This window comes from Homarus americanus, unplaced genomic scaffold, assembly GCF_018991925.1.
Source record: "Homarus americanus isolate GMGI-L3 unplaced genomic scaffold, GMGI_Hamer_2.0 scaffold19117, whole genome shotgun sequence".
NCBI lineage: Eukaryota > Metazoa > Arthropoda > Malacostraca > Decapoda > Nephropidae > Homarus > Homarus americanus.
The window spans coordinates 1,542,492-1,614,580 of NW_024754704.1; the positions used below are offsets into that span (position 1 = coordinate 1,542,492).

At 37.9% G+C, this 72,089-nt stretch overlaps 5 protein-coding genes across 6 annotated transcripts in view; all 5 read right to left on the bottom strand.

Annotated features, from left to right (window-relative positions):
- Positions 1 to 16,142, bottom strand: part of LOC121856005 (vacuolar protein sorting-associated protein 45-like) — an 18,439-nt gene extending 2,297 nt beyond the window's left edge. The window contains exons 1-11 of the mRNA XM_042351242.1: positions 15,930 to 16,142; positions 13,867 to 14,065; positions 12,871 to 13,020; positions 12,248 to 12,384; positions 10,233 to 10,343; positions 9,415 to 9,549; positions 8,405 to 8,545; positions 8,065 to 8,202; positions 5,591 to 5,749; positions 2,913 to 3,020; positions 603 to 739 (exon numbers count right to left, since the gene is read on the bottom strand). Coding sequence (XP_042207176.1) covers positions 603 to 739; positions 2,913 to 3,020; positions 5,591 to 5,749; positions 8,065 to 8,202; positions 8,405 to 8,545; positions 9,415 to 9,549; positions 10,233 to 10,343; positions 12,248 to 12,384; positions 12,871 to 13,020; positions 13,867 to 14,065; positions 15,930 to 16,022 — 1,508 coding nt within the window. The 5' untranslated portion in view covers positions 16,023 to 16,142. The remainder of the gene's footprint in view (positions 1 to 602; positions 740 to 2,912; positions 3,021 to 5,590; positions 5,750 to 8,064; positions 8,203 to 8,404; positions 8,546 to 9,414; positions 9,550 to 10,232; positions 10,344 to 12,247; positions 12,385 to 12,870; positions 13,021 to 13,866; positions 14,066 to 15,929) is intronic.
- Positions 16,143 to 18,814: 2,672 nt separating this feature from the next.
- LOC121856006 (signal recognition particle receptor subunit alpha-like) lies at positions 18,815 to 32,282 on the bottom strand. Of its 2 annotated transcripts, XM_042351244.1 has the most exons (11): positions 32,239 to 32,282; positions 31,069 to 31,218; positions 30,477 to 30,605; positions 28,888 to 28,966; positions 28,556 to 28,722; positions 26,987 to 27,178; positions 26,376 to 26,540; positions 25,759 to 25,893; positions 24,901 to 25,077; positions 23,174 to 23,340; positions 18,815 to 18,833 (listed from the first exon to the last, which is right to left on the bottom strand). In XM_042351244.1, exons 4-10 carry the CDS (start codon positions 28,934 to 28,936, stop codon positions 23,215 to 23,217), a joined length of 1,011 nt encoding a protein of 336 aa, XP_042207178.1. In that variant the 5' UTR covers positions 28,937 to 28,966; positions 30,477 to 30,605; positions 31,069 to 31,218; positions 32,239 to 32,282; the 3' UTR covers positions 18,815 to 18,833; positions 23,174 to 23,214. The 2 variants fall into 2 exon arrangements, with proteins under 2 accessions (XP_042207178.1, XP_042207177.1); XM_042351243.1 differs by lacking the exon at positions 18,815 to 18,833 and having other exon boundaries at positions 19,922 to 23,340.
- Positions 32,283 to 33,348: 1,066 nt separating this feature from the next.
- LOC121856007 (signal recognition particle receptor subunit alpha-like) lies at positions 33,349 to 38,520 on the bottom strand. The gene is made up of 4 exons (XM_042351245.1): positions 38,331 to 38,520; positions 37,074 to 37,271; positions 35,866 to 36,052; positions 33,349 to 33,726 (listed from the first exon to the last, which is right to left on the bottom strand). The coding sequence occupies exons 1-4, from the start codon at positions 38,454 to 38,456 to the stop codon at positions 33,680 to 33,682; spliced, it is 558 nt and encodes a 185-aa protein (XP_042207179.1). The 5' UTR covers positions 38,457 to 38,520; the 3' UTR covers positions 33,349 to 33,679.
- Positions 38,521 to 44,331: 5,811 nt separating this feature from the next.
- On the bottom strand, positions 44,332 to 49,276 carry LOC121856043 (ATP synthase lipid-binding protein, mitochondrial-like). The gene is made up of 3 exons (XM_042351311.1): positions 49,157 to 49,276; positions 48,864 to 48,930; positions 44,332 to 44,976 (listed from the first exon to the last, which is right to left on the bottom strand). Exons 2-3 carry the CDS (start codon positions 48,906 to 48,908, stop codon positions 44,671 to 44,673), a joined length of 351 nt encoding a protein of 116 aa, XP_042207245.1. The 5' UTR covers positions 48,909 to 48,930; positions 49,157 to 49,276; the 3' UTR covers positions 44,332 to 44,670.
- A 6,080-nt stretch (positions 49,277 to 55,356) lies between these two features.
- On the bottom strand, positions 55,357 to 70,163 carry LOC121856044 (dehydrogenase/reductase SDR family member 4-like; the record flags this gene model as incomplete). Its single annotated transcript, XM_042351312.1, is given in 5 exon segments — positions 55,357 to 57,635; positions 63,181 to 63,236; positions 63,537 to 63,671; positions 68,912 to 69,058; positions 70,086 to 70,163. Coding segments are annotated over 5 exon segments (531 nt in total), but the record flags the coding sequence as incomplete, so codon positions are not given.
- Between the last annotated feature and the right edge of the window lie 1,926 nt (positions 70,164 to 72,089).

Here is a 72,089-nt window from a genome sequence, read left to right on the forward strand (position 1 = left end):
AAGTGTGAAATACAAGACAAAAAATGGTTAATTTACAACAACATAGGTATGAAAGGTAATTAATGGAGGAATAATTAAGTTTACTTATTGAAAGTTAATTGATATACTAGTCAAAAGAAACGGACATTAAGTTAAAATGCAAAATAAAACAATACTGTAAACAAATACACAAAGGTGTTATTTAGTTTATTTCTCCTAATTATGCAATTACTGCATCATCAACTACCTGCATGTCCCTCTATTACTTTACCCTTCCCACTACTGGTCACCTATAGCACGTCTCTGTTATATACTGTCTCCAGAATGTATCTGAACATGCATCAGTGTTAAACAAGTGTAGTCTTAAATGAACTCACACTTGGTCCCATCACAACACTCTGGCAGGTTATTACAAACGTCCTTAACTAGTACTCCTTCAGTAAAACCATACAGCATTAATATTTATATCTATGAACTGTATTTTTCATTGTTGTTGTTACTCTCCAAATGTGCCCCATTTCTATAAGGTTTCTGTCTTAACTGATCTACCTCACATGGATATGGAAGATTAATAAAGATTAATGACATATAGAAATAAATGTATGATTTATCTACACTCTGACCTGGCTGTTGTGGAGGAAGGTGGGTTCCCACAGAAGGGGAAGGCTCCCTCACGTAAACGCCCCTTCACCAGCTCCATTAAGGTCTCCAACAATAGTGGCTTATGCTGGGTGTACACATTGTCAACACCCTTCAATCCCTATAAAAAAAGAAAAAAAAGAAAGTATAATAAAATTTAAAAAAATATATCAAGCATTACTAATTTACTGAATGATACATATTTTTACAAATACAGTATTGTATTAATTTTCCACCAACACAGGCACTCCTTTTCATTAATTGCTCAAGTGACCTTCTTGCATACAACACGGCCATGTAGAGAGATCTGTTACTGGCATTATGACAATATGCATTTAGTGCTCAGAAAAGTAAATTGACTTGGTGGTTTGATAGTTTCTTTAAGGCCAATCATATCATCATCAACTACAGTCTGTTTCCCAGACTCACAAAAATAAATCACTAGTATAAATGACAATAGCCCAAATTTAGTAAATACAGTAACACAAAAATTCAAGTACTGTACAGTACAAGATGACACACAGAGAAGTGATAGCATCAAGATGTTAAAAAAACTTGACTGCAGCTCACAAACTAATAGATTTATCACTCAACTCAGAGGCAATCACCAGCCATAAGTGATTTTACTCTAGTGATGGCCAATTTACCTGAAAGCCTATACCTGTACTTAAAAACTGAACATAAGAATGGAGGAAACTGCAGCAGGCCTATTGGCCCATACTGGGCAGTCCCATTTACACCCAACCCCTATCGCTCATATATCCATCCAACCTATGTTTGAAGCTATCCAGCATATTCGAGTTGATGTTTGGTGACTTGTTCCATTCATCCACTACTCTACTGTATTTCCAAGCCAATGTTTACCTATCTCGTGCCTAAATCTAAATTTGTCTAATTTAAAGCCATTGTTACGAGTTCGCTCCTGGTTGGATAGTTTGAGTACCTTTGTAATGTCCCCTTTGTTTAGCCCTGACTTCCATTTATACACCTCTATCATATTGCCCCTCACCCTGCGTCACTCGAGGGAGCGAAAATTAAGATGCTTTAACCTGTCTCTGTACTCAAGGTTCCTAATGCCTGGGATTAGTCTTGTCATTCTCCTCTGAATTCTTTCTAGGGATTCTATATCCATTCTGTAATACGGTGACCAGAATTGAACTGTGTAATCCAAGTGAGGTCTCACAAGCGTAAGATATAGTTTTAGGATAACCTCTCTAGTCTTGTAACTAACACTCCTTTGTATGAACCCAAGTACTTTATTAGCCTTGTTTCGAGCAAATACACATTGTTTACTTGGCTTAAGATTCCTACTTATCATTACACCTAAATCTTTCTCATATTCGGATTTCTCTATAACATCGTTGTTTATCCGATATCTGGTTTCTCTGTTTACATCTCTTAGACTAAGTACTTCACATTTGTCCACATTGAATTTCATCTGCCATTTTTCAGACCATTCAAAAAAATTTGTTTAGATCTTCCTTTAGTTTTGCAGAGTCCTCATCAGATTTAATTATATGCCCTATTTTAGTGTCATCAGCAAATTTACTTATGTTGCTGTCCACGCCGATATCTATGTCGTTTATGTATGTAATAAATAATAATGGTCCAAGTACTGAGCCTTGGGGTACTCCACTAGTGACGTTACTCCAATCGGATTTAGTGCCGTTAATGCTCACTTGCTGTTTCCTGTCCTGTAATCACGCACTAATCCATTTTAGAATATCTCCTCCAATGCCACGAGCCTCCACTTTACTTATTAGTCTTTCGTGTGGGACTCTGTCGAAGGCTTTACTAAAGTCAAGATACACTACATCATAGTCGTGCCCCTCGTCCACTGATTTGAAAGGAAGGAAAGACAAGAGTATTCATCTATAGCACAAACAAGTGATCGCGGGCACGTTCGTGCCCTTGTGAGAGTTTGAACGCTCGTGACAGCGTACAGGGAATGAGGGTGTGCCAATTCCGTAGACTTGCATGGTTAATTAGGGTGTGCCAAGTCCGTAGACTTGCATCGTTTTCCATCGTAAATAAAATTGTTAACTAATGCCTTCCTAAAGAAACCATCGACATGGGACCAGGTTTGTTTCACTCTACGAATTTTTTGCGATTTTTCCCACCAAGTTTGATGAAAAACGATTGTGCCGTTTCGGCTGCCCAGAACAGACAGACACACACACACACCTAGTCCTATAGTATATTTGATAATGGCTTTTTCATGTGTATGTGCTGTCCTGTATATGTCTTCAGCTTAGAATTCTTCATAAAATATTTTTCACAATAATGGTACTAACTTTAAAAAGACGTTTCCTGATTGTGGATACATTCTGCGGAACCTGCGTGCCAAACAAGTCACTCTGGCGGGATTTTGCTCCTCCAAAGTCCATCAAAGATGACAAAAGCTGTGGAAAAGGACCAATTAGACTGGAATAACAAATACAGGGTATTGTAATACTGTACTGTCCTGTACAAGTGATATAACAGTAGCACGAACAGCAAAGCTAGTCTATTTAACAACAAATTGCTGTACTGTACTAGTAAATGAAGTTTCATAAACTTTCTTTAGATGTATTAGAGTTCAGGAAACATACCAATATGTAATACTGTTTGTATTCCTAAAACAAAAATTAAACACATGACAACCTATCCAAAACTTTACTCAAATGGTGACACCACAGATCTTCACAGAGTCATCCAGAGCACAAGACTCAAGCCCTCATCATGGGAGGTTTTAATCAAGAGACAATAGACTTAGTGAATCTTACCACACAAGCCGAAGGAGAAGAATTCCTTTATCTCATTCAAGATTCATTCCTTACACAACACATGTCAGAACCCATGAGGAGAGACAACATTCTAGATTTAGTTTTGAGGACTGAAGAGGTCCACATTGGTGAAAAATTAACTCCGACCAGCAACCACTACATACTAAGTTGAAATATAATCCTAGAAAATTGTGAGATAATAGTTGAGGAGAAATACTATGACTTCAACCTTGGTAATTGCCAGCTCATGAGGGAAAAATTAGAGAGAATTAACTGGGAAGAAATTGTTAAAGAGGAGTCAGACCATCGAGGAATCGGGCAAGACATCATGAAAGTCCTTGAGTTAACAGTAGAGGAATGTATATACCCTGTAAAACAAGGTGCAAAAGAAAATACCAGATGTAGAAGAAATATCAGAGCTCAGAGCATCCTGCAGATTATGTACAGTAGTATACAAAAGAGCCCTAAATGTGGCCAATCAGGAAATTAGATTAGCTAATTAGCACTTCCATGTGAAACTGGGCCAAAATATTAAACAGTTCCCAAGTCCTTTTATGCACATGCCAGGAGGAAATTGAAAACCCAAAATATGGTTAGCCCTCGAAGGGACAAAAACAATGTGGCACTGGAGGATGACAGACAAACAGCTGATACCTTAAATGAATACTTTGCATCAGTATTCACACGAGACAATGGATAAAGATGCCAGTACCTATGAGAACGTATACCTCAGGGATAGGAAATGAACTAAGAGATATGACAATTACAGACGATATCATCCAAAGGAAAGTAGCCAGCCTGAAAGAATTCAGAGCCCCAGGAGTGGATAAAGAAGGTGGTAGCACTCCACTAAGTTATAAGTGATAATGAAGGACTAAAAGTTAATGGTAAAGTAATATCAAATATACGATATGCAAATGATACTGCCCTTATCACACATAATGAAGGGCATTACAAAAACTCTTTAACAGATTAGTGAAAAAATTTGAAAAATATGGTCCAAATTGAAAATAAATCCTAAAATAAAGACTATGGTAGGCAATAATAGGGAACTCAAATAAGTGGAAAATAATGTATAGTATTTGGGAAGTAACAATAGCTGTGATGATAAATGTATGGAAGAAATCAAAACAGGAATAGGGCAAGCAAAAAAATGCATTTCATAATCTAAAAGACCTTAATGAAAAGAGACACTAACTTCAACTTGAGAAGAGGGCTGTTGAAAGACTTTATATGGCAAGGACTACTGTATGGGTCTGATGCATGGACACTTTCAGCAGACACTAGAAAGAGGATGGAGGCCTTTGAAATGTGGTGTTATAGGCGAATACTAATAAATAAGCTACACTAACAGGAAAACTAATGAAGAACTACTTAGATTGGCAAAAACTTCAAGAGAAATACTTGAAATGCACAGAAAGAGAAAAATGAGATACTTTGGTAATATAATTAGAGATGATGGGATAATAACAGAAATATTAATGGGCAAAGTTGAGGGTAGGAGGGCCAGGGGAAGGCTGAGACTGGGATGTATGAATGAAATAAAGATCTGGGTCCCCAGAGTGATACATAACCTTGAAGGATTGGCAAAAACAGCCCAAGAATGTTCAGAGTTGAGGAATGTAGTCGCCAGCCCTCAGATACGAGGACAGTACCCTGATTGATTGAAGACTCTTATTCAGGATATCTTTGGATCAAGGTAAAGTGCCTAGGGACTCGAAATTAGCCAATGTCACCCTAGTATACTAGAAGGGTAGGAGAAAACTACAGGTTGATCAGCCTTATCTATATGAAAAATCTTTGAGAAAATTCTGAGGGACGCAATCATCCAACAACCTGACCAAACACAGTCTTATCAATGCATCACAACACAGTTTCATGAAAAGAAAATCCTGTCTGACAAAATTACTCTGGGTCGAGACTGTAGACCATGCTGGCAGTGCTGTACAACTCTTGGGTAACAATATGTGGGATTTCCAAAATATAAGCTGGCACAACAAGAGATCAGATGTCCAGACCAAACTTTCATTTACAAGCAATTCAAGTGTATTGGAGAGGTCTAAGTGTCAGCAACTAGGTGAAGGACTCGGCAATAAAAAATTCATAGTGCACTGGGAGATTTTGATTATCTAGAGTCTTTTTAATACTGTATATTTATGCACTTGTTGCTCCTAACCTGTCAACAGTTTACTATTACTTAATCTCACCTTGAGGTAGCGGTCTGTGACGTTCCTCTTCTTGAGGGCACTAACGAGCCCTCGCATATCATTACTGGGATTACATTCATGTCGGAGAGCATAAAGCATCACCAGTATCACAGCATCCACCTCTCGAACTCTTGGGTCTGTCACTAACTGGAAGATCCTCTGTGCAAACGAGCAAAATTAACACAATTTCCAATCCAGTAATAGTTATCAGCTGTAATTAATATAATTCTTCTCGCACAACAGGACTGCTCAGATTACATCTACTCACATTTCATGGGGATTGGTTGTATATTAAGCACTGCAATTTTTTTATTCAATCAATTATGTTTTCTACAGCTTGTACCCTCTACCTTTGGGGAGGTAACATACACAATATTCCCAAAATAGTTCAGCTTCTGAGAAAAACTTCAAATTAATTGTCACAGATTTCAAGATCAACAAGAAACATTTGCTGCAAAACTTTAAATACAGTAAAGAAATACAGTATAAGTAAGCAAGTAATACTACCGGGTAATAATAATACAGTGGAGTCTTGATAATTCATAAAATACAAATTTGTGTTCTTAATTTCACGGGTACCTGTATTACTACCTCCTTTTTAAATTTTGCGGTCAAATAATATTCATAATTCGCGACTGGGCACTGACTGACACTGTGTTTGTTTACATAAGAAACAATAAAAGTTTTGGACATCATTTCATTGCTCTAAAATGTCTTGGAATTAAAGAAAATATAATGTGAATATTACTTCAATGCTCCAATGCAACCTAGAACAAAAAATAACAAAACTATAAAGTAGGAAAAATAGAAAGTCGTAAGTGAATTGTTCATGAGAGGTCGGGCAGTTGGGTGGTGGGCTGATCATACACCCCCCCCCCCCCCCATGTTCTCAAATGCTCGGCGCCCTTCCACCTCCTAACTCCTTAATACAACATTATGCAATTTCACCATAATTCCCACATTATTTAGATTCATTTGGTGCCTATTTAATAAAACATTATCGTAAATAATAATAATAAAAAAAATCCTACTCAATCCCACATGAGTTATTGTGTGGTATTAAATTACTGGTTCTTAACATAGTGTGGTCATAGCCAGCTCGGTGCCTGCCTGTCTCCATGTTGGAGTAATGGAGTAAACCACACAAAATAATGAGGACTACTTTTTGTACAATATCTTTGTGTTACTGTATATTTTTTATGTACCGGTAATATGTATGATATTTAGAGTTTATTAAAGCAGTCTTTGGAACAGTTTATGGATATTTCTTGGCCTCTGGAACCAAACTAATCAATGAAACTAATTCAAAATTAAAAAAATTCACGGTCTTCTGGTGCCTAAACCGAGAATTATCAAGAACCCACTGTAAATACGATGTTATTTACTTAGACTTTAGCAAAGCATTTGACAGAGTACCGCATCAGAGGCTTCTGAGAAAAATTAAGGCTCATGGTATCGAGGGGAAAGTTTTAAATTGGATAAAATCATGGCTCACCGATAGAACGCAGAGGGTCAGCGTAGATGGTGTTAAATCTGAGTGGGGCTGTGTAACCAGTGGGGTTCCCCAGGGGTCAGTACTAGGCCCACTCTTGTTCATAATCTACATAAACGATCTAGAAACTGGGATCAGCAGCGACATAAGCAAGTTTGCGGATGACACGAAAATAGGGCGGCAGATTAATTCAGGGCAGGATGCAAATGCATTACAGGAGGATCTAAATAAACTGCAGGGGTGGTCTGAAAAATGGCAAATGAAATTCAACACCAGCAAGTGCAGCGTACTTAATATTGGAAGAACAAATACTGTCAATGTATACAGCCTTCACAACATCAACCTTATTTTCTTATGTTCTTAATACTTAGGCAAATTTCACCAAGGATAGGCAGCAATGCCATCACAAGCTTATTTCCAGTATGGTCCTTTAAATGTCAACAGCATCTGGCATTAACCAGACCCAATATTGATTAATTTTACTGGTCAAACGAGAAGCGATGTTTTCAATGTGGTATGGCCGGCAGGAATGTTTGAACAATATTATACAACTAGCAATGGAGAAGGAAACAGGACAAGAAAAGAAAGCATAAATAGGGTTAAAAAAGAAAACAATACGACGGGAGAACAAAGATAATTTAAAAGAATTACAGAGTTTGTTAGTATGTGTGAGACTGCCATAGGACCATAAAAAATACTAACTATATTAACAATACCTAATCTAACCCCTCATTCCTTCTTACATGCGTATTACCAACATATTTCTGGTAATACTTACAACTCTACAGCATAATTATACGGTGTTCACCTTTCAAGTGAAGGATTCCAGGCTTGATTGTTGGCCAAAGTGGAAGCCTGGGCTCTCTCCTTGAACACATACACCCATGCACACATTGCATGCTGTGTAGTATATAATTCTATCCAAGACACTAGCAACTTCATCTAATATCTATTGTATTATGTAAGAAAATAATTGGATTACCTGAAGATTTGTAGAGTGGTCAGAGCCACAAACCAGTTCCTGCTGACACTCAGAAATACCCAGTAGGCCGTGGGTGCCCACCAGACGAGATAACTCCCCTACCACCGTCACGTGTTTACTCACTGTTCCAGACATTTTCTGTGGATATTATAATACAGTATATAGTTTGGATATTACAAAATATTGTTTAAACAACAAAATACATTATTTTTTCTTTCAGCAAATTGTTGCTAAACATTAGGTAAAAATATGACTAGGTTATGTAATATACAGAAGCAGGAGGTAACTCTCCAGGAGGTACTCGCCTTAAACTGTGGGTAACTCTCTAGGAGGTACTCACCTTAAACTGTGGGTAACTCTCCACAAAATTCTTCATATCACTGATGGACTCCACTTTCTGTTGTTTTGAAAGCCTCTTTTGGTACTCCTCCATCAAATCTTTGATTGTTTGCCCAATTTCACCATAATTCAAGTACATACTCTGTAATTATGTACACCTTATTACTACACATTAAAGAAAGGGGTGATTAGACACTGTGCTCATCAAATAAACTACTACAAAAATCTACAAATACATTAGAAAGATCATTAATAGAAGACAACTGAAATTTATTTAGATGTAAAAAATCAATCAAAATCTTAATGCCCAAACAAAAGCTCACATCCAGGTACAGTACATTGTTTTATATATCTGGACTGTCAATGTATACACTTATATTGTATACCTGCATTGTCTATAAACATGAAAAATCAATGTAAATTTGTATGATGACTTTCATGAATAAATATTCGTCCACCTATCTACCTACTTGTCTATCTATCTATCCCTTGTGTCATTTCTGGTGGCCAGTTCAACACTGCCACAGGAGCATTACACCTCACTAACTCTCCTCAGCTTCATGATCAAACTCATGTTTTCTGGAGCCAAGCGTCATAGGATCCTACCACCTGGATACAATTGGCCTTTAATATGCATTTTGTGTTTATTGTTTTTTATCTTATACACCAACAGGTTAATATGAACCTTTATTTTTTGTACAGTATAGTATGTGGTTTCTATTTAAAACCATTAACACAACCACTAACCACCATGTGAACTGAGGGCTGACTATCTCATTTAGCAGTGATACAGATTCTGAATATACCAAGTAGTGGTGAAGATTCTAATTAAGTCTTGTATAGTGTATAAGAATGTTTTTTGACTGGTAAACAGTGTTTCTTTCTTTGGGTAAATAACACTAATTTTCTGTTTGGGCATCAAATGATGTATCATTGTTAGGCAATATTTTTCCACTATTTATCAGACAATGGGGTACAGTACTTAATGTTAATGTACAGTACAGTACTCACCCGGGAGTAGAATTCATCCTGTGTAGGTGACATGACCACTTCCTTTAGGTCATCAGCAACACCAGACACATGGGCCAGACTCACTCGACCATTATTCACACCAAGCAGTTCATGTACCATTGCTTCATATGTCCACTGCATCAATAAAGAAAATATATCATACAAGTCACATGTACATATGCTCCATACAATATCAATAAAAAGACAATGCACCAAAAAAATCTGGAAAAGTATGTCTACAATATAAGAAAAAATTATAATCAATAAAAATAAGTCATATCTACAGTAAATGTACTGTAGTATATTAATAAGGTTTAGTGATGGATGCTGTGGATTTGTAGAGCTTGAAATTTTTTTAATATTCATGTAATATGCAAATATTTTATCACACACATCAAAGTGATACCTGGATAACAACACCTGTGGCTCTCAAGGCAACTAGGGCCAAATTTCAGCAATGAAAATCTATTTATGCCTTCCTGTTCTGTATAGGAAGTTTAACATGGATCCTCTGTGAACTAAACTTTCTCGACCCCTCTCTGGTAAGTAACCTTGAAATCAACTGGGGCAGGAACACTGTACGTTCCAGAACAGCTGCTATGTATATTAGTTTACACATCTAGAACTCATTTGAGTATGTTTAACGACGATATCTTTTTCCAATCAACACATTCTTGTTCTTAGTGCAGACAAGAGGTGACTTTCACTAATAAGTTGGACCATCTAATCTACAGGAGAGTTCAACAAATAATCAGTGGCTAAAATGTATGGGGATTATATATGGTTAACCTCTTAGCTAGACATTCAGTACACTTTACCTGCTGGAGGAGAGGTGTGACAGGATCATCTCTGCGATCAAGGATGAGAAGCAGAGTGTTGCCTTCTGCTTCAGTGCTATTGTACAGGGAACTCTCTGTCAGGATGGTTTGCTGAAAAGGCAACACAATGATGGAATTTTCAATTGTTACAATAATGGTGAGGGGCCTAGAAAAGCAGTTGAGGCTACCTGTTACAACTTATCTTTCTATTTATTCTACTATCCCTATTGTAGGCTTTTACATTCAAATGAGAAATCTTCCCTTAATATTACAGTTCTGTACTACAGTTCCTACAGTAATCATCTTCACACAGTTAATGATCCAATTCTTGAAAAAATCAGCCAAACAATGTTGCCCTTTTGGGATATATTATAGGAGTAAGATATTCACCACCTGCTGCCCCCATGAAATAAGAGCACCATCAGTGGCACATGATACATTTATCAAAATAAATCAGTATTGTACTTGAAAGAGCATCAAGTGCAAAAATAGGGAATGTACACAATAATGGGGCTCTTATAATATCTATCACCTTGACCAGGGATGCTGTGATATATTCTTTATATGCAAACATTGTTTAGTGATGGTACATATCTATACCAGGCATAGGGACGAAGCCAAGCCTCTGGCTTCGAAGCCGAAGCCATTGGAATGTTACAAAGCCAAAGCCAAACATTAAAAGTCATAACTCTGAAGCCAGACATTAAAAAAGTTATGAAGCCGAAGCTGAAGCCAAGGCTTTTCAAGGCTTCGTGAAACCTTAGCACCATTATTTATAGTTATAATATACTATATTACCTTATATTGATGGGAATATGTATGGTATTCTAAGTTACAGCAAGGCTCTGAGAAAAGATGACTTTACTTTATGCTGATTGTTCTTGGGATAAGTTTTGACTCTCCATATAGGCTGAAAAAGGTAACTTATAGTAACAATTTATCTATCTTACTAAATTTATTATGCCCATAATACATAAACATAGTAATTTAGTCACAAATCACAGAGAAACATTGGAACAAATTATCTTATGACTTCAAACATATCTTTGATCTCTACCGACATTTAGGTCAGGTCCTTGTGAGAATAGACCTGTAGGGATAACTTGTGATGTCAGTGTGGATCTCAGTTCATGCAAGGTCAGATCAAGGTCACATGGCCAACTCACATTTGACCTGACCTTACCTAAAGTTTACCCTCCATGGCACTACCTGGGGGCTGGTGAGGAGATTCTGACCTGTTTACCTGTGAAAATATGTTTTCGTATTGGCACTAATCATTGATATGCTGGTCAGTAGGTTTGGTGCCAACACGACAACCCAAGTCACTTGTTAAGTCAGATTAAAATTGTGCCGCCTTGGATCCGCCACTAATTTGAAATATTTATTTAATATGATCTAAATACAATTATGTAATATGGTCAGTGTGTCTGTGTAAAGATGAAAATCCGAAGCCACACCTGTGGCTTTGAAGTTGAAGCTAGTGCTATGCCTCTGGCTTCCAAGCCAAAGCCTTTGGAAAGTTTCAAAGCTGAAGCCAAGTCTAAAAAGCATGGCAAACAGAAACCAAAGCCAGCTTCAGCCCCATGCCTGATCTATACCATGTTAAGTTTGGTTATATACAGCATTTTCAACAGTTCAAAACATAGTGAGTGGACAAGACCAATTGGGTTAAGAGATGTGAAGTCTAAATATGGAAGGGAGGAGAGGCAAGGGCCGGTCCAGAATGAGAAGGGAAGAGGTTGTAAGAAATGACATCAGCTAAGAACCTGATAAGAGAGGCTGCAAGAAATTGTGCAGCAAGGAGAGCTGCCATCAAGTAATCGCAGCTAACCCTCACATGTGTGGAAAATTACAGTTAACCAAGGATGATGATAACACAGTAATGATGTTTAAAAATTTATGTAAAACATGACTGTCTAAGGTTAAAATCTAGAAATTTTATGACATTAACCAGTGCCATATAAATTAGGCAATTAGGTCATCTAATGCTGATAAACGCTTAGAAATAACTTTACCCGAATATTCTCTGCAAGAGTCCTTGCCATTTCAGAGTTGTTCTGGTAGCGAATGGACGGTAATAACTGTAAGCCGAATAAAACAGCTGCCAGACCTTGAACTGTACGTTGCAAAGCTCCTCCACCCCATTTCAAGCCTAAAAATAAAAATAAAATAAAGATATGTACTGTACACTATCTGCATATACAATATATACGTATACAGTACTTGTGCAGTAAGGAAATTATAAATACTGTACAACAGATGAATTGATGATTAGAACACAAAAAAAGAATTGCTACCACTGATGAAGGTTATCACACTCAAGGGTCCAAAGACATGTTCTCTCCATAAACTTTAAGACTGCAGTGCTCATAAAGTTGCCTTCTGATGCATTCTGAATATGAGGAATGCCTTCCATGATAGAGGCTAAAACAGTTTTTCTTAAGTTAATTACTAAGGAAGATCATTCTACCTAAATATGGAAACCAGCTCTCTGTAGCTTACACTGCATTGGTCCACTGTGTGTTCTGCTCCTATCACACCCAATACAGTACCATACTCTAAACAATAAAGTATATTTCTTTTATATTGTAGTTTTGTTTAGGTATCCATTAACATGCCAATAGTACTCATAACTCACCCAGACAGTGTATGGGCATGTGGAGTGAGAAGAGATGTGGGGACAGTGCCTGGTAGTCAGCGTATAGCTCTTGCACCTCCCGTACCACCTCGTGTTCATCTGCTTCCGCTAAAAGTTTCACATCGCTCTTACTTACAACATTACTGAAATCTGGTGGTCAAGAAAAAGCACACAATTTACATTTAATACAATAAAAGAAAAGAGATAAATTCATCTAATTTACTGAGTTTTCTATTTGAGCATACAGTAGTTTGATACACTGGTATGGAGGACATTGCTTGCTGGAGGCCAAAGATCAATAAGATCACATCTTAACATTATACCTAAGATATGGAACAAAATGTAAAGAGAAGACTGTAACATGTCCTCACAGTGGCCAACACTGAACAACTGTACAGGTGTTCCAGAACAAAGGTACTTGTAAAAGGTGTGAGGGAATACAATTTCTGACTGCCTGGGGACAAAGGGTTGGTGAGTCTACACTAGGCTACCTTAACAGACTGGAATACAGTATCATATTGTTTCAGAAGTTATCCAGAAGAAGTTCTTATTGAGTAAAGAGGCAAAAAATTTAAACATCATTGTATTGGATGACCATTTTTGTCATAGATAAAATAAGGACAGCCAAGGCATTAAAGTTTTTTACATAACAAATTATCCAAAGATTACTATAAAGAAACATTACATAATAAGTACATAATGCTGACTGACCAAATATTCACAATCTTTTATTAATAATATACAGCAGAAAAAATATACTACTGGCACCATAGACAATGTCATCACCTGGATCAAACCTGAACAGTATATTATGAACTGAGACTCCACAGTTTCAGTAAGAGAGCAATGAGTTACAGAACAGTACCTGTATAAAACTTCAATGGTACACAGGTGTAAGCCATTACCAACTGGGAGGATTAATATATAAATGTATCAACAGCTTAGAAGAAATACTGTACCACTTTCTACGATAGACAAAACGTAAACAAAGCTTACATATATAATAGGTTCCATATCTAGGCTTTTGAAGTTCTCGTGCAAGCAGATCAATGTTTTCTTTAGTGGGTCTGACATACACCAGGCACTTGAGATAAGACATATTTTCTCCCGAGCTAGTTTGGTCAAGGCGCTCGAACATGTACACTTCCTGACGCATCACCTCACTCATGCCAAGAACCACACTCACAAAGGACGTCTGAAAACAGTCAAGATTTTGAAAAGATAAAAAATATACAGTACTCATATAATTCTATATTAAATAAACAGAAGAGATGTTGGAAATAAAGGTCAAATTATTAGTTGCAACAACTTCCAATGAACAGCTGAAATTCTTAGTACTGTAGTAGCACAAAGAGCACTCAGACTAAGAGAATAGATTAAAAGGGGTTTAATTCTTATAGTAATGTACAGTAATATTATTCTACTGTTAACTATCTTTCATAAAATTAAGATGTTATTTTCACTACAACGTACGTATTGTCGGAAAAAGTGGAGTTTAGGGGTCGGCCCAGTCTCTATTTCAATTAATCCCATATGTTCTGTTATTTCATTTATGCGTTTCTCGTTTTACGCGGTACTCCACAGGTTCAATTGACCGCGTAAATGCAGACTATACTGCACTTCAGTGTTTTCATTATTATTAGGGATCAGAAGTTAGAAATTCTTAGATGAATTAATACTTCAGTTTGGCTTAACACCCTGGGGTTTTCTGGCTGTTAGTCACTCATGGTTAATATGCCATAGTGACCATGCAGGGAACTTTATATTGATTCTTATATGGGGAAATAGAAGAAGAAGAAAACAAATTGCTGTATAGCATTTGTCGGAAATTTGTAGTTTTTGAGTTGCTTTTTCTTTTTATTTTCACTTATGAGAACACAAGTGTCACCGTAATGTGATATTTGTGTGCATGTGCTTACTCATGTTTTCATTGGAAATTTATATTTTCCCTTTTTTTTAATCATTTTTTTCTCTTGTTGGGTTAGGTTAGGTTTGCACTAGGGGTCAAAGGGGGTGTAGTCCCCGTGTATAAGAGGTTAGGTCAGGTCTTCTGGTAAGGCTAGGTTAGACATGTACTGTACAGTACTTTCTGTTTAATATGGCAGGGGGACCAGGGGGCTCTGCTCCCAGGCTAAGAAGTTAGATAAGGTTAAGTAGGTTTCTTTGGTTAGTTAGGGCAGGTTCTATTATGTTCTAGTTAATGTCGCCTCATTTTAAATACTTACTACATAAAATGATAACATCCATAGAAAAAATAACAAAATCAAACAACTTCTCGTGGTGGTAGAGGTGTTCTCAAACATTACCATCACAAGTTATCTGTGCTTGTTGAGGATCAAGACCATTATCATGGACTTGTTATAAGGATGTGATAAATGTGGCAGGGAACTGATAGAGGAAAAATACTTGCTAAGAATAATGGTTGGATGCCCTCACTGCACTCGACCCACCTTAATATTAAGATAAGTTTATTTTGTTGTTAATATGGCTAAACAACTTTCCTATGGCATGGGGGGTCAGGTTGGCAGAGCCCTCAGTTAGAAAGTTAGGTCAGGTTAAGTTGGTTAGGTAGGTTAAGTTGGTTAGGTAGGTTAAGTTGGTTAGGTAGGTTAAGTTGGTTAGGTAGGTTAAGTTGGTTAGGTAGGTTAAGTTGGTTAGGTAGGTTAAGTTGGTTAGGTAGGTTAAGTTGGTTAGGTAGGTTAAGTTGGTTAGGTAGGTTAAGTTGGTTAGGTAGGTTAATTTTCTAGGTTTTGTGAATTTTCGTTTTCATTTTCTCATGTGGTATCATGGGAATGACATCTCCAGAAATTTTGGTGCAATTTCTTAAGTTCCTTCAGTAACACCAGAATGAGCAAAGCAAACCTACCTTACCTAACCTAACCTAACCTAACCTTACCTAACCGAAACCTGGCTACTGTCCTAAATTGACCTATAAACCATCTACTTCACTATTACTATTCCATCTGGTAATAAACATCTCCACCACCTTTATCTTAATTAAAAAACAGGTTAATAAAAGGGAGACATAGAGGAACAGTTCAGGTGGTGTCAATACTCACAGTTTCTTTATCCATGAGCATGATCTTGTAGCCCGGCTCACTCTCCGTGATCATCTTACTCACGTAGTTCTTCACCGCCTGCACCACACTCATGACTCTTCCTTCACAGCTCCGCCTTCCTCACTATACTGTATGTAGTTAAGGTCCTTAATGGTTGGATGTATGACAGGTGTTTGTTTACCTCCAACGCCTCCAACAAGAAGGGAAACTTGAGGTCATATACTGATGAGTCATTGTGACGCTTACACTGACATCTGGCGGCAATATAATAAACTATTTATATTAACTTTTAAAGAAAACGACTTTTATGGGAAACTTAAATAAATTGAATATTGACTTTAAAACGCAGTATAGTAAATTAAATATTTTTATTTAAAGAAACACATTAAGCCCTTTTTCCATTTTTTGGATTTAAATGCTGCTGTATCTTCATACACGTATTCTGTCTCTCTCTCTCTCTCTCTAAAGGACCTAATAAAAAGGGATATTAACACCAAGTTGAGAAAAAGGATGCTGCCCCAGCCAATGTTGGCCCCAAGTCCTCTTCTCGACCCATCCTCACCACCGGGATATCAACTATTCCCGCCAAATGTGACAATTTCGTTTCGGAAAGAAGTGGGATCAGTGATGAACAGTAATGACATGCTTTACCATGTCATTACTGGTCTATCAATACAACCCTGAAACGAAATGCCAGAGCGCTCAATGGAAAACTGCAAACTCGCCATTCCCCCAAAAGTGTTGCATGTCAAAGTCAAAAGTGAAGACAATATTCATCGCTTTTTTCGATTCTAAGGGGGTAGTTCACAAAGAATATGTTCCCCCAGGACAGGAAGAGAACCACCAGTTTTACTATTTCAACATGCTTAAAAGACTCGTAGAAAAATTTAGACGAAAACGCCCAGAACTTTTCGCCGGAAACAAGTGGATCTTGCACAATGATAATGCTCCAGCGCACACAGCATTGACTGTGTGGGAGTTTTGGGACGTGAAACAAATTACCTTACTGGAACACCCTCATTCACCTGACCTGGCCCCCCTGTGACTTTTTCTATTTCCTTGGCTGAAGAAACACATTAAAGGGACGCATTTTCAAGAAGTGGATGACATGCAGAGTAGCTATAAAAGCTATTCAGAAAGTGAGTTCCAGAAATGTTTCTAGGGGTGGAAGAAATGCTGTCGTTCGAGTATTGCATCGCAAAGGGAATACAGTAATGTACTTTGAAGGGGACCACAGCGCCGATCAACAGTAAGGTGTGTATCGGCGCCTGTAGCATGAGTTCGTGAACTTAAATGTCAGACAATGTATATGGATTAGAAGCATGGACACTTTCAGCAGATACCAGAAACAGGTCTTTCAAATGTGGTGTTATAGATGTACATTAAGAATAAGATACAGTGACAGGAAAACAAATGAAGAAATACTCAGGTTAGCAAAAATATCAAGAGAAATACTTGAGATGTACAGTAAATAAAAATATAAATGAGACACTTTGGTCACATAATTAGGGAAGAGGGGATAAAGGCAGAAATATTAAGCCTCTGGTACTCCTGGCCAAGGTAGGAAATCTCACCTCTTAGCAATCTTTTGATGCAGGTTGCGTCGGTACCAGGAACGGTTTTACCATTTCAGTAAACATTGGGTAAAGCAATCCAGACCCAAATAGAACCAGCCCACAAGGGTAGTGTAGTTGATAGGGCCGCTTGGTCCATTATTCCTGTATTTCTGCTGACATGAGGGGTGCTCACATTGTGAGATAGGGCTGAGTAGGAGGGGTTGCACCAGCACAGGAGTTCTTTGCGAGGCAATTTGCATCGAAAGACCACAAGAGGGTTAATGGGCAACATTGATGGTAGGAGGGCCAGGGAGAGGCAGACTGGGATGGATGAATGAAATTAAAAACTGGGTTCCCAGAAAGATACAAAACCTTAGAGCAGCGATTTTCAACCAATGTGCAACGGCACATTAGTGTGCCGCGAGGCATCCGTAGGTGTGCCGCGGGAGTTTAAACAGTTTGTCGCTACTGAGTAAAAACATTGAAAAGTATTTCCCATCACTTGATGTATCTTCCTTGGACTGGGCGAGAGATCCGTTTGTGGTAAGTGCGTGCGAGTCGGCAGGATTAACTGTTGCCGAAGAGGATGAGCCGACGGAAATCAGAAACAACAGAGGACTGAAACTGAAGCACCTATCAACAGATATGACTTCATTCTGGTTGTCCCTTCGAGAGGAATACCCCATCATTACAAAGAAGGCAATTGAAGCACTTCTTCCTTTCTCAACATCGTACCTGTGTGAAGCTGGCTTCTCTGCCATGAACACAATGAAGAGCAAGAACAGGTCACAGCTTCAAACACTGGAGGAGGACTTGAGGGTCTGCCTGTCGACCTCGGACAAGGAACATCATGAGACAACACCAGCACAGGTTTCCCACTGATATTTTTATGTAAGCAAAGGCCTTTTATTTTTACTCATGTTTGTATTTGAATACAATCTATATCTGAAAGTTTCATATTATTTTTTAATGAATGGCATCTTTTTCAATGACATATTGTTTCAATGTGTAGTAATAACAAATATGCACAAAACTTTCAAATTATATTGAAAACCATGATCAACAATATACTTTTGGCAATAAAATTAAGAAATTATTAGTTTTTTTTAAATATGAACACATTCTTATCATTCATTTTCTTTTAAATGATCAAATCTATCCTTAAATACTGATGGTGTGCCTCGACCATTTTAGTGCCTGGCTCACTGTGCCGTGAGATGAAAAGGGTTGAAAATCACTGCCTTAGAGGATTGGTAAAAACATCCAGGAAACGTTTAGAGTGGAGGACTGTGATCGACAACCCTCAGACATGTGGACAGTATTCAGAGTGACCATCCAAACAACATATCTGGAAAAAAATTAGACAAATCTATAAACTCCGTCTGGTGATGACCTGTTCCTCCACTATTACCCCATATACAGTAGTTGCTCATCAACAAACAGACTAAAGATCTGAATTTTAAAGATATATAAGTTTTCATCTACAATTGTTTGCATCCTATGTAAGCTTTGGACACTCCCTCTTATAGCACTCATTTATTAGAATTAAGCTGATTAACCCCTTGGGTATGAGGGGTTTCCCTGTGCTGAATAAAATCATCTGGCATTAACCAAATAAAATATTAAAAGTGGCATCCCATACTGAAAGAGTTAACTGTGATTTTGAATTTCATGACCAGTTCTCTTTAGTTGTCAATAAATTTATGATACATATACATTATGTTGCTTAAGTACACAATTATTTTTATTTTGATCTAAGTTTCAGTACAGATCTCTTCAGCACAGACAGTACAGTAATTAAGGAGCGTTGGTCAAAATACTGAACAGCTATAATGTAAGTTTTTTGAAATACAGTGGTTCCTCGATTAACGAGAGGTTCAATTTATGAGATTTCGGTTAACAAATTAACTCCCATAAGGATTTTCAGTTCAATCAACGAGTACAACTTCTATTAACAACAGCCTTACGAGAAACACGCTTTGGTACGCGCAACAGCTGATTGACTAGTCCGCCAATACAGTACAGTAATTGGTTCTATGTTTACAATCGTTTTCAGTGTAGTAAATATCGAGAAAGTAGTGCTCTTTAATATTTTTTGCATTTTTTATATTAAAGTTTAGTTCGCATGTAGATTCAGTTAACGACCGAGTCTGTGGAACCAATTGTGCTCGTTAATCGAGGGACCACTGTACTGTATAATAAAATAACAGGGCAAGGAAATAATAGAATACAGTGATTTTTGCAAACATGGAGAGAATGAGGAAGTGATTGTGAGACAACTCAATGGGGAAGTTTTGTAAGGAAGAAAAGGAAGTTTGTGTAAGACGGAGCAACTGAGGTAGTTAGAGAAAGTTGGTTGTAGTACTATCTGTATTTATTAAGACTTCCCATCAGGTTTTTGGAAATGTTGTAGAGGATAATGACAAGGTACAGAAATTTTGGTAATGTACTTTTATTATATCCCATGTGGATAATATATATATATATAAATCCAAAATTTATATCTGTTCATATCTGAATATAATAAAGCTCATGAGAGAATCACTGTATCCAATTAATTTATATAACTACTGCAATGAAAATCAACATCTATCCTAACTGTCCAAAAATAAAAATGTAACACTGATCTGACAAGACTACAGAATAAACATAGGTACTTAAAATTCACACATGATAAATGGCCTCAGATCAAGTACAGTACTTTCAAAAGTTCTATGCTGAACAATCAAAAGAATATGTCGCTGACAACCAAACATTTCTTTTTATCAGAGTGTACTGTATAGTATGTTCTAATTTTGAGCTGTATAAAAAGAATGAAATATTTCTCATGTCACACGTGTAAGTTCAACATTTATCTCCTTAAATATCATACCCCTACCTTTAAATTATTTGACTTATGTGAAAAGAAATTTCAAAATATATTAAATTAAGTGAAGAATACAGTATTAAGTAATGTAAAGTTTCTATTGGAGTTTTAACAACATTTTTACCAAACATCATTATTTTATGCATACAATTATTAATTGTACTTCAATTTCATAAATAAATATTCAACATTTCTAAAATATCAAAGTTTACAAGTACTGTACAGTATTTACTAAGTTATCACCATTCAGGATGTACAATTCTTACCCATCACAAGAACATTGTAACTTAAGACAAAATGGCTTCCACAAGGAAATTCATCACTGACTAGTCCATTTAAAATCATATCTTGCTTTCAATTCATTATGTTGTGATTTTATAGCCTCAGTGCTGTAGTGGTTAGTGTTTCAGCATGCTGCTCTACTGGCCCGTGCCTGATGCCAGGGTTGACCTAGCAGATTCCCATGCAAGTTATGGTCAAACAGTAAGGTAGAAAATCTTGACCTGTGTGACCCTATACCAAACTGACAGACAACTAGCCTACCAGGGGGCCTATTCCTTGTGGGGGGAGGGGAAGTGTTACATGTTGTAATTTTAAAGATTAGGCATGGAAGCATTATACAGTATATACAATATACTCAAGACTGATTCCATGAAGTAGCAGCATGAACACTTGTGACTATACATTTACCCATTTATATTACTTACCTTTTGACTCCTGAGTGCCACAGTTAAAATTTTTAACTTTACCCTTTTGTCATTCTTCAAATTGTAATGTATCAGCTGTAAGAAGAAATCATTTAGATATTTTTTTTATGTTTCCTGGTCTTTTTGTGCAAAGCTTTTATTATAAAAACTCACATCTCCTTACTACCATAAAGCTTCTGCTACAGTCGGGTAGATCAAGTAACATCACTTCCAAACTCATATAAATCTCATTAAATTTTTAAGCCAGATAAATGTGAATATTGACACTTAACATAAAAATTAATGATAGTCTGGAGATAACCTGCCATATAAAAACACTATTCCAGCTAACACTGACCAAAATAATTGAGATTACTTTGTGTATATCTCACTCGCCTGACAATAACACAGACCTAGCAAAGCATATACATGTGAATGAGTTTAAGATTTCAAACTAATTATCGGTCAATTTAACAAAAACTTGCTACAGGTGGCACATTGAGCCAACATATAAAACCTTTAGTATGGAGGTTAATTTTTATGCCCCATATAGGCAGACAGACAAACTAGGAAGCCGCAGTGAAAAATTTGTGTTCCATTTTATGGGTTCACCAGTAGAGAGCATTTTCAGGTAGCCTCCAAACACACATAAAAAAAAAAAGAACTTGACAAAATAACAGGAAAGAACATACATGTCACACAGTACAGCACTAAATCCCTGGCTAGTAACACCAGTCAGTTTGATTTTAATCTTTGCTAAATCCAAAAACATAAACCTTTATGAGGGCAAAAGTATGAAACTAATTTCCAGTAAAATGGTAAAATGTTTTCATTTCTAATCACTACCATCCCAAGGGTTACCTAAAAATTATGCCCTCCACATCATGCTCACTTCTGTAAAAATAATTCAGGCTCCCCAAGTGTTAGTAAACCATACAGTGCACATCTTGGTAACACCTCAATAAAGTTATTCCTATGTGTTTGGGAAATACATTCAACTGGCAAAAATTCATATATATTTTCTTGAATATATAAATCAAAGCTATGATTAAAAATTGCAGAAAATGTAATGAAACAGTAAAGTGAGGTTGTTTCATTTTGTATGAACCAATGAAGCAGTTATGTTCATTCTTGTTATGTTTTTTCACATACTGCACTGTATGCAAATCAAATTTATTTACAATTTGCTGTCTCATGAAGCATAATGATCCTCTCCATATTCACGCATTTAATTTCTCACTACAGTATACAGTAAAACCTCTAAAATTTGAACCTAAAAATTCGGATACATCTAAAATTCGAATAGCATCTGATTAAAAATACGTGCCAAAATTTTAGGTTTCGAATTTGAAAATATCGCCATAATAATTCAAGCTTTCAAATGCGATCATAATGCTGAGCACAGCAAGCGCATCCGGGTTCCAAGACATGCTAGGTCACGCACTGTTTACCCTTCCGTGTCTCGTGGCGGTGTACTGGAGACTGGCAGGATTACATGGAGACCACTGTAGCTATAATGTTCTAAATACTGTATATTAGAATAAATGTTGTTGAATATAAATACAGTAATACTTTTAATTTATTATAACTATTGCTTATTGACAGTTTTTAGATATGTAAATAATTTTTTGTAGCATGTTTTGACACAACAATTTACTCTGGTGCTTCTATACATCTAAAATTCGATTTTGTTTTAATTCGCATACTACATGGGCCCATGCAATTCAAATTTTCGAGGTTGCACTGTAGTATTTTAAGTACTGTATCCTTTTCCAAACCTCTCAATGCATGTACAGTACTTTGGTTTCAGTTAATGGGTTCATTATATCATTGTATTTACCTTTTGACTATACCTGTACTGATATAAAAGGTGATACAGTTACCTGAAATTTTCACTTGTCCAACATACTGTACATGTGTAAGATAAATGCAAAAGTTTTACACCTGTTGATATTGACTTCCAAATGTTTTACACTTATGAAATTCTATTGATTTTAATGAATGAGACAAATTACCGCAATAATAAATGCAAAAACAACTGCTCTCTACTGCTCCAAAACTTTTCTTATTTTAGCTTTAGATTTCCACAGATTATAAATGCTTATGATATATGACATACTAACATGAGTTACCCACCCCTATATTCCTACCCCTCACAGCCTGCGATTCCTTGAAGCTCACTTCATGAGTGCATGGACCACTGCCTTAGCATCCAAATTGCGGAGATCTGTGTAAGTCTGGCCTGTGCCAACAAACACAATTGGTTGACCAGTGATGTATGTCATTGAGATAGCAGCTCCAACCTAAAAAATAATAATAATGATAATAATAATAACATACAGTATTACTAAACTGTCACACTCTAATAATATGCCCTATAATTTTAACAATAAATGCATCATGAATGGATGTAAACTCTCATTGGTTAAAGTTGGTCATAAAAAACAAAAATACCCAGACAACAAAGTCAGGTCAGTGACAAGCTAAACTGTCTCTCCAAAAACAATGAGCTAAACAATGGGAGCTTCTAGATGCACCATCAAAATATACAGAGTACTACAGTATACTGGACCACAAGAGCCGAGTATTGTTTTGTTCTTGCATTCTGGGTTGAAAAAAAAAATAATAATAAATTTTATATACAGTGTATATATATATATATATATATATATATATATATATATATATATATATATATATATATATATATATATATATATATATATATATATATATATATATATATATATATGTGTGTGTGTGTGTGTGTGTGTGTGTGAGAGTCCTTTATCCCTTTGCCATGAATTGAAAAATTATTAGCTCCAGTATATTAAATATTAACCCTGATTGCTAAGGGTTCCCTCAGCTGCATAAAATAGTCTGTTGTTAGCCAGAATAAAATCCTTAGGAATTAGCTATAGCAAAATCCTTAAAGTTGACCATAGCACTCAGATTAAGATAGGCTCAATGATTCATCTGTTTCTTTTGGAAACAAGTACCCACCATGCTGCAGGGTAGCCAAATGCACTAGCAAACACATATTCTCCTTTCACTTGCCTTTATCCATTCACTCTAGCTACTGTGACAGCCCAATAAGCCACTTGTCATGCTCTCCTAATGTCCATCCCCATCATCTCTAGTGTTTCCCTTAACCCAATCCTTCCATCCTTCACTTAACTATGCTCTCAATATGTCCATACCACCTTACCAAACCCAGATCAGTTCTCTGTCTAACACTTCTTTCATTTCCACATTTCTATATAATTCCTATATTTCTTCTCTGTATCCTGCTCACCAAAGACATTGCTCTCAAGCATGACATTTCTGCCATTTTGAATTTGTTTATTAATCTTGCATCCAGAGTCCAAGTTTTACAACTTATTATTTATATAAGCTCAATTATTCCTCTGTACATTTCTAAATTTGTTCCCTTTGATGCAGTTCTCTCTCTTCATACATATTTTAATGCACCTATACTTTCTCTCCCCATGTTACCTTATGATCAGTTCACCACCCATTGTTCTACTTTCTGAAATATCCATTCCAAGATATCTGACACCCCCTCACTTCCTAAATTCTATCTCCAATCATGCTGAAATTTGTATTTATCTTTCTTATTCATTTTCATCACACTATTTATTTTTTCAAATTTACTTTTAACATTCTCGGAGTACACACTGACCCAAACTCCTTCACTAAAATTTGTAACTTCCAAGCTGTTCATCTGTAAACAACAGTTGATTCACACTAACTATGTACTGTACTGGCTACTCAAACTGAATGAGACAATCAAGCATTTGTTATTTGTCTAAACCTCAAAAGATAAAAACAGTAGGTTACATTTAAAACATAATTTGTATTACCTTGTCATCAATGGTGTCAAACTTGGTCAAGAGAATGCCATCAATGACCTGAGGTGTATTTGTGCTGGAGTGGTCAGCTAAAGCACGATTGAACTTCACCAGCTGATCCACGGCCTCATTACCAACAAGAGCCTCACCCACAAAAAGAGTCAGGTCTGGTTCATTTACCATGATCAGCTAAAAAATTAAATAATTATGACACAAACATCAATATCTAAAATGTAACAATATATTTCTCATAATACTACACACATAGAATTTATCTTTTAAATTTTTTCATAATCTCAATACTGTACTGTATAGTGTATGTGCTTCTCAACATAGGATCTTGTTTTGAACACTGCCTAATCTCTGACACTTCAACAATTATATTATCAAATTTTTTTGGGGGGGGGTCTTATTTTACTCCTTAAGTTATCCATTTCTATGACTGCTATTTTTTATTCTTAGAGAATATGACAGCTATGAACTTTACATTCATACAGGAACCAGAGAGAGGACCTCATCACCTGAGCTTCTGTCACATTCCAGATCACTCCATCTTCTCTGCCATGTATAATTACTGGTATCTTTGTACTGGACAGAAAGAATCTAAATTTTTACAGCATATAATCCATATATACTGTACTTTCACAATGAACACATCCTGCTATTATTAAAAATCTATCAAATTCTCTAGTTTTTCCTGTCCAGCTATTCACATCATGTCACATTAAAGTTCTTAGCTCTCTCCAATATGCATTCCTTGACTCCCTCCTCTCTCCTTAATACACAGTACAGTGCATCACAATTATTGAAGATCTCACAATGGAATCCCCAATCCTTAAGCCTATAGTACACCTGATTATAAAATCTTACCTTGGCAAGTGCCCTCATAAGGGGCTCATTGTCCTGCATACGACCAGCAGTATCAATAAGTACAACATCAAAGTTGTTTTTACGAGAGTACTCAATGGCATGTCGAGCAATTTCAGCTGCGTCTTTACCATATCCCTGAAACAACAAGATCCATTTGCCACATGCTAACACAACTTCTTGATATAATTAAAATCAGAGAACTGTACAATAAGGTGCTGGTTAAACAGGTCAGTTTAATTACACACAAATAAATTAACACCACACTTACAAGCAATGATTCGCCGATGTAAAAGTACGACGTTACAGGAAAAAATGGAATTCTTTGAGGTATGTACTGTGCCATACACAATATATATATTCACCATTATCAATTTTACATGTGAAATAATAAACAGTATAAAAATTTATAATCCTTAGGCTCACTGTCTACACAAGGCATAGAGGTCCAACAGTTAAAGAAGCATCTTCATATACTTTTGTAAACACAGCCACATTACTGTACTGTACTTTATTCTTTCAAGACTTTGTAATGAGAACTTCCACCTCGCTAATTTAAAAGCCCATGATACCCAATTATTATAATCCTAAAATGTCTTTGGGCATCCAACATATTTTACCTGTTCAAACAGTTCCACCATAGTGAGTCCACCATGCTTCTCTGGTGGATGAAGAGCATTCAAGTGATGCATGTGGGTGCGTAACTGCTCCACAGCTCCTGCTCGGAATGTGTCACAAGCAGCTATCAGCACGCGGAAATTATTTTCAATGAGCCAGAACGTAATCTGTGAAGGACAAATTGTTAAGAACTCGTCTGTGTAATATCATTCAATATTAACTAAAATACCAACTGCCCATTTTTCTCATCAGCTTGTGTGCTAAAGCAAGATGGCTGCTTTTTATCGATCATCATTAATTACACCTCTCTTGATTGTAATATTTACTGTAAACTTGAAGCTGTCGGCTATCTTTCGTAAATTTCATCCATTACCCAATTCAACATTATTTCCCTTAAATTAATAATGCTCTCAAATATGAATCATTACTATTTACTCTCCTTAATTCCTCACTCCCAACTCTTTTATAATATAACTAAAAACAAATCATATTTCATTGTCAGCAACATTAAACTACCTGTATATAATCTAAAAGTATTCAACAAGATGTTAGTTAGTATTAAACTATGTAACAGTATTAAAAATATGTTGATATAAGGATACAAACATAATACCTTTGCCAAGTTAGTTGATTTTCCAACACCATTTACACCACAAAATGCCATGGTATATGGGCGGGTGGAGGATTTGGCTTCAACCACATCACGGAGAATATCCAGACGACGTTTAGGTGTCAGCAGTTGCACCAAGGCCTCTGTCAGAGTGGACCGCACAGTGCTAGATACCCCCTCAAATGTTCCAATAACCTGCACACAGATGAAAATTTTATTAATTCAAATTTTTCAATGTCACAAATGGTATGACCCTTCAGTCCTAACTATCACCTACAAGGCTGAATATAATCCAAACTGACAGTATCCCTAAGCTCCCCCTTTATGTCAGATAATCTGCCTCTTTACTTTTTCTTTTTACTGTTACCTCCATGGTCAGTGTTTTAATGTAAACCAATCTATCATTTTCCTCTTTTCAATCCCAGTAGCAACATCTATCATTCATAATCACACCATCTCTATACTACACTGTACAAGTTCCATTTTGTTGCACTTCATATCATTCACCCCTTTATTCCTTTCATTTCTTGTTAATGGAATTTCCTGCTCTATCATGTATAATATGTCTATCCACATACAACTTAAAACAAATACTGTTATCATTGTCCCCCTGTGCAAGTTTTTTCAACAATCACTTTCATTTTTTAAAATAAAAGTGACATTTAATAACAATTAATTAAAATTACACGAGAAAGCATAAAACTAAGAGAAGAGAAAAGAAGAGAAAGAAGAAAAGAGAAGAGAAAGAAGATAAATACATATGAACATATACACTGAAGAGTCTTGATAATTCACGTAATACAAATTAGCGTACTCATGGCAAGAATTCCCGCCATATCTCCACACACCAAACTCAAAAGTGCTCTGCTGCTCCTTCTTCAATTGTCGGATCAATGGGGTTGTCAGTGAAACTTGCGGGGTATTTCCCTAACATACACGTATGTATAATCGTCGGTTATGCAAAGCAGCAGTTAATGGGACATTGGTTTACGGGACATACTTGTACACGCGACCCTGGTCTCTAATAGCCTCAGATAATGAGAAGTGTACAAAAAAAATGTGGTGAAAGTTACAGGCTGGGAATCCATCCCCCCAAATTACATTGATTCTTATGGGAAAAATTGCCTCGATATTTGCAAATCTGTTATTCACAATGACTTTTAGGAGTGCATCCTTTGTAATAACACCGATATTTCTGAACTGTAATTATTTTTTTCCCTCAAACGAGCACGGACAATTGATAAACACGCCGAGCTAGTGAGCGATGCCGTAGCCAGAGCGAAACCCCAGAGTAAGGGATGGGTTAGGGCGTCAGGCACGTATAAAAGGGTCGCATACTCTGTGACTCCACTGTACTATGTTTATTAATGGCTTATAATCAATGTGTATACCATAAATTGTCATTAAAAACATGCTTTGTGGCAATTTAAAGTACATATCATTGAATCTCAGCTTTTATAATGGAAGCTCATGGGGGGAAAAAAGATATCCGGTTTATGAAAGGTCTCGGAAATGGAACTGTAAGAAGGCAACAATCAAACTGTTATTACAAAACTTTTCAAACTCACTTACTTTGCCCTCCAGTTTTTTCCCAATAGAATGGCACAATTTATTGGCAATTTCAGAAGCTACATTCTTTCCAATAAGATGATCCTTCAGTTTCTCAAGAACAGGGTCCACATCTGCCTCAGTCAGGGTCTTGCCCCCAACTAGCCCCCGGAACATAGAAAACATTCCACCTAAAAATAAATTATTTCTCTTAATACAGTAGAAAAAGATTCATGTACTGTATACAGATATGCAGAAGGGCTGTGAAACAATGCAACAAGTGATTTATTGTGTATAGTGAATATGTTCTCCACACAAAAGATAACAGATTGCGAGATAGATGGATAAACACTTACCAGAGGACGATTTCTTGTCTGTGGTCTCTCTCTCGGTTGGGATGTCCATACCTTTCAGATTTCCCGAAAGTGTCCCAATCTGTAGATAGTGAATTATGATTATATCCACCTAATTAAAACCCCAAAAATGAGGATGATCTATGATACTTTTATCTCTTATGTGTTCAGAATCAATGTCAACTGCCACCGTATATTAGGTACTTATTTTCTATACCTGTAGTTAATCAGATCTGGTAATTTGCAGAAAGGAGAATTTCAACTTGTGGAACGCTGGTTGGTGGGAGTATTTCCTACATGTGAAATGCTGCTAGTTAGGTTAATACTGTTTACTGAGGGCTTGGTTAATTTGCATAGGTTTGATATTTTTTGCTATATTTTCTGTACAATACAGTACAGGTACTTACAGTATTTTGCGGCATAAAAGATGCACTTTTTTGTCCGAAAATGGCTAAAAAAAAAGCCTGCCTCCCATATGCTTAGTTGAGGTCTCCCATAAGCTAATGAATCACCCAGTTGCTGTCTCCAGTAGGCTAAATTCTACCTACTCCTACTCCAAAATTAAAAATATGCTATTGCTTAATTAAAAATATTATTTTTACTTTTAATTAAATAAAAAAATATTTATTGTAAATATTAAAACTCTATTTATAATTTCTGTATTGATGATGATAACTTGAGACAATTAACGTCCATGCAGCAGACACCCTACTCTTCAGAGATAGCTAAGCAGTAACCATTTCTGAACTCTTACAAGCATTATAATCTAATAATACCATATCTGCAAAATTTGTTTTTAAATCTACAAATACCTGATACAAATGAAGAATTACAGATAACTTTCTTTTCACATTTGTCTGTTAACATCGCTGGTGCCATTGTAGCCGGGTTAGACTCGTCACTGTAACCACCGAGCTACTGGGACAAGCTCTGTCGTGTTATGGTTGGTTTTCATCTCGTATTTTATTTTTACTCAGTTACATGCACACGCCATCCTACATACATATTGTGAAAAAAGTTAAGAAATAATTGTCCTAACGGCAAACACAAAGGGAATATACATTCCTTTGCACACGAGTTAGCTGACGCAATGAGGGAAGGGAGGGGGCGAGACGTGTGGAAGGGGGGCATTGCTAGGGAATCGGCGGAGGTAGTGTCTGCATTGTATACCTTCATTGTCTACATTCACGGTGAACTGTAAAACATCATAGTTTATAAACATGCTTATCCAAATAAAAAGCTGTATGACAACTTAACCGAAAAATATTATTATTATTACTGTACAGTATATTACCCAAGGAGAGAGAGCTTCCTGTTTCAGTGCTTCAGGATAACAATCAAGTCACAAAGCATTAGCAATATTCTTGGCTCTCACCCTGCTTAAAGGGAACAGGAGGAGCTCCATAGTCTTTATATCTTAGTTAAATACCAGTAACATTTAAATATCAAGATATGAAATAAGAAAAACAAGATGAGTGGTAGAAGATGACATCCACGTACAGACTATGAAAAACACCGTTAATCATAGTTTTCTCTCCTCTCAGAATTATAACCTCAGTTGGAACTCCCTATTATGAAAAAAAAAATCTTACCTGGGATGGATTTGGTAGGAAATCTGGGCGAAGGGAAGACTTAACACCCCCACCAACACCACCAGGCTTCGAGAAGTCTAGGCTTTTAGAGTCTCTCCCATCCAAGTCCCACACAGTTGCCTCTTTGCCCTGCAATCACAGTCATTTTAATTATCTTAAAGAGAATGAATGAAAATAAGTGTCATCTGTATTAAAGAGTAATGATAATAGTACGTAAATGAAAATAAAGATACTGTTGGTTATACACACAGGCACAGTTGTGGACAAAAACAATTTGGCAGAGAGAGAGATTTAAGCTACATCTGCCTCATAATTAAACAATAAAAATCAGTTTGTGGCACAAAAAAGAAAATTGCAGATTTTTAATTACCACCTCTATGCAGCATTGCCAAGTCACCACCTACCCCTACCCTTCTGTACACCAAGTCCGCCCTGCCTGCCAAATTCTTTGTGCACAACTGTACAATCCTATTACAGTATTCAGATACAGTATCAGGCTACTGAAAAAACAAAAATAATAGATCAAACCACAAAGGCTTTCTTACTCATCATATACTTTACTGTACAGTACATCGTGAACTTCAAAATTTACCTTCTTGCCTTTGGGCTTGGGGCTCTTAGTCTTCTCCAGCTTGGAGGCCTTAGGAGTACCTCGCTTGGTGAACAACTTCTCCCGGTTCTTCTTTATAGTCTCTTCATCCAGTGCATTAGTGTTCTCGTCTATCCCAATAGCAGTTCCATTCTTTCAAAACAAAGAGCAGGTTTTTAGTATAAAAGTTCTGCTCCTCTGTTCAATGCAATAATCATCCAATGCTTATGACAACTTATATTCTTGCACTTAAAACATATGGTTAATGAAGGATCTCTTTTTATCTACTTTACTTAATTTTCAGTTTCATGAATAATTCACAGGAAATTAACAACATACAGTACTCAATATCTTTATATTCTTCAATGAAAAAAGTATATTACAGTAGAGTAAATCAAAGACCACCATATAAGAGCTCTTGATATCCATTCACACTGCGGACTTTAATCATCACATGAGGTTAACCTTAATCATCACGTGAGGTTAACCTTAATCATCACGTGAGGTTAACCTTAATCATCACGTGAGGTTAACCTTAATCATCACGTGAGGTTAACCTTAATCATCACGTGAGGTTAACCTTAATCATCACGTGAGGTTAACCTTAATCATCACGTGAGGTTAACCTTAATCATCACGTGAGGTTAACCTTAATCATCACGTGAGGTTAACCTTAATCATCACGTGAGGTTAACTTTAACTCCCACTACATATAATCTGTATTGTTTAATGTGATATCTTCTCAATAACTCATCCACTTACCCCTATCCATCTCCTATTCCCTTACAATTTCCACATTTATAAATCTTTTCTCATCAAATGTTCACTCCTGACAACAAATTCTATTAGAACATACTATTAAATCCACTTTACTCTCTGCCTTTAGGTCTGGAGGGCTCTGAGTAATGTGTATGATCCTTAAATACAAATTCTATATGACAGAATTAGTGGCAATAAAAAGTAAACCGCTGTTAGAGACACTAAACTATACTTCCTCTAACAAGTTTATATTACTGTATTGTTAAGCTGGTGATTGGACAGTTGATTTGGCCAAAATATTGTAAATTTTCTTAACTTTTGATATTTAATTAATGTGATGTAACTAGACATGAAAGGAAACAAACACAAATTCAGAATAATATCCAATCACTCATTTTACTGTGACTTACTTACCAACTCCACATCATCACTGATGGAGACATCATATGATTCATCCTCAAATCAATAATAATCACTCTAACCATTCCAGAAAAATATTCATATAGAATTTTCTGACATGTCAACTGAATTCTTTAGGAGCAATTAATATCCTCAGTTTGGTTTACTGTGTAAAATCTATCACCATAAGGTCTATGAAGGGCAACTCCAGAAAAAAGTACTTTATTAGATGATGTTCCTTGTTTTCAAACCTGATAACAGCCTATTTGATGTGACAAATGGTAAAGACACAAGACTTCTGCCCTTTAAATTTAATTAAAATCCCCCAAATATTGACAAAACTAAAGCATATTCAAATTTTCCACCTACAGATGCTGGAGGGTAGGAAGGGTAAAGAAATCAAGCAAGGTCAGTCAATCAAAGGTCCAGTCTCCTTTGTCTTGAGATCTATAGTCAATAATCTCTCTCAGGATGTACAGTTGCCATCTCAATACCCCAACCTAAACTCCATTCACATGAGCTTTACAACCAGGGCCTAGAACAGATTTTATGAAGGCAGCTGCTGGCTTTGGGCTACATCATATGAAATGCATATACTGTATAGAGCTTTGGGTCACATACGGTAATGTTTTGATCTTTCACGGGCCTATTTGAATAAAAAACATGCAAACTAACTCAAAATTATGAGATAAACTCTCCTCTCCCATACTGCGACATGCGGACTTCATGTGCTACCAACAACAATGCCTCAGTACCCATCTCATCACGAAATGGAAAGGTCACACTGATCATCCCAGCCCAGCACCTCCAGCCAATCCAGCACCTTCACCCCGAGGAGAGATCCTTGAAACTAGAAGCTTTTGTCTCTTTTTTTTTAATGATACCATCCCTTCAATTACTACTATCTTAACTCTACATTTCAAAGGTTTGCTTCCTGCTTACCATCTCAATTACTGTACTAAACCCAGTAACCATCTGTTTTAGAAGCTTGTCAGGCTTTGTCTATGGACGTGGTTGGTGATTCCTGTTTATCAATATGCAATATATGTCCAAAGTCATTAATAATTTACCAATAATCTTTAAGGTAAACTAAGATATGATAATTATTTTTTGCTTGGCCTTATTAAAATCAGGTTCTACACTAAAGCTATACTAAAGACATTGTTTCATGTTTTGACAATTTTAAGAATATCATCTAGTATAACACCAAATAAAAGTAGGTTTGGATTTGACCTTTAAAGTGAGGCAGCTGCAAGTCTCTACAATAATAGTCTTCTTTGATAAACTTTCATTGCGATCACAAAAACATTTTACTGTTGATAATTACAGTACCTCAAGTTTGGTCTAGCATCAAGTTACGGGAGATCTGTTTAGGATATACTGCACTACAATCATGCTTCCAAGAGAGCTTTAACATGAGGGGGTGGACAAAGTTATCTACACACAGCAAATGGATTTACTTACTGTTGTTATTGAATTCATTGTCTTTCTTCTTGCCTTTACCTGTAACAAAGAAGAAGGTGAGCCTCCCATCACCAGAGTAAAACAGTACATGCAGCCTAAAATAGTTAGTGTTCTTAAAATATGTTATAAGAATCAAGACATCAGATATATATGTTAGGCTCATATACTGTTAGGTAACATGACTCACATGACTAAATATAGCAATCAACAATTTAGCTCAGGTTGCACTTCAAAAATCCAGACATCGGTTATCAGGAAACTTTGAAAATCATTAAAAAAAGTGAGCCCTATACAGTATTGTACTTTAAATCTTTAATTGTAGGTGTATACTGTATAGTACAAAAAAAAATGTGTACTGTTATACAGGGGTATACTGTAACTTGTTTTTGTATTATTGTTAACCATATTTATTATGTTAATCAGTTGAATTTCAGTTATATATACTGTATTAATATTACAGTGGAACAGTATTCTCAGTTAGCAGGAACAATTGGTGCAGAGCACTTCTGGGTAACGAGATGACTCTCTCAAAGCCAGAAAAAATCCCTCACCCCCGGAATTTTCCAGATAACGGAAAAATTTTCTCAGAAGTTCCAGAAATTGCCCATTACATCATTTCTCGAACCCAGACATTTATCCCCCATCCCTGGAATTTCCAGAAAATGCACCTAATTTTCATCTCTCAAATCCAGAAAAAACTCGCCCATCCCCAGAATTTTCCGTGTATCGGGAAAATTTTCTCGCAATTTTTTGAGAAAATTTCAATTACGGCTATCCGACAGTTCCGGGTTGGAGGGATTCCGGCTAACAGAGATATTACTGTATTTTATAACTGTCTTGTGAAATATTTGAGGGTTTTCAAGTCCTTCAGTTTAAAAAAATGTCAGTTATCTAAAATGGCTCTGGTCCCAAGTACAGTATTTGGGATTTTGAAGTATAACCTTTACTCTACAGGAGAAAGTTAAACCATTATTCAACAACAGTTCTAGAGACTGGTAAGCATATTGGACAGAACTTTTATGCACACACACACACACATAAATTTCCAATACAGTGTACACATTTACATAAACCCTTTACATACAGTTCCCTCTTGTACCTCACCACCACCCAACAGTTCCCTCTTGTACCTCACCACCACCCAACAGTTCCCTCTTGTACCTCACCACCACCCAACAGTTCCCTCTTGCACCTCACCACCACCCAACAGAATTTCCACTTTTGTTTCTTTTTTGAGCAGATTTTTTACACTCCCCTTTTTAAAACTCAGTTCTATCACTTTGGTGTTTGTTTGAAAGCACCACAAAAGCAAAATTAAATCAATAACCAAAGAGTAAACAGCACAACCAACCTGATGCTTGAACCAGCAGCGGTGACAACAGTGTTCGTTCCACGTAAACAAAGCAGTAATTTACGATGATGCCATAACTCATCAGGGGTTCAGCTTGTTTTGTTTCTTTTTTTAGAGACTGTACAGTACAGTATCTCTAAGTGCATAATGGAAGTCAATGTATTACTACGCTAATATAATTATTACAGATGTTGGCTTAAAGTTTCATACTGTTCGCTTCGTTTCAACTCTCATCTGGTTTCTCTTTACGTACAAAATTATTACTGTCCTAAATGTATAGTATTTCACTTAATATGTTCATTATTGTCTTATAATCACTGTGTACACCAAAAGGTTTTTTTATATGTTGTGTGCCATTTTAATATGTTTTAGAGTTATTTTTCTGAAGAACATATCTCAACTTTTATAATGGAAGTATATGGGAGAATGTGCTTCAATTTACAAAATATATTGCAAGAACATAATCATCTTGTAAATTGGAGTCTGCCTGTACTTAACCCATGAATCATTAGTTCCTTCCCTTTACCACCATGAATCATTAGTTCCTTCCCTTTACCACCATCAACCATTAGTTCATTCCCTTTACCACCATCAACCATTAGTTCATTCCCTTTACCACCATCAACCATTAGTTCATTCCCTTTACCACAACCAACCATTAGTTCCTTCCCTTTACCACAACCAACCATTAGTTCATTCCCTTAACCACCATCAACCATTAGTTCATTCCCTTTACCACCACCCAGAAGCTCCCTCTCACACCCAATACCTGTACAGCAGTTCACTCTCATATCCGAGTCATTTATCATCCTCATGTGTCTCCTTACCCTCCTTCTTCTTGATGGGCTTCTTTGGTTGCTCTCCACCGCGCTGCTTGATCATGGAGTCTACTGTTTTCTTTGACTTGCTTGACTCCATGAAGCTTCTTGGCTTCTTCAGCTCCTCCTTCACCATCCTCGACTCCACCTCAGCTATACGGAGAAGTTGTCCATATTCTTGCGCAAAGTCAAAGCTCTGGAGAAGAAAAAAAATACCACCCTGAAAGGTAACCTACGGTAATGTTTTCATAGTAATGGGAGATGTAAGATATGAATGCTAGCTTGCCTGTTGATGTAATGTAGGTAATGAGGTGTTACATGTACCTGGGAGCATACATGTCTGCAAATGGAAAATTGAGTGAGGAAATTAACCAAAGGCTAGTGGAGGAACGAAAGGAATAGATGCACTGGGAATAAATGGAGAGAGAACTATATCAAAGGAGATAAAGCTAGGGATTTATAAGAATTGCTGAGGATTCTGGATGCAAGAGAAAACAAGCAATAGAAATGACAGGTTTCACTGCAATATGTTATATGGACATAATGCAAAGAATATGAAAAACATAGAGGAGGAAACGAGGAAGTGAAAGAAGTGTCAGACAGGGAGCAGATCAGCGCAAGTTCACAAAGTACTGTACTGAGAGGATGAGAAGGGAAGGAACTAGTGTATAACTTGAAAATGGGTGGTCAGAGGCAAAGACCACTATGGAAGTGGAAGAAAGAGGTGAAGAACAGACAAGAAGTGAAGGGAATATACATCCAGGAGGAGGCAGTGTGAATGGATGAAGAAAGAGCATGACAGTGAGTACTTTTTGTGGAGGTAAGTGATGCTAAAGGTTGATGCAAGGTTGTGAGACAGTATGGGTATATTGGAAATAAATTTGGTCACTTTGTAAAAAGGAATTACCACAGCCAAATAAACCAATTACAGTAGTAAGAATGAGAGAATGACATAAAATGAAAAGAAAAACTGTGTGTGTATTTGCTTTAGATTTTAACCACCCTATCTTATAATGGGAAATGGCTTGAGGCAACACAAATATAAATATATACCTGTACTGTAATACAAATACATGTACTGTACAGTATTTCCAAAGGTAGCTATCTGAGTATGAACATATGGACAAAGTTATATACTGATTAGTTTTCAAGTAGAAGTACAGTAATTGAAAACAGATCACTAAAATAAAATAGAGAGATAAATACACTGCACCAACCTGATAGTATAAGCCCTGTTTGAGTTGATCTCGGTAGCGTTCACGAAATTCCCGCTGAACATCAGAAAGGAATTTGTCGACATACGACAATTGTAATATATTTTGATAAACAGCCACAAACAGCAAGTCAAACTCATTATCTAAATGTTGTTTGAGTGCTAAGTTCCCATGGACATATAATCCAGTTCCTCCTCGCTCCTGAAAAGTTTCACACATGAAGAGTTTCAATTACATACATTTAAAGCACATGAACAATCAATCAATCAATCAATCAATAAATAAAAAAAAAACACCTCTAATGAAATATGCTATCTAATAATTAATCAAACTCAAAGAATAAAGGTTATGATATCTTTCAATTAGCCCTCCTACTTATCAAATACTTATCAAGTACCAAATAAATATTCTTTTATAATACATGATACTAAATAAATAAAACATTGTCAAAATCCATCCACAGCAAGCCTATCAAAATTAACAACTTGAGCACATTGGGATATATTCTCAGCTGCTGCTATTTACCCATAACTCTCACCTCTAAAACATTCTCAATAGTTAACTGAATGGTGATCTTCCAAACAAATCATTTTACTCAATTCCTGGACAAATCTATAAAATCTCGTACAACCCGGCAATAATCTTAAAATAATCGTAGGAGCACAAATAACAATCAACCTCCACCATGGCCACTGTGAGACCGGTCAATGAAATTACCCAGGCCGTTTCCGTTGAAAAAAGCAAATGCGATTGTTCGAAAAAAATTACGTGATGATATCGATAAATCATTGGTCACGACTGAATGAAGTCAGTCTATTGCCCATGCGTGATGGACCAATAAATCCCCTCAAAAGACTGAAAACTATGTAAAATCAATCAAATTCAATTGTCGATGTTATCCATTTCTGCCATGTATATAAGGGGTTCATAAGGCTCAGAATGGCCAGATCTAAATGTTTCAGGAGTTTATAACATTTGGGCATGCTATGTCCTTAAGTAAAATAATACTACATAATAACTACGGCTTACTTGATGTTTAATTAGGGTTTAAGTTACCATAATGGATACAGGTAGAGCAGCTGTACGTCAAAGATCACATTGGATATAGGTGAAAGGCGTGCTTGAATAAATAACTCAGTCATTATCTAATTAATAAGAACATAAAGCTACGATAAAACTTGGCCTAATGTTTTTCTCCGTAATATAATGTAACACAGATGTTGCCTTCAGAGCTGGAACTGGTCATTAAACAACACACACCTGCAACACAACATTCCTGATAAGAGCATTAATGGCGTCAATGGAGGTCTTGAGTTGTTGTGCAGCATCTTGGAAATACCAGAGCACCAGCCCTCCTTTGGTGATGACGGCGAAGAAGTCGAGCATGGTAGAGGAGTGTTACTGCGTCAGCTCCACCATTTGTTGATGTTGATGGTGTCAACCTCACACCCTCGACTTACTGATGACTCTCAATTTATCTACATGTTAATTTTTATTTATTTATATAATTAATGTATATTATAGCTCCTATTATATACAGAAATGTTTTTTGTTCTGAACTTTTCTTTTTTAGTTGGTGCTTAGCAATGTAATCAATAAAACAACAATTTCTGAAATAGGTTTATTATCATTATTAGTTATTATAATCCAAGCTATATAGTATAATTCATTAAAAATATATATTTCGCATATTATATGCAATAAATATCAAAGGCATTTCCTTTTTTTATAAAATGATGTCGAAGTTTAAACATCCTAAACAGGGCCAAGACTGGTTCCTGCTGCTGACCAACAGAAGCAACTGGTATGAACCAAGAAATGAAGTACACGAAATTAGACTTTACATTAGAAAGTAAAAAAAAAAAGTGTATTAGCAGCTATAGACAAAATATGTTGTCAAGATGAAGAGTTACATAACACTAAAAATTATTTAGAAGTTCTACACACATTGAACCATCTTTTTTAAAGTGTCAACATATTTGTTTGATCAACTGAGAGGATCACTGCAAGGTTACTGTAGCTATGAACATAATTTTCTCGAACTTTTACTTTATAATTAATAATCTTAGTGAGGTAGTACTAAGGAACAGCCCTATCGGAGACGAGTCAACTAGATATAAACATCATATTTATTATAGTTTGTTGGAGGTTCACCTTTTCACAATATGAGAAAACTTCACTTCCTTACCAACATAATTACCCATATCCACATTTTTCTCACATCTAGTTTCAGTGAGTGAAAAATTCTTCATGTTGAGACGTGGTGCTGTGGGGTTATGAGATAGTTGATTGACACTCAGGATGGGATGGAGAAAGGAAACTCATTGGTGAGTAGATTGTTTAACAAAAGCTTTCAGTACAAAAAGGAGACATGAAGTTAACTGGTTATATATGAATCACATAATTTGTTGTTGAGGGGCTGGGTGGGAAAGGCCAGGAGTGTCACGAGACCTCTGGTAATAACCATGTGAAACAGAACAGGATTTTTGTAGTTGGTTCATTATAGCATAAAGTTTAATGATTTCTAGCACTCTACACATTCAGAATAAACTCACTGGTGTATTAATACGATTTGTGACAATTGTCCAATTTGGATGTTATGAAATTGTATACTGTACCTGGTGTATGTTTACAGCCTGAACCAGTGTGCACTTACATGACGTTTTTATGACATACCTACATGTCCAACAACCAAGATGGTTGTTGGACAAACATCTTGAATGTTTGTATTACAACAGTAACGCTGTCTTCACTCACTGAGGTGCAAGGTCACCCAAAATAAGGCCAATGTTCAAGTTATAAGTGAAGGTATTAAGGATTTGTGAGCTTTATGAAAATCTGTAAGGTAGTGCACATATGTGTGTCCCAGAGCTGCTGAAATGGAGACAGGTACCACTCACTCTGACACTTCTTCCCAATCTGCAACTGGTCAATTAGAAATATTAATTTCCTATAATAGATAAAAAGTATTGAAAATATCAATTACTGTACTTATCTAAGAATAATGTGTGAGGGTGAGTGGGATGCTGGGCAGAAACACTGATAGTGGACGTGACAGTAAATGAAGTACTTATTTCTCTCAATTATTGTGTGGGGGGTCTTTATTAGATGAAAATCAATGTATGTCATTATTTAATCAAGACTGTAACAAGGTACTGTATCTGAATCCAGTCTATCTAATCCAGTGGTTTTCAACCTAGGGGCCATGGCCCCCAAGGGAGCCACGGCGAGCTGTTATAAATTGTACGTTTCCAAATAATGTTGGGAATCTGAACTAAACAAAACTTGTATTACTTATTTTGACTTGGCAGAAGAGAATTTTCATTCCTTTTTGGTCATTTTGTTTAATCATAACAATACAATTTTAATATTTACATACTCTGGTGCTAATTTATTTTTTATTTTTTAGGGATTATTTAAGATTTCACAGGTCCAGTCCCTGTCTGTGTGACAGGCGCTGGTGATAGTGTAGGGTACGAGATGTTTGGTTCACACTCAGGATGGGATGGAGAAAGGAAACTCACAATGTGCTCTCTGTATACATGTTGTATTGGATGTAGAATGCAGCTTGGTGCTGGGAAGGCAGCATGGTTACAAGCGTGATGTAGAGAGAGCTGGTTGGTGAGGGTGCTCAGAGGAGGACAGCTTGTGGGTCGTCATGCTCGCCGGCGGGAGCGAGGGCCGCCAGGCAGGAGGAGGAGGATGTGTTGCTTGCCGGTTGGTATAGGTCAAAAGAGAGGTAGGTCACCACGAGGTCAGGTCTTATATAGCGGAGGAAGGCGTGGCTTAATAGTTGACCTCCGTCATGTAAGGCGGCGCTGGTTGACCTAGACCACGAGGCATACACTGGGGAATTCGCGGGGTCGGCTACTCAGCGACAAACAGCGTCTGTAAGGGAGGAATCCACTACAATAGGACCGAATGATCTCAGTCTGGCCTGGGACACCATCACGAAAACAGTGGAGTGTATTGTCTCTAAACCATATATTGTGTTTGAGTTTGACTCAAGCCTAATATACTCTGTAATTGGTGTTACTTATTTTGTTTCATAATTCATGTGGTCGCTGCTTTACGTGGGTGAAATATTTGTACACTTCCTTTATTAATTATTTCCTTATTTATCGGTGCCATTGTTGTTCATGCTCATTCTTTACTTATATAATCCTACCATTTTTAGTGCTAAAGTAGTATGACTCACTATTCTTCTCATTCTTCCAAGTTGGGCAGTGCTTGTCAAAGGAGGCGTGTTCTTGCTTACAGGAAGTACACTTCAGCTTGCTAGCTTGAGTGTGAATGTTTACCTGTGTGCATGTTTGTGCATGACTGTATGTGTGCTTTATGTGCGAGTGCATGGGCGTGTTATGTATGTGAATGTGTGTGTGTGTGTTTGCCATTCTCACCAGGGCCGGATTCAGGAGTGGGCAAAGTGGGCAGCTGCCCAGGGGCCTCCACATGTGCGGTAGTAACTATATCAGGGCTGGTCGACTTGAAACCACATGAATGACACCAATCATGTCTCACTTTGTGTGTGTGTGTGTGTTGGGAATTTGTACACTATCAATAAATATACTATAGTTAATTAAAATTTCTCAATGTTCTAATTTCCTCAATATAACTGCTTATGGCTTCAAAATTCTCCAAAGAAGTGTTCAAATTTCAAAATTTTCCCGGGGGCCTACAGTGCCCCCAGGAACGCCCAGATGTTTAGGCTCGTTTCACTCGCCACCCCACCCTCTTGGGTAGTTATAATGAGGGGGGGGGGGGTCTCCACAGGTCTAAATCCGGCACTGATTCTAACTCTTGTCCTATTTATCTGTCCTTTATCATTCTTTAGTCTTTATCACTTGTCTCTGTTCTGGGAGAAAAATGAAGGCAGCCACAAGGATGCTGAAAATTCCTCAGGGGGGAATGGAGTGAAAAAGGTTAAGAACCACTGGTCTAATCCTTCACTATAGGTCGACACATTTGGCAATTCTCTTAAATTGTTCATGTCTACCACAGCACTGTCTCAACTTGATGTGTGCGTTTCTCGAAAATATATACAGTACAGTATATATTTCTTTCACAAGAGAACTCATTCCTAGCTTTATGCCTACGTGGTGTTTCATGTTTCAGATGTTTTTCATGGCTTAAGTTTCATAGCACACCACAACAACAACCATCAAGTTTTAGCAAACCCGTTTATCAAATTCAACTTTAAACGAATCCTACTATATTACCATGTATAAATTTGGTACAATATATTCTTGCTATACTATGTGGATATATGAACCACTAATTTACTCTGCTCTCCCTGTACAATTCTTACCACTCTCATGCCTAATTGGGAAGTTGGCAGAATGGTGGTCACAAGGGGCCTGTAATTTGCCATTTGTTTGAATCTCCATCAAGAATATTTTATGCTCGACATGTAACATTCTCACCGTAACAATAAGAACTTGCTCTAATATTCAGACCATGTAGAAATACTGTATAATGTCAACTTGGTACTGGTTATTGATACAGTATATAAACAAAATTGTACAGGTTGACAACCCTTTATCAGAAACTCTGAAAACCGAAAGTTTTTTGTGGAGCAATTTTTTTTTCACAGGGATTAGCCCACCCAGGCATAGATCACGGACCCATATCGAGGCCTGGGGGGTGGCGAAAATGTAATAGTAATACTAATTATAATAATAATAATTATAATACCTGTAATTATTTAGTTAAAAATTTTAATTAAAAAATACACCAAAATAAAATAATGATAATACTGTATTAATAAAAAAATAATAATGATAAAGAAATACAAGAATGAAAAAAGATAGAGTAACACGACCTAGACCTATGAATTATTATTATTATTATATTTTCGCCCCTCAGGCCCTAATGTGGGTCAGTGACTTGTGCCCGGATGGGATACAAAAAAAAAAACCTAACCATTCTGAAAACAGAAAAATTCCGAGATCCGAAATGCCTCTGGTCCCAAGGATTTCGGATAAGGGATTGTCAACCTGTACATCTTTATGGATGACATGTAAATTACTCGACAGAAAACTTCTCACAATGGTATAATATCCACGTGCACTTAGAAAAAAAAACTGCAGGAAAAGAAAATGAGACCTTAGATATGGATCCAGTCCTTTTCGCTGCCACTTACGAAACTTAAAATTTTTGTTACATCACAGTATGAGTAACAACAAATTTATACAAGTCTTATGTAATTGACCCATTTATATAAATACTTTGGCCAATAAGACGGGCTAATACACTCACCATTTCCCTCATTACTTATAACCTCAATATGCAGTAAGTAAAAAGCTTTTAGCTGTCCAAATACATTTTGCCTAGCCAACCATGTAATTGCAATGTACCTTTAACATGTAATCTCTTCACTGCCCCCCCCCAAAAAAAGAGAGTACTGTACATTAATTCCTAACTCTTCATATCTGAATACAGTATGTACCTCAGTTACATGGGGGCCCCTCCCCTGGGTTAAGAATGGGTTCTGTTCCTATGTCAATACATGCTGTGCACATACCATAGTTAAAGAATGTTTTAAATACCAATATCATCGCCAAAGCCCTTATATACACCTAAAATCACTTGATTCAAGACAAGAAATAAAATGACAATTCAGTAAAAGTAATCATTGGGTAAATAAAACTGAAAATTTCAAGTTTAACCCCGTTCGTATTGGCAGGCATTCCTAAGTCAGGGACCCCCTGTATTTTTCTCCAGTTCATAAAATCACAGGTACTACCTACTTCTTTGCAAGTTTTCTGTATTACTACACCATTCAAATAGCAATATTACATATCAATCCCAATTCCTCAGATGGAAAACCACTATAGGTGAGGAAAGTAAACTTGTACACAAATTTAATTTTGATATTCACATATGAACACAATTTCAAGCATGTGTGGCTAATTGGCCAAGAAAATGAGTCCTTAGAAATTTGCAATTCTAAGTAACAAAGAATCTGACAATTCTACTAAGGAAATACCAACAAATGTATACAAACTTCAGCACTTGGTCAACCCAACTTCATTACTGTATAATATGTTCTTTTATGATTGCTTCCAGCATGCATCAGACATTAGTTAATGACAAATGTCAGTAAAAATTGCAAGTATTGTTACAAACCACTATGACGAGATCCTTTGGGATGCTATTGCACTGACTTGCTAGTTTGAGCCACCCTTAGTAGAGCATTTGTAGCTATTGAGCATTCAATCATTCGAGCAAGCTTCCGTTAAAAGGTAATATGGAAAATTAGTAATATTTCTCAATTTATTTATAAACTTTTCTATACATTGGAATTGTACACAATTAGGAATTCCTTGTGTAACACTTAACAGGCAAAGGTGTTAGCAGTTTTGACATTGCCTAGACTGGAGTATATACGTGCCAACAAGACACATACTTAACTTAAGACCTTATATACATCCTTTCATAAAATCTCCTAGTGACAAAGCCAACAGTTCAAAGATGGTATCTCTCCACCCTTTTTATAAATAAGATGTTCTTCTCAGCCCATGGGTGTAGGGAGATCATCTCATCACATTGGCAATACCACTGCCCGATAGTGTGGGGCGTCCTTTCACCACTCAACTTTTTAGAAGGCGAACAGCAGCAAGAAGGCCATCATAAGACAGAACAGACCCATAGCCTCAGACAAGGCAAATCCCAGAATGGCATAAGAGAACAGCTGCTGCTTGAGGGATGGATTACGCGCATAGCCAATAATAAGGGAACCGAACACTGAACCAATTCCAGCACCAGAGCCAGCAGCACCGACTGTGGCAGCTCCAGCACCGATGAATTTGGCAGCGGAATCAATATCCTTTGATGTGGTGGTGGTCTGGAAGCTACGTGTTAGTGGGGCCACAGCCAATGGGCGGGCCACAACTTGGCTCCTCACCTGTAACAAAAGGAATATTTAAATGTAAATATTAAATGGGCATTATTATGAACATTAAATTATACTATACATATATTTTGCTCCACAATCTTATACAACTAAGCATTGCAGTTATAATGCAAATAACTGTACATGTTTAATTCTTTTTATTAGATTATGCAAACACCTAAATCCATATTAGAATATCTTCATGGCACTCAAGTTCCTTTACTGTAGAAATAAAGGCTTAAATAAATCCTCTTGTAAACGATTTAAAACTAATGAAAACTGACAAGAATCTCTAATTAAACAGCAGATGCACAATGTCAAGGATTTTCATATAATTTCAATTCGAAATTACATGAAACTGTACAAGGATTCACATGAACCAAAACTCAACTTTAGCAGGAATGAACCACAGCACTGCTAGTAGCCTTCTTAATGGATCAACACTTAATTCAAATACAGGTAGTCCCCGACTTAGACCGCCGCAGTCGTGACCATTTTTTTTCCAAATGACACACGCATTTTCTATACCGAAACGTTTCCAGTTAATGTAGTCTCCATGTATAATTAGAAAATTATGGGGGCCCCATGTGCATTCAGCTGACTACATTAAAGGCAAGTGCTCAGTCACACTGTATCCATTCCTCATTATTTATTACTTTCACTGTACTGTATCCATTCCTCATTATTACTTTTACTGTACTGTATTTCATTGTAGATTATAAAAAAAAAAAATTGAATTTTTTTATCTATGTCGGACTTACGACCTGGATTTGGGTCCCTAACCTCGTCGTAAGTCAGGGAGCACCTGTATGTATTTACACTGTAACAGACAAGATCTTGAAACTGAGGAATCTAAAGTAGGCTGTGACCATCACAGTTAAGCTGCATTGACAAACCAGTAATAATCAATTTTAAGAGTACAGTACAGTATCGTCTATTTAGAGTACAGCCCTATTCTTTCAGCAATGCATACACTAAAAATATTTGAATGAACTAAGCAACAAATGCCAAATGGTTAAGAAAATTTGTTTTAAAAGATGCAAGTCACAGAAGAGTGACTTGACAATGCAATTGCAAATATCCATGGAAACAAGACCTTAATTTTCATTTGCAACAACCAAATCTAAACCACAAGTTGGGTCATTTAGGTTTTCATGAATTTCATTGGTTTCTTGGGTTCAAATCAACACATTACGGTTGTAGTATCAACCGTATAGTCAAATTGTCCAATAAATTAATGAAAATAATTCGCAAAAATAAACAAGATAAATTTCTTCCAAAAATTAGTATTGACCAAATGAAGTAAACTAGGTTAAGTTCATTTTAAGAAAAATTTGTGCAAGCTTGAGATTGCTTAGAACATGAACTGCACTTGTCTGGCATCCATTCCAACTGGTTGAAGATGATGCTGACAATCTACATTACTGAATTGTGTCCCTTGCACACATGATTAGGGTATGGGTACAATACTGTACAGGGGGTCCCCGGGTTACGAACAGGTTCCGTTCTCAAGTCAAAAGTGTACGCAAGTTGAGACACGTGCTATGTATATACTATACTTACAGAATAATGTTTAAAATCCCACTACTGTACTGTATATCATAGCCCAAGTCCTTATATACATCTAAAATTACCTAATTTAAGAGAAAAGAAATAGAATGACAAAACACAGTAAACGGAAGAAAAAATAAATAGAAAAATAAAATACCATCTTTAATCCTGTTCATATTGGTGGGCATTCGTAAGTTGGGGACACCCTCTCTTCAGTTGGGTTAGGGTCATCTCGTAGCCAAGACAACTCGTACCCAAGATATACCGTACTCTAAAAAGTTAACCCTTACCCATGCCAACTCGTACCCAATTCCAGATTTAATTTTTTTGAGATGGAAGCACAGGCTTTATGAAGTACTGAGGAATACAAGGTAACCACAATTAGACAACAAAAGCTGCATGTTGACAATTCTCCAGAGGCAGGCTATTTACAGGACTATTTTTTTAATATTCATTCCACTTAAAAGCAACAACCATCAAGAAAATTCAACAGGACTTGAGATAAATGTGGATAAAACCAAAACAATGGTCATGGAAAGAAACCAAAGGCAAAACCCACAACGTATCGGTATAAGTGGAATGATTAAAGAAAAAGTAAATACCATGAATCACTTATGACAAGAATACAAGTTTTAAGAAATTGTGTAAAACCAATGTAAATTATAGCCAGGATTAGAGCCAGTAATATGGCATACTAAACTGAGATCAGTATCAAGAGCCGAGAAGTTACAATAATACATCCAGTTCTTACTTAAGGTTGTTAATCATGGGATACATTTCTGCAAATTTGTGAGCCTCATTTCTGATGACATCCACTTAGCAGTATTCTATCACTACTTTGAACCGACTGTACATTTTTATATGCAACCATCCCAGCCTGCCTCTGGAGAAGTGTTGTCAACATGCCACTTTCGTTGTCTAATTGTGGTTACCTTGTATTCTGCAGTACTACATAAAGCCTGTGCTTCCATCTAAAAATTTCAAAGTGCAAATTCGGTACGAGTTAACTTTTGAGTATGATTTATCTTGGGTACGAGATGACCCTAACTACCAGACCATTGCTATATTAAACAAAAACTACTTCACCTTTACTATGTGAACATGTGGGAAAAATGAACAAAAACATTTCTGGTGGTAATGGTTGCCTCTAATTAACCTGAACTTCAATTACAAATGGAAAAGATAAAGTGATATGGTATCTAATTTGGTACTATGTGGGTCATAACTTGTGGTTGGCAAATAGACAAGAATTATCACCCAATTGATTTTGGTGGAAACCAAAATTAATTTGGGCAATATTCATTAGTGCATTCCTAGGTAAATTTTTACTTTCGGGTAAGAGGAATCTTAACTTTATCTTTGTAATGAATAGTTTAGACTATTCCAAGACTTCTGTGATGTTTCCCTCGCAAATAACCTAACCTAACCTATCCGGCGGGCTCCCCCGGCATACAAGTTGTTTGCGAGGGCAAGGTCAAGTAAGCAATGTGTCTTAGAATAGTCTAAACTATTGATTACAAAGATGAAATTCTTATTCTCATGATGCCCAAAAGTAAAATACCCATACTTCTATAATTGTCCAAGATTAATATTAGTTTTGTTAAAATTATAGTTTTGGTCATTCCTGTATTTCGATATCCAAACTAATCTAACCTAACTACAGTATGTAACCTAACCAGGACAAACTATAATAACTTAGTTTTAACACATAACCTGAACTGAATGAAGACATGACCTTCAAATATATCACTGTGGTCTGGGAACTATCAGCTTAAGATTAGGTTCAGTTTGTTTAGGTTAAGCAGTGCCCCTATAGGAGGGGGGGGGGTCTTATCCCCACAACTGCTCACCAGCACAAAAAAGTTATAAATTGCACAAAAAGAAATATATTAGAAACGCCAATTTGCTTACCAAAGTCCAGGTCATGTGCTAAAATCAATAATTACCGGCACCCTATCCAGCTTTGTGAGGGTAATAACTCCCAGCACCCCTGTAGCCACGGGAAACACCCAACCCGTCGGCTACTTTAGAGGAATTAGTAAATTAATTTTCGATATGGCGTGAACTAAAAATGTGCAAATTTTCTATATACAGTATATTAAATACCAAAATCGAACAATTATGAGTTGCCTATCAATTTAACGTTCACACCAAATTCTATAGACAAGTTACAACACTACTTCACACCAGCCATAAACTACCAATAGCTTTACATGATTGAGGTTAAGCTAGCCAATACAATTACATAACCCTTAGAGTAAGTAGTCTGACTCTCGCCTTGGAGTTTGAAGACGTTTATTTGATGAAAATTGGTCAATAAAACTTTGGACAGGTTTTCATTTACTCACGGCAACAGTCCTGGTGATGGGGAGAGCGAGCCTGGCAGCATTCATGTCGGCGATTGTGGGTTTTACTCTGAAAATACATCAGCCGGTTAACAACAATCAGCCGCCATTTTCATTCATCAAATAGTCAAGCCGGCTGGATGACCCGGCCTGGCCACACACATTTAACCCACAAACAAATGAATTAACATGACAATGAACAACTCTACGCTTTAAATATAATAAGCTATGAATTATTAAATGCTATAAAGGCCTAGACAGTCGCTAAAAGACTCAAAAGAAAGTAGTTGGCTGACCTGCAGTAGAGAGGACTGAGCGGTGTGTGGTGAGGGACAGGAGTGTGGCCGACCTCCTCCTCCTGCTGGCCACCACCCTGCGCATGCGCCTCACTCAGCTGGCAACACGCCTTCACCGGCACTTGTAAATTTTTGCTAATTTCCAATATTCTAGCTAATATTTAGGTGTTTAATAGTACATATATTAGTATAAAGATGAACAAAATTGGTTTAACGAATAAAAATTTGCATGTCATTGAAGTATTCGGCATCACTTGTGATTTTTTATTGATAGATTTTTCACTGCGATTACATTAAAATATCACATTACACTACCATATATATACAAATGAATGGCAAATTTAAAACATGTTGTACATATTACACATAAGTGTTCAATATATACTGTAGAATGTTTTTCTTTGTACGTATGTGATCAATCAGCTGTTTTGCAACACGACATCTCCACCTGAGGGCGCCCACTTTAAACGACCATGTTTACATCAAAGAATATAGTCTTTGGTTTACATGAATCATTCAATAATACATACACACGCACATATGTATGAATATACTGTATACATGCACACACACACACACACACACACACACATATATATATATATATATATATATATATATATATATATATATATATATATATATATATATATATATATATATATAATACATTTGTTTTTGTGTTTGGGGCCGGGAGCTAAACTCAGGACAAGACTGATAGACACATGCCCAACTCTACCAGAAACACCCCTTGTCTAACTTCTATACGGGGGATTTTTAGTCTGGCCAGCATGGGCCTTGGTTCCTGGCAATCATGGATTGTGGTTCCTAGCTATCATTGGTGGTAATCATGGGTTGTAGTTCTTGTCAATCATGGGTTGTGGTTCCTAGCTATCATTGGTGGTAATCATGGGTTGTAGTTCTTGTCAATCATGGGTTGTGGTTCCTGGCAATCATGGGTTGTGGTTCCTGGCAATCATGGGTCGTGATTCGTGGCAATCATGGGCTGTAGTTCCTGGCTATAAGGAATCGTGGTACCTGGCTAACATGACACATGAGTCTCTCTGTAAAGTCACCGCGTAACTCGTTATATAAAAAGTCTTAGTTGCGTAACACTCCGCCAAGACTTCAGCTTTATTAGTCTACAAAACTCACAACAGGATGCTAGAATTTCTAACTTAGAGAAAAAGCAGAAATGACTTATTGTACTTAACAAAAACACCCATATCAGTGTTGTATAATACTTGTGAATAAATAAATATGGGGGTCAGTGGGTGGGGGGTCAGTGGGTGGGGGGTCAGTGGGTGGGGGTCAGTGGGTGGCGTCTGGCAATGTAAAGATTGTAAAAATGTTGCCAGGGTAAAGTCTGAAGCACATTGAGGTGGATGATGTTAACTTTATGATACAGAGAACTGTGGTTGGTAATGGGACTACCAGGCTTTACTGAATTAATGTACTGTACAGAATTCACACACAAACTATGTAATTTCTTTAAAAAACTTATAATACCTAATGAATTATTGTTGGTTTGTAGTCAGGGGTCAGAATTACATTATAATTTGGGTAATTTTTTCCAGTTAATTTGTTTATCGCTTCAGTATGGGGCAGACATGAATGACGGCAATAGGATGCTAAAAATACAGTTCTTGCGAGATCGTCCCTACCCGCATTCTACCCGGTTGGCTGATTTATTTCAAGAACTGCACCGGCCATTTCTTAAAATATTTTATACAATTTTACATTACTACCTTGAAATCCGTAATCTATGCTACATATGAATCACTTTAGGTGAGACTGATTCTTTAAAACATTCAACATTGTTACCATTTATTATAGGTATAAAAATTCTGCGCCACCCCCCTAAAAAAACAACTATAATTAATCTTCGTAGTGAATTATTTGCAAAATTATTAACGCCTAAATGTATTTTTTCTTTATGATCTTGTTCTTCCTGGGAGAGTATGCAAACACCGGCTCAGTGCAACATTAAGTCAAAATGGTGACCGGTGTATTTACCTCTAAATGGGAAGCATACTAAACCCTGTATATTGTAGGAGAGGGGGAGGTATGCTATGAGTACCTGTATAATATAAAATTATATATTACATGCCATATGACTAATGGGTCATTCAGACGCTATGGTATGGAGTATGGTGATTTATTTTTTTTTACAGGGATTAACCCACTCGGGCACAGGTCACTGACCCAAATCAGGGCCTGGGGGGCGAAAATATAATAATAATAATAATAATAATAATAATAATAATAATAATAATAATAATAATAATAATAATAATAATAAATATGGCAGGTATGGTGTATGGTAGGTAGGGTGAATGATGGCAGGTATGGTGTATAGTAAGTAGGGTGAATGATGGCATGTATGGTGAGTAGGGTGAATGATGGCATGTATGGTGAGTAGGGTGAATGATGGCATGTATGGTGAGTAGGGTGAATGATGGCAGGTATGGTGAGTAGGGTGAATGATGGCAGGTATGGTGAGTAGTGAATGATGGCATGTGTATGGTGAGTAGGGTGAATGATGGCAGGTATGGAGTATGGTAAGTAGAATGATGGGCAATGAGGGTCAATGATGGTGGGTATGGTGTATGGTGGCTTGTATGGTGTATTGTGGGTAGGGTGAATGATGGCATGTCTGGTGTATGATGAATGATGGCATGTATGGAGTATGGTGAGTAGGGTGAATGATGGCAGGTATGGTGTATGGTAAGTAGGGTCAATGATGGTGGGTATGGTGTATGGTGGCTTGTATGGTGTATTGTGGGTAGGGTGAATCATGGCATGTCTGGTGTACGATGAATGATGGCATGTATGGTGTATGGTTAGTAGGGTGAATGATGGCAGGTATGGTGAGTAATGGTGGGTATGGTGTATAATGGTGTGTGTCATATGGTAAGAAATAATGGCATACAATGGTAGGTACAGCCGGGGTTAAAAGTTCGCCCCTGCCCTAACTGAAGTATCATTGACCCCAAACATAGATACAGTCAGGGAGAGTCGGTTTGGAAACTCATTCCTGTGTCTCAAGTCTCACCATGGGGAGGAAAATTTTGTCTCCGACTGTACAGTGTGGAGTAATATATATTTGTGTGGAGTACATATTGTGTAGATATCCCTTCCTGGTCTTGATGATGGAGTTGCGTTTCTGAAAAAATCTAACGTTCAGTGAAATTATTGCCAAATGAGGGATAACGGCAAAACAGGGAAGGTGAAAGCCATGCTCAGACAGTGAGGTAGTAAACACTGAGTGCGGTACTGTGCTTCCTAATAGTAATAAATGAATCTATTATAATCAGTTGCAAAGTTAAATGGTTGAATCATTAGCACCAAATTTCTTTATAAATGTTTTGATTCAGAGTTAAACGATTTAGTGAGCTTAAGGTGGGCCTAATTCAAACAAATTTCAAGCAGTATATGCCAAAAATTTATAAATGCTATGATAAACAATAAAATTGATACATATCATATCATAAAATAAAATAACACATATTTTATGTAAAAAAAAAAGCTCCTTTCACACTCAAACAATTCTCAGGATGACCCGACACAGTTCAGCCGGCAAGTCACCCAGCTGACTCCGAGACGTTTGGCTGTTGCAGCGCTGTTCTGTGTATGCCATGGCGTCACATTGGGGGTGGGGGCAGTACACTTGGTCAATAACAGACAATGTTCCCATTCCCACATCTTACCAGTCGAGTCTGCTAATTATACAGGACAAAAAGACGTCCCTTATTGAGAATATCCCTTATCGAGACGGTTTACTATATATTGAGAGATACAGTACAGTACTGTACATTCTTTCAAAAATATACATTTCCTTAACATGTAACAAAATGAAACTAAATGTATAATAATGTTACGACCCTCCTCTCACCACTTACCCAGCTTCCACCACTGGTTACCAGCGGCCAGGGTTGTATGTACAGAAGCAGTGGATATCTCACAAGTGTAGTTGAATTACCACTGGCTGTCCCGCCAGTCTCTGATAATTTCCCGACGATTGGTATCAGTGTACAGACAACCAAGAGGTAGATTTCCACCAGGTTACAGAAACACACTTGTGCAATGTAGTCATCTTTAATAGTCTCTAATTCCTCACAACACTGTTCACAGGCTAATGGCTTCACAGCTGGACTTCTCACTTTGAAAACAGTCGGCACACTACCAGTGTACATTTCCTTAGTCTTAGTCTTTTCACTTTATATTGATCATAACAATTCCACAATATCCTGTACTTGCATAGCAATTATCTTCAGTTGTCTTAATAGGCTTGTTGTCCTTTACACTCTTGAGCAGAAACGGTTGACTAACTCTAGACCGCTCGCTGCCACTGATCGCTATAAGAACAGCCCAGTCCCAACCATTGTAAAAATTATCAATAACTTGTAATAAACCAGTGTATTCACTCCCAGTAAACACTGCTCCTTGCACTGTCACTATGTTGAAATGAACTGTAGTTTGAGCTTTTCCCCATCTAGTTATTATATATCTTATTTGTGTCACTTATGTTACTTGTATATTATTTGTAATTCGAAACCCATTCCCCAAATATGTAACTGTATATTTTCAGCCTTCTGGCTGCCAAGCTCTTTCAATAAACCGTTAATTATTATTATTATTATTATTATTTATATATGTCTTGTCAGTCACCTAGAGCATTCTAGCGATGTCCAGACACTGGAGGTCGGTTTGAGACATGCCTGGAGAATTCTAGAATGATCTAGGCTTAAAATAATTAATAAATCATAACAAACATGATGCAATACATTCCAGAAAATTCTTACATAGGTAATACAGTACTGTACATCAACAAATAGAAGAAAATCCTGAACTTGCCAAAATGACTTTTACTTAGAATAGAAAACAATCAAAACACCTAGTTTACCAAATTATTCCTTGGCAAAACAATACTAATACTAATATTAGATGTATATAAGGACTTAGGCCAAGATATAGTGGGATTCTAAACATTGTTTTGTAAGTACAGTATGCATATAGCATGTGTTTTGACTTACGTACAAGTCTGACTTACAAACGTCCTCAGTAACGGAACCAGTTCGTAACCCGGGGTCCCCCAGTACAGTATATGACTCATTGTTAATTAGAGCCTAAAATTAGATGAATTAGCAGTAAGGAACACAGTACCAATGTGATCATCTCAGTGCAAGACCTTAGCTAACAGGTATTGTTTTGTGTTTGTGTTCTCTGTACATTAGATGGTTCTTTAAGTTTACTGAAATAACGATAAACAAATATCTGTAAGCATAGAATGCATGTTAAATAAAAAAAGGCATGAGGTAAAGGATAATTGTTTTACACATTGTTTGATGCTCTATGAGGCACAGACTGATAGAGGATAGAATTAGTTGCAGTTGTAGTGTGAAGTAAATCATTGATAAAAAGAAGGAAGAGAGTTGGTGAAAGAACAGAACCCTGTGGGAGGCCACTACTGCTAGAGAAAGAGCGAGAAATCGATCCCTTGACAACAACTGCCATGGATCGGTTCTCAAGGAAGCTAGAGATGAGAAAACAAAGCGGGGGAGAGAAACCAAAAGAGGGAAGTTTAGAAAGCAAAGACTTGTGCCATACCATGTCAAATGCTTTGGAGATGTCGAGAGCCATGACAAAAGTTTCCCCATAATCCCTAAGAGAGGATGACCAAAGATGGGTGCAATAGGAGAGCAGATCACCAGTAGATCTCGCCTGGCGAAAGCCATACTGGTGATCCGACAAAAGAGAAAGGCGTTCAAGGTGACGGAGAAAAAATGGAATTCAAGATAGTTTCGAAAATCTTAGAGAGGGATGAAGTTAGGGCAATGGGGCGATAGTTAGAGGGATTAGAATGGTCACCCTTCTTCGGGATGGGCTGAACCAAGGCGTGCTTCCAAGAAGAAGGAAAAGTTTGGGTTTTGAGGCAAAGGCGAAAGAGGCGAGCAAGCACAGGGGCCAGGGCTTCAGCACACTCCCTCAGAACACGAGGGGGTATTCCGTCCGGTCCATGCGCCTTACTCACATCCAACCTGGATAACACACCGGCAACCCTGTGAGTGGAGATTATAGGAAAGTGCATAGGTTCAGTAGGAGGTGCAGGGGCAGGAGGGATAGAGTGGGAATCGTCTAAGGTGGAATTAGAGGAGAATAAGGCTCCAAAGAGGTTGGCTTTGTCAGGGGGAGAGTTGGCTATAGAGTTATTGGGATGGAAGAGGGGAGGAAAAGAAGGTGTGAAGAAGCTGTTACAGATGTTTTTAGTTAAGGACCAGAAGGGTTTACTAGAGGAAGAATTAGTCAGGACAGTGGTCCTAACACTCGCTGTGCATCACTTAGCGTAACTCCCGTGGCCTGCCGCTAATATTTCCTACTGAAATTCATGTTTGGTAAACTTATTTAACAGAGATTACCGGTTATATTAAAATAGTAAATTCCAGTATAATTAAACGAATACAACACCACATGCCATTTTCAACAGCTGATGCACAGTAAACAATCGATCAGAACACCACTAAACCCAAGCGGCCAGCCAGACAACTACCTGGCAGTTTGTTTACACCAGCTGATGCAAATGGCGGATCATAAGCCAGGTGTACCATAATGTTGTACCGTATATAGCGGTACTATCAAGGTTCTTTATTGGTATGATGTGTAATTAAATAATATTTTATTGGAGGTGTTGATTTTGGCTTGGTATTTACCAGAGTTCTTACGAAGATAATTTACTGAAGATTTTTAGCGGTTGCTTGCTGTCTTACTTAGATCCTGTTGCCCACTTCCCTTTTTGTATGAACTATATAATATATATATATCAAATATTTAAAGGTATTACGGTAAGTGTCTTGAAAGTGGTGTGGCCTTATTCACACTTTCGCCAAAGGCTATATCCACATTTTAGTTCTAGCCTAGCCTTTGTTTGGGCCTTGGGGGTCGACTTATACACCGCAACTTACGGTATACTCACCACATTAAAGATTTTGACTTTAACGACCGTTTTCATGGTACCAATTAGTTGTTAAAGTGAAGTATGGACTGTACTGTATTGCACAAATTTGTTGGATTCCTTTTATACTGAAATACTCCTTATACCAAACTAGCTGCTCATATTTATTTTAGTATAGAGGTACTGTAATACTCTACCGTATATGTGTGTCAAAGTTGAGTGCCAGAATAATATCCAATTTGTAAAATTTGGGCTACTTTCCTGTCTTTGCCACATCCTGTGAAGGCTGTCTGCCATGGTTTAGTAACAAATTCTTGTGGCAACACTGAACAAGAAAATAATATTTGAAATACAAGAGACACATCTGCATACCCATGGTCGAGATTGATTATTAGCTGAAGGCGGTGCAACAGGTGGGGATAGTAGTGAGAAAAGCAAACCGAGAATTAGAAATTATAAAGCAAACCTTCGAATACAAAGATAGGAAAATGCTCCTTCAACTGTACAAATCTCACGTATGTCCCAGTCTGGATTAATATACACAGGCATGGAGACCCTACCAGAAAGATCTACCATACCTAGAAAGGTTGTGACACAGAGCGACTAAGATGATTCCGGAACAATGCCATCTTAATTATCCAAGTGGACTGAGGGCCTCAGGACTAACAAAACTTCAGACAATAAAACAGATCTCATTGAAACATTCAAAATCCTGAAAGGGATCGAAAACGTGAATCTGAATCACTTTGTGGTGTCAAGCACCATCAACACGTACCAGAGGATATAACAACAGGCTCGCCAAATTATCATGCAGAATGAACATGAGGAAATGCTTCCTCACACAAGAGGGTTGGTAGACCTATGGAACAGTCTACCAGCCCAAGTTGTGGAATCACAAACAGTACTGGGTTTCAAAATAACCCTTGACATAATTATCAAGAACAATGGAGGGATCCTACACAGGCCACTGGCCTTCTCTCAGCATGGTCACCTTTAGTGGGGGTAAGGTAAATGTGGCATGCTTATTAATTATCTCTTTACTTTTTAATTTGTCTTTCAAATTATTTCTAAAATATGTTGTACTCTTATGTTGATAAGTGTGGATGGGGAGCCTGGGAGGTGAAGGTGCTCCCATGTCCCTTTTCCTATCATCTAGACAGCTAGCTGATGGCTAAAGTCACATGGACATCTCTCAGCTGTTTGGTCCAACCAATCACAAGTTCGCACAAAAGACTGTGGGCGGTACTGATTTTACACATCCAAAATGAACAGAATACAGACTAGCTTGAACTGAAAAAATGCTTAACTTATTTCTACATTAAAAAATTCAATTTTTTTAACAGTTCCTCTGTAATGAAAACAATCCCTAAACATCAGTCTTAAAATTAGTCACAATGTAAGCAGTAGTTTCATTACATGCGTGAGGGCAGTCCTCCGGCAACAACAATTGTTTCACCAGTGATGTATGAAGCATCACTGCTGCACAAGAAGGACACTAAACCAGCCATTTCCTTTGGCTCTGCAAATCTATACATGGAGAAAAGAAAAAAATCAGTAAATATATATTATCAATGTACATACAATGCCTCACTGCCCTGCATCATTACCCTACACACCCCTTTGACATTCCTCCCATGCATTTCTCTCACAAGTCAATACCATCACCTCCTCAGCTCTCTCAGCAAATTAATCATGCCACTTAGCTACTTCACTTTCTCACCCTTCTATTTTGTCAACATCAGGTGTAGCCTTTAAGCAACTCATTTCTGTAGCATGAATTTCTGAAAATGCTTCCATTCAAGTTCCTATTATACAACCACCAATCTCACTGATTAGACTCTCCAATATACCAGGTTTACAAGGCATCATTCACATTTAGTAAAAAATTTACGGCATATAAGGAAATCAAGTAAGGTAGAAAACAAATGTAAAAAAATATTATAATGTTATTAGTACTGCAGTCAGTTAATTGAGCAATTTTGGTTTCAGATCATACAAATCAGTTTCCATTTACAAAGAATTTAAATTATTTTGGTGAAAAATACTTGCTACAATATCAGCTATTTTAAATTTTGATGAAAATACCAACAGAAACTTTTTCACTGTACAGTAATCTTTTTTTTTTATTTATCCTCTTCACCACTGATCGGCTCGTTAGCCGCTTGGGCGATCGGTCACGTCTCTGTCACGCACTGTTGACAAATACTGGGCTTGCACCGGCTCCTGAATGTACCTGAACCCGCTCCAGTGTTGGTCAAGTCTTGTCTTGAAAGAGCTCACACTCTCACACTCGGTGCCGTCACAACACTCTCTGGTAGATTGTTCCAAGAGTTTATAACCCTCACTCCGAAAAAGTTTGCCCTCACAGTTTTCTGGACTTGCGGCTTCTTCAATCTCGAGCTGTGACCCCTTGTGGGGCGAGCGTCCGCCAGCTCCAAGTAAGGATACTCGACTGAGTAGTGTCCCCTGAGATGCTTGTACACCTCAACTAGGTCACCCCTTGCCCGTCTGTAATATAAGCCAGGCAAGTTCAGGCGCTCCAATCTCTCAGGGTAGCTGAGGTGCCGAAGTGCAGGCACCAGTCTGGTGGCCCTCCTTTGAACATTTTCAACTGACAGTCCCTAGCATATCTCGAGGACCAGATGGGGTGACAGTACTCCAGATGGGGAAGCACTTCACTCTTGAAGATCGTTACGAGGGACGGACCGTCTAGATATCTGAACGACCTTCTTATAAGACCCAATAATTTATTTGCCTGGTTTACCTTCTTCTCGCAATGGTCCGAGAACTTCAGATCATTGTCAACATACACACCTAGGTCCTTCTCACATTCAGTCTCAAATAGTGCAGTTTCTTCATCCCGTTGGGACATATGATACGCCTCCTTACTGTTGGTACGTCCCAGGTGCATCCTCTTACACTTCGTGACATTGAATCTCAGCAGCCATTCATTCGACCATTCCTGGAGCCCACAGAGGTCCTTCTGCAGCTCTTCACAGTCAGCTTGGTTCTTAATTTCCCGAAATAACTTAGCGTCATCGGCAAACATTTGTATGGAGGAGTATACAACGTCAGGCATGTCATTTATGAAACAAACAAACAAGAGTGGGCCCAATACACTGCCCTGTGGTACCCCACTTGTGACAGGTACGGATGACGATTTCGTCCCATTAATCACCACACACTGCTTGCGGTCATGTAGAAAGTCTTCTATCCATGCAAGGACATTTCCCCGAATTCCGTACCCTTCCAGTTTGATTTTCAACCTTTCATGGGGTACACTGTCGAAAGCCTTGGCAAAATCTAGGTAAATATTGTCGATATTACCACCCCGTTCCAGAATATGGGTCCAAATATCCAATACTTTGAGCAATTGTGTTAAGCAGGAGCACCCCGGCATAAAACCGTGTTGGCAATCCTTTACAAGATTGTTTCATATAAGATGTTTCATCGCGGCATCTCTGATAATACTCTCAAGTACCTTATATATTATGCTGGTCAGGCTCACTGGTCTATAGTTGTTCGTGGAGTGCCGATCGCCCTTCTTGAAGATAGGACTCACATAAGCCACTTTCCATTCACTGGGGACCATTTGTTCATCCAGGCATTTACAAAACAGGACCTTCAGGGGCTCGGCAAGCTCGTTGCACAACTCTCTTAGCATGCTAGGATGCACCATGTCAGGACTGGGACTCTTATGGAACTTCAGCCTGGACAGTTTATTTCTAATACCCTCTTCAGTGAACACAATGTGGGTCAGTGCTGTGTCGAACCGTATGTCCTCAAACGCAGGAAGGTTAGTTGCATCCTCTCTTGTGAACACCGAGGAAAAGAAGCTGTTCAATGCCTCGGCTTTATCCTGGTCAGAATCTGTGTAACTACCACCCACAAGCCTCAGGTCTGATACTCCTACTCGCGTTTTCAATTTCGACTTTGCATAGCGGTAAAAATGCCTTTGGGTTTGACTTGACCTTGCTTGCAACCAACCTCTGGAACTCCTTTTCAGCCCTTCTACATTCTGTCTTTGTTTGGTTTCTGGCTCTTGCATACATCCTCCTGTCTTGCTCATCGTTTGACCCAAACCAAGTCTTGAATTTCTGGGTTTTCTTCTTAATTTTGTCGACTGCCGCATGGTTCATGTGTAGTGATCCCCTCGTATTCCTAGAAGCACTGGGTTTGGTCTTGGGTATATATTTATCGATCAAATGGGTCACTTTACTAGTTATGATATTCAGCGTAGTGTCTGCGTTCTTGTACCTTAATGAGTCAGGCCAGTTGATACCTCTCATCTCTTCCCTCATCCTGTTGTAATTTCTCTTGTAATATTTTCACCTTGGCCTGGCCTTATCTTGAACTAGGTAACAGTTAAATCTGAATGACAACACTATATGGTGACTGGTGCCAACTGGGTCAAGGTGTTCCAGTTTGGCCACCATACCCTCCTCGTTTGTTATGATGAGGTCAAGTGGCTTGGGTGTTTGCTCCCCTCAGTAATGTGTCGGGTCTCTAACATGTTGGAACAGAAAATTATCTCTCAGAGTTTCTACAAAAAGAGTAGCAGGGTTATTCAAGTCATTTGGGGTGGACTTGTTTCTTCAGTCGATGTCGCCATAGTTAAAGTCTCCCATGATAATAAGGTGGCTAGGGTTGAGCATTGCCACGTTGTTTATTAAAGTTCTTAAGTTCCTTTGATTTAGTGGGCCACAGTTTGGGGATCTGTAGATACACCTGACGATAAGTAAGTCCCCTCCCTTTAATTTTATTTTACACCACTTGGACTCTTCAAAAACATCCTCTCCCTGTACCCTCGCCTGGCTGGCTCTAAGGTCTTGCCTGGCATAGATAACCACACCCCTCTTGCATGTTTCTTGAGACAGGTTCGTAAATGAGTCATATCCAGCAATACTGAACTCACATTCCTCTGGGTCGATTCTCCTGTTCTTGTACAACAGTTCTACAACTCCTAAGATATCTGGTTGGTGTACTCTTAGTAGTGTTTCAAACTCCTCTCTCTTATCGAAAAACGTGTCAGTATTAGTGTACATGACATTCAAGCCAGAAATTGTTCTCGGTAACGTCTGCTCTTAGTAGTAACCCCGCTTTCCCCCTATTCTCAGCAGCTGCAGCATTTGCTAAGTACACTGTATTTTGCAGGGTGTCTGCACACTTGCTTCCACTACCCTCCCCCTAAGTATAACCCATGTACACCCGTCCCCGTCCTTCTTTGACTCCTCCCTCTTCTGCTTCAAGTTCTGTACTATACAGTATTCTTCCTAAACAAGACAGTCTTAATTTATTAAAAAAAATTTTTTTTTGCAATGTATGCCATTGTCTAAGTTGAACCCTGAGGAGTGCAAAACCCCTGAATACTATTTGAAAGGAGCAGCTGTAAGTACAGTATTGGCCCAGACATTAATTTAGTATGCAATACGTCTTATCAAGATACACAGCTACTGGGTATGATAAATTAGATTAAACATTCTTTAAGGTATGAGAACTTATGTACCAGACAGGAAATATGACACATACTGATGGACTGCAGGTGACTATATGTTTCTCTCAAGTTTAAGTTAATATAACATTAATATTTAAGAAATAAGACCATAGTGTTAGTGCTTGTAGGCTTCACTACACTACCAGAATCCTGTGATGATGGTCATTGTCACTGTTTTATTGTTATTTCCCACGCTCTCATGGGTTAGCTGTGATTACCTGATGGCAGCTCTCCAGGTTGCATGGTCTTGAGCAGTTTCTCCAGGTCATTTCTTACAATCTCTCCAAATACTTTTGGCCTATTTCTAATTCTCTTCATCACCACATTTAAAAGCATGTAGTATCTCTAGATCCAAGTGGCCTCCTCCTTTCTCTCCATTAACCTAAATAATTTTAGCCTACTACTATAATACTATGCAATACCTTGCCAATACAGTTGTACTATCAAGACCCAACTAACCTCTTAGATTTGAATTAGGTTTCCTGTCTCTTAATAACACACTGCACATCCATCTCACCGCTGTCATATCAAGCCGCTCAAGGGTATGCTTGATATCATCTTTATTTGCCCATGTTTCACTTCCACACAACAACAATGTTCTTACACTGGCTACATACAACACTACTTTCCCTTTATGCAAAGAGAAAATCCTTTTGTCATCAATAAAGAAAACAGCTTCCTGCCACTTAGGATTCTTATAACCCAGCTATCTTCAGCACACGATCACATCAACCAGTTAGTAAAACTTATTAATGCAATCCAGAGATAAAGCCTCAATGTCAAGCTTTTTTAACCTTGCTTATGCCACATGATTACCAGCACCTACAGTAACCTTAAAAGTCAGCAACATCCTGTTATCTCCCATTTACACCACTGCACCTACCGTTTACCCACCTTCCTTATTCACTGTACATTATCAAATTACTGCCAAATTCCATCTTACCAACAATATATGAACATTTTCCACTACAAGTCCTTCACCCACACAACTAATCATTACTTTAATTAAAGCCACATTCACACTCTTGATGGACCCTACTTACACTAAGGTTCTCCAGCCCCAATAACCCCTCACACAAAACACTCTGTGACCCTTAACTTTCCCATAAACAACAGCTTTCTGTCATTTCTTTTGTAGTTGCTTGGTCATGAACCCAAACTGAATTTCATTAATGTCCATGCTCTCTCCCTAAGTATTTCCTAACAACTTCGGGCCTCTGTAGTTTTTACATTTAAGTGCGTCACTCATTCCCTTATAAATATTCACAATCATGCTCCTCAGCTGAACAGTGAACAAAAATAGAATGAAGACATACTGGGAGAATGATAACAGAGTTAGGCAGCACCAGGAACAGACGGAGCAGTGGTCAAGAAATAATTATCAAGAGGAAGAAGGTAAATATGTAATATCTTTTATCTGTGAAAGAGATTCTGTCATAATCCAGCTATTTAAACTCCAAATACTGAACTGACATTTTGGATATGAACAACAGGTAACTATTTTAAAGTTGGTTTTATATACCGGCACACCCTATTTTTTTTTCGGGGGCGGGGGGGATAATACCTAAAACCACTTACCTTCCAAGAAGAATATTTTCCTGAAGCTTTTCAGCTGCTGCAGGATTTTCAATCAACTGAAAAGTTGAAGAAAGTGTTATCAGCAGACACATACCTGGGAGCATTATAAACTAATAAATGCAACACAAGAGCATCTCAACACTACATTTTGGCTCTGATGCCTCAAGCAGCAGGACAGGTCATAAAGCATTTAAGAGGCTCATAAATAAAACTCACAAAGATGATAATATACAGTACAGTACCTGAATTGAGATAAGGGCACTGTGTAAACTTTGCTCTGATGATATTAAGGGTCATAATATTAGTAAAATCACTGTTCATGGAAAACTTGAGCTACTGTACACATGAAGTCTTACCACACTAGAGAACTTGGTGTTCACTATACCAGGAGCCACACAATTAACCCGGATGTTGTCAGGTGCTACCTGCTGGGCAACTGCTTTAGTTAGTCCAAGGAGAGCTGTCTTGCTAACACTGTATGCTCCCAGAAGCTGTAATACAATAATTAATAAGAAGAAAATTATCAATGGACCATTTCCAGAGTAGTAAAGTAACTAAATAAATTTACTTGAGCATTGTACTCAGGTAACATTTTTGGGTATTTACTTTTAAAAAGTACTCAAATATTTTAGTACTTTTACTTAAGTATGATTTTCTAATTCATTTACTCCAATACAATTGACCAAACCGGTAGTAAAAGAGTTGTAAGAGGAGGGTATGGTGAGGGGGAAGCCATGAAGGGTACAGTGTGGGTGATTGGAGACACCATACAGTCACATACCTAGAGGTCTCATGAGGTGAGGTGACGTCAGGTTAGGTCAGGTAGCAGTGGCCATGACAGTGGACTTTCCCTTTGATCTTCTTGTGTCCATTAGCCCCATGACCACCCACCTCACCTAGCATACCCTCTTATCCTCCCTCCCCCATCAGGAATGTGATTGGGTCTTCTGAGGAATGTTCTTATTGTTAAAATGCTTGTAATACCATAATGTTTTCATGTATGTCACATGATGCACATTGACCAATTATTATTATCGAGATATCTTTATTGAGGCTACAGACATTAGCTGATCAGTAATGTTGCCTCAGCAACAGCACTGTCATACTTATGATACAGTATATGTTTGCACAAACATGTACTGAGGGTCCCCGGGTTACGAGCAAGTTCCGTTTCTGAGGATGTTCTTAAGTCGGATTTGTACGTAAGTCGGAACACATGCTATGTATACTCGGCAAAAAAAGGATCTTTCAAGAGGGGTCCGATGAATTTGGAACTGAACAATCCTGTTGTCTCGCTAGGGTTGGTAGGCATGATTGTGAGACATTTCGTACTTATTATGGTTGGCCTAATTTTGTTCTTTCATTCAAAATATAAAGTTAGTTCATTGCAAAATGACTGGCGAATAGCAGCATGCCTTATGAGCATTTATCAAAAGCCTTCATTTGTGTTGTCATTTCGTTTCGCACAAGAAATGTAAAGATAGTTTCTTTACCGAGTGTAGGGTACATACCATACTTACAGAACAATGTTTAAAATCCCACTATATCATAACCTAAGTCCTTATACTGTATACATTTAAAATGACTTAATTTAAGAGAAAAGAAAAAATAGAATGACAAAATACAGTCAATGAAAGAAAAAAGTAAGTCATCAGGTAAATAAAATACAGTAATACCCTGCTTTACCCGGTTTCGCTTTACGCTATTCTACATTTACGCGGTACCTCGCCAGAATTGGACTTTCATTTTACGCGGTGCATCTACTCATATACGCGTAGTGTCTGGCGCGACGCTATTTTTAGATTCGACGCTCCTGCTTGGGCAAGCCGCGCGGGTAGGTTGCACAGTGGATGTCTCTGTTGCGTTATCAGTGATGTCATATGACGTATTGGACTGTGATTGGGCCACGCATTCTTACCTCCCTACGCCGCTAGCTGTGATTGGTTTAAAGTAATATGACGTGTCCACCCGCGGGAGAGAGGAAAGACGACGCTTGACCTAACCGCGTCAGTTGCATCCCTCCAGGCCACACCGTGTAAACCAGTATCCATTGTTCTGTAAAATGGCTTCCGCCGGACCACCGCCCCCAGAGAAAAACCTTGCATTACTTGGACCCAGCCGCCCTAAGCCAAAGAAGATACGACGTTCCCTAAGCTACGAAGTGAAATACAAGATCATTCAGGAGTTGGAGAAAGGAACATGTCAAGCTGATCTCGCGCGCCAGCATGGAGTCAACGAATCTACGATTCGTACTATTAAGAAGGATGCGGCCAAGATCAAAGAGCACATGAGAATCACAAAGTCTGCAGGTGCTTCAATGATCAAGTATTGCCAGAACAAGGTGCTGCTAAAGGTTGAAAATTTGCTGGCGAGTTACTTGATTCGTCAGGCGAGACGCAACATGGCGATCAACACGCGATCCGTTCAAGAGTACGCCCGTGAACTGTACGCAGCAGTCCCACGTAAGATGGGAATTGCAGAGCCCAAACCCTTCAATGCTTCCTCTGGGTGGTTGCATAGGTTTAAGAAGAGGAACAAGATCACCAACATCAACATTGGTGGTGAAGAAGCAAGTGTTGACCGTGTGGCGGCTAGAGATTTTCCTCCGTTCTTACGTGAGGTTATGGAGGAAGGGCAGTACACCGACGACCAGGTGTTCAACATGGACGAATCCGGTCTATTTTGGAAAAAGCTACCTACCAAGACCTTCGTTGTCCGGTCCGCCAGCAAGTGTCGGGGCCGGAAGTTGCAGAAGGAGCGCATCACCATCCTCTTTACCACCAATGCCTCCGGTACCTGTAAACTCAAGTTATCGGTGATTCACACAGCCCGCAAGCCTACAAGAACGTGGACATGAGCAAGATTAATGTCCACTGGCTGACCGCACGAAAGGCGTGGATGTTCTCTGCTCTGTCACCCTCCTGGTGTGATGACTGTTTCGTTCCCGACGTGAAGAAATTCTGCAAGCAACAGAATGTTCCATTCAACATTCTGTTGCTCCTTGACAACACACCAGGACACTCGCCACTACTTATGGATCGTCACCCCAACGTAAAAGTGGTCCTCCTTCCTCCCAACACTACGTCATTAATCCAGCCCATGGACCAGGAGTTGATAGGCAATGTGAAAGCTGCATTCTTTGCAAAGAAGTTTAAGCTCCTGAACGACTGTACCAACACCAAGGATGAGTTGCGTAACCTGGGTGACACCGATAGCGAGAGCAAAAGCGACGAGGACGAGGACAAGGAACAACAGGTGGTGAATCAAGAAGTTCTCATCAAACAGTTTTGGAAAAAATTTAACTTCAAACAAGCTGTGGACTTCTTGGTGGAGGCATGGGATCAGCTGTCTGTAGCTACGATTCGTCACGCATGGAGGCATGTGTTGCATGGTAGCCCAGGTGAGAGGTGGAGTCAACCTGTGACTGGTGAGGTTCAGTCTGTTACAGTGGCATTGGAACTTGCAAGTGAAGCTGCGTACAGTATTACAGCTGAAGGCTTCTCCGAGACCACCAACGAAGACATCCTGGAGGTGATCAGAGATCCTGAAATGACTGCCAATGAGATGTTGGAAGATGATCACGTCAGTGAAGAGGCAGGTGGTGCGTCAACCCCAGAAGAACGCAAGTTAATGCATAATAATGTTAAGGGTGCCATCGAGCGTGCAGAGAAATTGAAGCTCTTCCTTTCCAACGACCTGACGATGACCGCTATGAAGTCTTCCATACCCGGCAGGTGCAGGCTATGGAGCGGTACATCAAGGTGTACCAGGACAACATAAGAACATAAGAACATCAGAAAATAAGGAGTCTGCAATAGGCCGGTTGGCCTGTGCATGGCAGCTCCTGTCGAGAGTTACTACCACTCTCTATCATCCATGAATCTATCCAGCTAAGCTTGTTCCACTTGTCCACCACCCTATTTGTAAACCAGTTCCTTCCTATCTCCCTCCTAATCCTAAACTTATCCAACTTAAATCCGTTGTTCAGAGTCCTATCCTGCTCGGATATTATAAGAACTTTATCTATATCACCTTTATTGATTCCTTTCACCCACTTAAATGCTTCTATCATATCTCCCCGCACTCTTCGTCTTTCTAGGGAATGCAAGTTTAGTTTCTTTAACCTACCGGTAATAAAAAATTTAACCAAATTTACAAAGGCTTAAGAAAATGACAACTTCTTTTATGTGGCTAAATTACATGGAGGTTTCTGTACAATACACTAAAATGTACAGTACAGAATACTGAAACCTGTCTTAAAATGTACGGATAATGTAAAAAAATAAATTTTTCTCTAAGTACAGTACTTATTTGTAATGTTGCAGGTAATAAATAAACAAACAACAAAGCACAGTAGAGTAATGTACACCCACAAAAAAATTATTCGGCTCCCGTGTCATATTGTATCACGCCGTAAGAGTGCTGAATAATTTTTTAGTCGGTGTACATGATACTTGTACACACACATACACACATGTACACATGCACAATACATAAATGTACACCCAGTAAAAAATTATGCGTCACCCTCCTCCTAGTCACAAGCCTGGCACTTGACATTATTAGAGACCTGCCACGCTTTGCTATAAACAGATGAAATGTACCGGGAACTTTACCCCCACACACTCATCATTCTCTCACTTTATGTAACTTGACGAAACCTATGACCCTTCAGGCTTTTACGCCCTTAATGTACGAGTCATAAAGGCAAGTATGAACTTTGCATACTTACCAGATGGGCGCTGTAAACGCTTCTGCACTTCACCTTGCACAGGATGTAAGGGGGTGCCCAATAAACTAGCCCCCTCGGGGGCAAATCTGAATCTTACGGCGTGATACAATATGACACAGGAGCCGAATAATATTTTAGTGGGTGTACCTGTATGGTACTCAGATTTCTTTTTCAGTAGGTTCTTTCTTCTGTCTAAAATATACATCTTAAAAATCAACAAATTAGTTTATTGTTTCCATGATACATTGGGCCTGGTTGACTTCTTGATCATAATTTATTCTATGATCTGCACATGATAGCAGTTGTTTTCAGCAATATTTCTTTAAATTCTTGTAATAGTCTTTTACACTGTACTACTGCACAGTAAAAACCCATAATTGTAACAATTAATTTTTGTGAAAAAATGTTATACACTATGCGATTAAAGTGCCAGAATGCATATTATAACTTTTGCCTAAATTCACAGGGCCATATATCCAGTAATTAGAACCTAAAAACATGAAATAAATTACAAAGACCCAGTAGTTGAGCCCACAATACACGTCACAGACATAGTACATGTAGATGGAGTGAAAAAAGTCAGCAGATACTGTAGTTAGTAGAAACCCCTAATATCAGTCAATTAAATCCTACTTCTACAACTGTCGCTCAACAAAACACAGCAATAGACAATATGTATCATAAAACTACAATCAGCAAGTAAGAATTAGTTATCCTCGCCCCTTTTAGGCATGGCTTGGATACCACTACTATTGTTGCCATGGAGCGCTGTAACAGCAGCCATATCTTAGCACAGGCCATCAAACCGGGAGCTTTAGTTGTCCCAGTGAGCAAAGTATATAACTCAGGATTTCTGTATATGTTGTATAAGCGAGTATGGCATACATGTATAATGTGAACTGCCTGTGATTGGCAAAATATGTTAAATGATCATCATGAAATAAAAAATCAATTAAACCTTTTTTTTTACTATCTTAAACAAAAACAAAAAATACTTACATTGAATGGCTGAAATCCTGCAACTGATGACACATAGACTATTGATCCTCCTCCTCGCTGCTGCATGTGTGGCACCACCAACTGTGAGAGCTGGAGGGCATTTTTCACATTGACCTCAAAGATTTTATCCCATGCAGTCTCTGGACACTGAAAGTAATGCTGTATAGTATCTAGATACAGTACTTTGTAAGTATTATAAGTCACTTATCAAATAAATACACATAACCTAAAGCTAATGATGCAACAGATAGCTAAGACTGATGTAGGTGTACACATTAAGAATGACTTGGGGCCCCGGGCGGTAGTTCTCTGGCCTTCAACCCTTTTCCTACTCAATCGAAGATACTGTACACAAATCCAGAGAACAAAAAATGACCAAGGTTGAAGGCGAAACAGTGAACATAAATCGGTGCCTAGACGACCGAGTATTGAACTGTATATAACAAAATTGCTAACATTTACCTATTCAATACAGTACATGATATATTAGTACTGGAGGTTATTTCACTTTGTTAAGACATCATACATCAGCCCTGCACAGCATGACATTATGGAGTCAATAATGTACCTAAATTATGAACACCCCATAAAATGTTGCCAATCAGCTGAACCTTGTGTAATAGTGTCTGAATTCATTTGTGTGTTCATTATTATTTCTCATGGGCTACAGCCAGAAGTCAGCACGCCTGGTTTTTATTGGTCAATTTGAATCTTTTGACTGAGCAATGTTGTCCTAAATTCTTATCTTTAATTTCCCATATACTGTACTATAATACTAGGTGAACAATACAGGAATAATATACTGCTCTGCTGGTAATCTACGGGGACCCTTTAACCTTGGGCTCTAGGCTGCCAACCCCCTTTAATCGAGCCCTGTAAATAGGCCAAACTAATATGGAAGTTACAGTGCATTAATGACAGTGAAGCATAAGGGAGGTAAAAAAAATGTGAGAATGATGCACTGTGGAAAAATGTCATAAAAAATATTCTTACATGAATACAAATCATGGTATGGAATGATTCATCACTAAACTGTATATCAACTACTGATATGTACCAACAGCGCCTTCATCCCGTCACATTACTCACAAATGTTGAGTAATATTTTTGTAACTTTGTCTCATTGTATCACAAAGAGTAGAAAGTGTAAGTATAAAAAATATCAGCAACTTACATCCAATACACCTCCTATTGTGGGATTTACAGCTGCATTTGAAACTAGTATGTCGATGCCACCAAACTTTTCCAGAGTCTGAAAAAATTTGCATATGAAAAGGATTATAATTACTGTCTAATAAATAAGAAAATAAATAAAGAAGCAAGCAGGAACATAATCTCTCTCTGTCACACACACACACGTACTCAACAACTGTAGTCTGGGTCAAAAGTTCCCTCCCTCCCAAAATGAAGCAGCATCGACCCTAAATGAGATAAAACAGCACAATCAGGCGCCCGCAGGCGCCATAGATCCTCAGCAATTTGGCAAGATGAAAATTTCCTTCACCACTCACTGTCTTGCTAGCTTTCCCGACTGCATATACAACCATCAGGAAAAACGAAAGATGTCTGTGGCTGTCACCTTCATTGACTTCACCAAAGCATCTGACCAATACCCTTTCTACACTAACCTGGCCCATAAGCCCTGCCTCTCGTCTATAGCTACAAATAACTGATTGGTTCCCCTGAGCGTCTTACCTCTCCCCGGACTGCACGTGTTTATATTGACCCTTTATAATAAATATTTAAAATTTTCTAACATCCTCTCTGAAGTGCTAATGCCTTAAAATGATTTGCATTTTGATAAGCCATATATTTAACATTATTTTAGATAACAACAAGTCTGCTTACCAATTGTGAACACATTTAGTTTGAATTTTCTATGAACCAACCACCTATTAGTATTGAAGTGGGGCGTGGCTTATAGGCCAGGTTAGCGTGGAAATACTATAGTTGACCACAATTTAATCATCAACAAAGCTATCGACCTCGGGTTTCGAAGAAGTCTTATACCATGGCTTACAGACTTTCTTAGTGACCGACGCCAAGCTGTATGCTTCCAAGGGACTGTCTCCACTTTTCAGTCACTCACCTGTGGCGTCCCCCAAGGCACCAAGATGGGACCACTCTGCTTCCTTATATTTATCAGTGATGCCCCAAGAGAAACCTCTGCTCGCTGGAAATATGTCGATGAGTACACCATTGGGATCAGTGTCAACAACTCGGCTCCCGACTACACCGCCCTTCAATAACCATGTCACCATTAACCATACCAAGACCTTGTCTCACCTCCACCCATTACTTTGGGCCCCAACACACTCCAGGTTGTGGACTCCACTAAGCTCCTCGGTGTCACTATAAATAACAAACTAAATTGGAAAACACACGTCAGTACAGTTATCAAATCCTCCAGTTTTCATCTCCACCTCCTCCGCCGACTCAAGTCCCTTGGAGTTCCTGCGCCCGAGCTCCTCAGTCTTTACTCAACATTCTTACTTCCTAAGCTCACCTGTGCCTGGTCTTCCTCTCTAAACACCTAGAAAAAGTGCAAAATAGGGCATGCAAGATTATTTTCACCCCTCCTACTCCACACATCAAGAAGCGCTCAACACACTGATCCCTCTCGGCTCTCTCTGATCATCACCACGACCTCATCTGCAAATTTGGTGAGAATCTTCTGCACCATCCTCGCACCAGCTCCTACTTCCACCCGAGATCCCTCGTCTGTGAATTGCTGTTCGAAACCACATCGAGCCTATACGAGTACGTACTGATCGCTATAAGAACAGCCCAGTCCCAATCATTGTAAAAAAAACTATTAACAACTTAAAATCAACCAGTGTATTCACTCCCAGTCAATCTTACCTTTTTGTACTGTTACTACGCTGAAATGCCCTGTAGTATAACCTTCTCCCCACCTAGTTATTATGTATCATATTTGTTCCCCCTTATGTTACTTGTACATTATCTGTCAATCAAGTGACCCATTCCCCAATTATGTAACTGTATATTTTGAGCCTTGCTCTTTCAATAAACCATTAATTATTATCAAGTTACTGTATATAGTAATAATAAAAGAAACATGTTTTATTATTATAATGTCATGTTCAGCATAAACAATAACAAATAACTTGGTCTAGAGATTCTTAATACTGTACAAGCAACATTGTACAATATGGGT

Excerpts from the sequence above, each read along its gene's own strand:
- LOC121856006 (XM_042351244.1), bottom strand. The coding sequence starts at position 28,936 with ATGGACATCCCAACCGAGAGAGAGACCACAGACAAGAAATCGTCCTCT. Across the intron at positions 28,723-28,887 it reads AGACAAGAAATCGTCCTCTG|GTGGAATGTTTTCTATGTTC; the intron begins GTAAGTGTTTAT and ends ATTTATTTTTAG. Across the intron at positions 25,078-25,758 it reads TTATGAGGGCACTTGCCAAG|CTGATCATGGTAAATGAACC; the intron begins GTAAGATTTTAT and ends TTAATTTTTTAG.
- LOC121856043 (XM_042351311.1), bottom strand. The coding sequence starts at position 48,908 with ATGAATGCTGCCAGGCTCGCTCTCCCCATCACCAGGACTGTTGCC. Across the intron at positions 44,977-48,863 it reads CCATCACCAGGACTGTTGCC|GTGAGGAGCCAAGTTGTGGC; the intron begins GTGAGTAAATGA and ends CTTTTGTTACAG.
- LOC121856007 (XM_042351245.1), bottom strand. The coding sequence starts at position 38,456 with ATGCTCGACTTCTTCGCCGTCATCACCAAAGGAGGGCTGGTGCTCTGG. Across the intron at positions 36,053-37,073 it reads AACAGGGCTTATACTATCAG|AGCTTTGACTTTGCGCAAGA; the intron begins GTTGGTGCAGTG and ends TTTCTTCTCCAG. Across the intron at positions 33,727-35,865 it reads GCCCATCAAGAAGAAGGAGG|GTAAAGGCAAGAAGAAAGAC; the intron begins GTAAGGAGACAC and ends TCTTTGTTACAG.